The following is a 60,948-nucleotide window of genomic DNA, read 5'->3' on the forward strand; positions in this document are numbered from 1 at the left end:
TGGCTCTGAAAAAAAAACTTGCACAATGGCAGAACTATGAACAACCAAAATGAAAACACAAAGAGCATGGATCATCGGCATGGATAAAATGGGTGTGTAGGAGGTGATGGAGGGTGATGTCGCCAGGCTGACTGCCTGGCAACTACCGGCTTAAATAATGCTGTGGTGACTAACAGGTAAGACTCATCCAAATGAACCAGGTGCGTGACATGACAGGTGAAAACTAATTTGTTGGCATGGAAACTAAAACAAATTAGGGTGCACAAAAACAGGAACTAATGGAGTCAAAAACAGAACATAACTGAACAGAACATGATCACAAAGACATGACAGCACTGACCTAAAACGCGCGGCATCTCATGTCTTCAAGTGTGCAGATTGCTGATTGATTGCAGCCGCCTGCTGCAGCAGGAGATGATCGCCTGTGGGCATGTCCCGAGCCGCGCATAACAGAGTGCACTGAGGAATGCGCAGCGGCATTCGCCGTGACAACTTGTCTACCTCTCTCTGCTGTACAGTGTTAAGAACATCAACAGGCCGTTTGCATGTTAGGCATTGTCAAATAGCTTTAAAAAATAAATACAATCTAATTATATATTTGGGCATTCTAAATAATTAAAGCAAAGTGCTGTCCCTTAACCAATAAAAGTGTTGTGTACAGGGAAAGGGAAGGAGGCGACACCAAGACAGAACTGTGGTTTACCAGATTTATTGAAAACATTTGATAAGAGTGTGGAGTGTGTATGCTACTTCAAGTGAATGAGTGGGGACAATGTGTAGAATGAAGCATGTAAGTATTACTAGGGTTTGTTGTCTGTGTGTGTTGGATAAATCCTTCGCTGAATCAAAGGGGCAAGGAGAAAAGGCAATTCGCAGGGAGGCAAGCAGTCGAGGGTCGGAGAGAAGCAACGATGTCCGTGTCCAAGCAGGGGTCGAGGATCGAGGAAGGCAGTCAGAGATCCAGATGGAGGTCGTGAGGCAACACACAATCACAGACGACAGGGAAGACACTGCGGAAGACACAAGGGACATGAACTCGGGAAGGCGAGCAAGTAACGAGGGAGATGCCAGACGTGATGCTTACTGTGAAGATTGGCTATGTTCTGGCAAAGTTTCCTTGGGTCCGGTGGTCTTTATTCCACTGCTTCTCGTAAGGCTCAGGTGCGCTGATTCGTGATTAGATAGATAGATAGATAGATAGTACTTTATTCATTCCGTCAGGAGAGTTCCTTCAGGAAAATTACAATTTTCAGCACAATCCCATTCAAGATCAGACAAACATTACAGGGTTACAGATTGCCTGCACCCTTGTCGCTGCGCCCAGCGCGAGCAGGGGCGTGTCTGGACGCGCTGCCAGCGGAGGTGCTGGCAGACCCAGCTGCCGGGGAAAAGCGCGTTCGAGCCCGCGCCGTGACAAAAAGGATTTATTAAAGGGGAACATTATCACCAGACCTATGCAAGCGTCAATATATACCTTGATGTTGCAGAAAAAAGACCATGTATTTTTTTAACCGATTTCCGAACTCTAAATGGGTGATTTTCGGCAAATTAAACGCTTTTCTGTTTATCGGTCTTTTAGCGATGACGTCAGAACGTGATGTCACCGAGGTAACACACCCGCCATATTCATTTTCACATTACAAACACCGGGTCTCAGCTCTGTTATTTTCCGTTTTTTCGACTATTTTTGGAACCTTGGAGACATCATGCCTCATCGGTGTGTTGTCGGAGGGTGTAACAACACTAACAGGGAGGGATTCAAGTTTCACCACTGGCAAGAAATCTACTGCCAGACCCCCATTGAATGTGCCAGAGTTTCTTCACATTTGACCGGCGATGCTAAGACAGACATGGCACAGAGATGTATGGATAACCTGCAGATGCATTTGCAACGATAAAGTCAACAAAATCACAAAGGTGAGTTTTGTTGATGTTGTTGACTTATGTGCTAATCAGACATATTTGGTCATGGCATGACTGCCAGCTAATCGATGCTAACATGCTACGCTAATCGATGCTAACATGCTATTTACGCTAGCTGTATGTACATTTGAAACTAGATACCCACATTTAATGCGAAACAAACACTTACCAATCGACGGATTTAAGTTGCTCCAGTGTCACAAGATGCGAAAGTCCTGATCGTTTGGTCTGCACATTTTACCGGCGATGCTAATAAGGCAGCCATGCTATGGGCCACTTCAATAGGTACACCCACGCTATGGCCGAATAGCGTCAATAGCTATTCGCTCAATAGCGTCAATTTCTTCTTCAATTTTGTTTTCGCTATCTGCCTCCATACTCCGACCATCTGTTTCAATACATGCGTAATCTGTTGAATCGCTTGAGCCGCTGAAATCCGAGTCTGAATCCGAGCTAATGTCGCTATATCTTGCTGTTGTAACCGCCATGTCGTTTGTATTGGCAGACCTGTATGACGTCACAGGGAAATGGATAGTGGTTTCGAAGATAGCGAAAATAAGGCACTTTAAAGCTTTATTTAGGGATATTCCGGGACCGGCAAAATTTTGAAAAAAACTTCAAAAAATACAACAAGCCACTGAGAACTGATTTTTATTGTTTTTAACCCTTTTGAAATTGTGATAATGTTACTCTTTAAACCACTTAGGTATTTAAAAATGCATTTTTTCTTAATTTATATTATTATTGGTTTATACCCAGGTTGTTAGTTGAGATAGTGATATAATAAATAAATACAAAATCATCTTTTATAGGGTGCTTTCTATTGAGATGTAGCTGTCCCCAATTGTAACCCCTAAATTTTAATATATGAAAATACCGCTTAAAATATTTTTTAGATTTGTTTCATTGGTGTAATTTAAAATATCTTTATGATTAAGTTCAAACAGAGGTTGGAACACAGATATATTGTAGGTTTAATTTTTAAATTAAAAAAACTGTGCTCAAAAAAATCATGTCCCTAGTTTTTATGTCACTACCGAAACACAAAAGTTTTAAAGGCGTGGCTGATCCTGAATTTAGGCAACATCCCTACATTTTTGACCTGGAAGTGACATTACATCTCGGCCCCTCATGGCTGAATGGTAAGTCACCTAATCCTATAGTTTTTTAAATAAATGTGTTCCAAAGTCTGAAAATCCATGTGTATCTTTAAAAACATTCACTACCGAACTCATATTCTCTACCATTATGTAAACTTGTTCAGCTTTTGTGCAACATATTTGTTTTTACGAGTGTTGAACTCTTCAAATATGTGTTTGCTAGCCATATGCTTGCTAGCAATATTAAGTTATGGTTAAAATTAGCTACAATTGTCACACTTGTTTTTTTTTGTTGCAAATAATCATTAACTTATAATTTAATGGCAGCAACACATTGCAAAACAAGATGGCAAAGGAGAATTTTTACCACTGGGTTACATGGCCTTTCCTTTTAACAACACTCAGTAAATGTTTGGGAATTGAGGAGACCACTTTTTTTAAGCTTTTCAGGTGGAATTTTTTCCCATTATGGATTGATGCAGCTTAAGTTGTTCAACAGTCAGGGTCTCTGTTGTCGTATTTGACGCTTCATAATGCGCCACACATTTTCAATGGGAGACAGGTCTAGACTACAGGCAGGCCAGTCTAGTGTCCGCACTCTTTTACTACGAAGCCACGCTGTTGTAAAAAGTGCACAATGTGGCTTGGCATTGTCTTGCTGAAATAAGCAGGGGCGTGCATGAAAAATATGTTGTTTGAAGGGCAACATGTGTTTCTCCAAAACCTGTATCAGAATCAGAATCAGAAATACTGTATTAATCCCAGGGGGGAAATGAACAATTTCAGCACAATCCCATTCAAGATCAGACAAACATTACAGGGAGACAGAACACAAGGTAAGTAAACACGAAATTACCAGATTAATTTGTATTTAATTTACACTCATATTTGAAGGTCATGATTTGGTTGTGACAAATTTGAGGACGGGAATGTCACGTGTATGCGGCGCACTTGTTGCGCGGAGTTGCCACTTCGTGGATGCACAACGACCAGTCAGCAGGAGTGCAGGTAAGAAACTGATTTTAATATAATCAAACAAAAGAACACTGGTACAAAATGGAAAATAAAGCGTGTGCCTACGCACGGGAAGCTAAAGCTACACTTAGCAGGATACCGAAAGTCCAAAAGGTGACGTGCCGAATGCACGCGTAGCTAAGACGGAACTTAGCACATCAAAAGCAGGGATAAGCAGAGAATACATACGTGTCGTGTTGCATAAAGCAAACAATGAGCCGAGGCCGAACTAAGGAATAACGCAGGCTTATATACTCAACTAATAATTGCCATCTGGTGTGCGACAAAGGAATAGCAGCTGGGACAACATAAGAAACCATGGCAACGAGCTACATCAGGAAGTGCACAAACACAGGAATCGGCCAAGTCTAAAACTAAACATGAACAAAGACATGAACGAGAAAACAATAAACGATCCGTGTAGCGGATCGTGACAGGGAAAACCATTCTCAAATATTCTAAAAACAAACAAAATACAAGTTATTTTTACAGAAAGGTGTACTTCAGATATTGTACAATATAAATACATATAAAATAACTGAGTAAATTAAAGGAGCCCTATTTTGCAAAACTAAAATCACTTAATGGTACTTGCTTATGGGCAGCACCGTGGAACAGGGGTTAGTGCATCTGCCTCACAATACGAAGGTCCTGGGTTTGATCCCCGGAGTTTTTCTTTGCGGAGTTTGCATTTTCTCCCCGTGACTGCGTGGGTTCCTTCCGGGTACTCCGGCTTCCTCCCACCTCCAAAGTCATGCACCTGGGGATAGGTTGATTGGCAACACTAAATGGGCCCTAGTGTGTGAATGTGAGTGTGAATGTTGTTCGTCTATCTGTGTTGGCCCTGTGCTGAGGTGGTGACTTGCCCAGGGTGTACCTCGCTTTTCCTCCCGATTGTAGCTGAGATAGGCACCAGCGATATATATATATATTTTTTTTGAATTTTTTATTTTTTTTTTCAAACCAACATAAAAAACACTAGATACATTTGCAATTAGTGCACCAACCCCCAAAAAACTCCCCTTTTGATGATAAAGAAAAAAAAAAGAAAAAGAAAAAGAAGAACTCCCCAAACCTTCCCTGCCTGGCCGCGGGACAAATTATCAAGCATTGATCGGTCCAAAGCTACAAAAAGGTTGGTGACCACTGGTCTATAGTGTATATATACCGTATTTCCTTGAATTGCCGCAGGGCATATAGTATGCGCCTGCCTTGAGTTACTGCCAGGTCAAACTCGCTTCGCAGAATAATTAGCGCACGCTTAGTATTACCGCCTGGTCAAACTCGTGACACTTCCCCTGTCATCATTTTCAAAATGGAGGAGGCTGATTTCAATACCGGTAATTTGAAATCGCTTAAAGCATGGGTGTCAAACTCTGGCCCGTGGGCCAAATGTGGCCCGCCGTGTAATTTCACTTGGCCCTTGAGGCAATATCAAATTAACATTAAAGCTGTCCCGCTGCTGTAACACTGCATTCACCGCTAATACTCTTACTTGCCAACCCTCCCGATTTTCCCGGGAGACTCCCGAATTTTAGTGTCCCTCTCGAATTTCATCCCGGGCAACAATATTGGGGGTGGACCTTAAAGGCACTGCCTTTGGCGTTCTCTACAACCTGTCGCCACGTCCGCTTTTCTTCCATACAAACAGCGTGCCGGCCCAGTCACATAATATATGCGGCTTATACACACACACACAAGTGAATGCAAGGCATACTTGGTCAACAGCCATACAGGTCACACTGAGGGTGGCCGTACAAAAAACTTTAACACTGTTACAAATATGCGCCACACTGTGAACCCACACCAAACAAGAATAACACATTTTGGGAGAACACACGCACCTTAACACAACATAAACACAACAGAACAAATACCCAGAACCCCTTGCAGCACTAACTCTTCCGGGACGCTACAATATAAAACCCCCGCTATCACCAAACCCCGTCCACCTCAACCCCGCCGCCTAAAAGAGGCATTCCATTTTTATTTAAATTTTATTTGATATGCCATTGATATTTTTTAATTATTATTATTATTTGAAACTCGATTTTGCATGTCACTATAAATGTATATACTGTAAGCCTTGCTTGTTCAAGATTCAATGCAAAACTTGTTTGGGTCCCTATTAAAAGGTTAATTTGTTCAACCTCGGCCCGCTGCTTTGTTCAGTTTTAGATTTTGGCCCACTCTGTATTTGAGTTCGACAACCCTGGCTTAAAGGGAAGAAGATTAAGAGCTATTCAGTAGGATTTAAAGGGGAACATTATAACCAGACCTATGTAAGCGTCAATACATACCTTGATGTTGCAGAAAAAAGACCATATATTTTTTTAACCGATTTCCGAATTCTAAATAGGTGAATTTTGGCAAATTAAACGCCTTTCTATTTATCGCTCTCGGAGCGATGACGTCAGAACATGACGTCACCTAGGTAATAAAGCCGCCATTTTCTCAAACACATTACAAACACCGCGTCTCAGCTCTGTTATTTTCATTTTTTTCGACTATTTTCTGGAACCTTGGAGACATCATGCCTCTTCGGTGTGTTGTCGGAGGGTGTAACAACACTAACAGGGAGGGATTCAAGTTGCAACACTGGCCCAAAGAAGCAAAAGTGGCAAGAAATTGGACGAAATTGGTTGAAAATACGAGGGTGTGGGGAAAGCCGACGAAACGGTCAGTCGTTTAATCCACACACTTTACCGACAAAAGCTATGCTACTACAGAGAGTGCAAGATTGTGTGGATATCCTGCGACACTCAAAGCAGATGCATTTCCAACGATAAAGTCAAAGAAATCTTCCGCCAGACCCCCATCGAATGTGCTGGAGTGTCTGCACATTTTACCGGCGGTGCTAAGGCAGACATGGCACAGAGATGTATGGATAACCTGCAGATGCATTTCCAACGATAAAGTCAACTAAATAAAAAGGGTGAGTTTTATTGATATTGTTGACTTATGTGCTAATCAGACATATTTGGTCCCGGCGTGACTGCGAGCTAATCAATGCTAACATGCTATTTAGGCTAGCTGTATGTACATTTGAAACTATATTTACATCCAGCGTTTCCCTCCACCCACATTTAATGCCAAACAAACACTTACCAATCGATGGATTTAAGTTGATCCAGTGTTACAAGATGCGAAACTTCCGATCGTTGGTCTGCACATTTTACCCGCGTTGCTAAGGCAAACATGGTCAGATAGCGTCAATAGCTATTCGCTTATTAGCTTCAGTTTCTTCTTCAATTTCGTTTTCGTTATCGGCCTCCATACTCCAACTATCCTTTTCAATACATGTGTAATCTGTTGAATCGCTTAAGCCGCTGAAATCCGAGTCTGAATCCGAGCTAATGTCGCTATATCTTGCTTTGCTATCTGTATTGGCATCACTGGATGACGTCACAGGAAAATGGACGATGGCTTCACAGATAGCGAAAATCAGGCACTTTAAAGCTTTTTTTAGGGATATTCCAGGATGGGTAAAATTTTGAAAAAAACTTCAAAAAATTAAATAAGCCACTGGGAACTTATTTTTATTGGTTTTAACCCTTCTTAAATTGTGATTAAGTTCCCCTTTAAGGTCCAAGCTTACATCACAGTCAAACTTTTACTGCATACCTTTGGTAAGTGCCGGAGTGAGAAGAGGTTTTAAAATAATTAGCACATGCTTACTTTTACCGCAAGCCTTTGGTAAGGGCAGGAGTGAGAAGAGGTTTTAAATTAACTAGCGCCCGGGCGGAAATTCAAGGAAATACGGTATATAATAAATCATAGAGCAACTACGCCCTCTCAAAGACTTCTATGGAATTACAACAAAATGAACTCAGATTTCCCTCGCCGGGACGCGGGTCACCGGGGCCCCGCTCTGGAGCCAGGCCCGGAGTTGGGGCACGATGGCGAGCGCCTGGTGGCCGGGCCTGTCCCCATGGGGCCCGGCCGGGCACAGCCCGAAGAGGCAACGTGGGTCATCCCTCCAATGGGCTCACCACTCATAGGAGGGGCCATAGAGGTCGGGTGCATTGTGAGCTGGGCGGCAGCCGAAGGCAGGGCACTTGGCGGTCCGATCCTCGGCTACAGAAGCTAGCTCTTGGGACGTGGAACGTCACCTCACTGGGGGGGAAGGAGCCTGAGCTAGTCCGCGAGGTAGAGAAGTTCCGGCTGGATATAGTCGGACTCACCTCGACGCACAGCAAGGGCTCTGGAACCAGTTCTCTCGAGAGGGACTGGACACTCTTCCACTCTGGTGTTGCCGACAGTGAGAGGCGACGGGCTGGCGTGGCAATTCTCGTTGCCCCCCGGCTCAAAGCCTGCACGTTTGAGTTCAACCCGGTGGACGAGAGGGTAGCTTCCCTTCGCCTTCGGGTGGGGGGACGGGTCCTGACTGTTGTTTGTGCTTACGCACCAAACAGCAGTTCAGAATACCCACCCTTTTTGGGCACACTCGAGGGAGTACTGGAAAGTGCTCCTCCGGGTGATTCCCTTGTCCTACTGGGGGACTTCAACGCTCATGTTGGCAACGACAGTGAAACCTGGAGAAGCGTGATTGGGAAGAATTGTCGCCCGGATCTAAACCCGAGTGGTGTTTTGTTATTGGACTTTTGTGCTCGTCACGGATTGTCCATAACAAACACCATGTTCAAACATAAGGGTGTCCATATGTGCACTTGGCACCAGGACACCCAAGGCCGCAGTTCCATGATTGACTTTGTAGTCGTGTCATCGGATTTGCGGCCTCATGTTCTGGACACTCGGGTGAAGAGAGGGGCGGAGCTTTCTAACGATCACCACCTGGTGGTGAGTTGGCTGCGATGGTGGGGGAGGATGCCGGACAGACCTGGCAGGCCCAAACGCATTGTGAGGGTCTGCTGGGAACGTCTGGCAGAGTCTCCTGTCAGAGAGAGTTTCAATTCACACCTCCGGGAGAACTTTGAACATGTCACGAGGGAGGTGCGGGACATTGAGTCCGAGTGGACCATGTTCCGAACCTCTATTGTCGAGGCGGCTGATTGGAGCTGTGGCCGCAAGGTTGTTGGTGCTTGTCGTGGCGGTAATCCCAGAACCCGTTGGTGGACACCAGCAGTGAGGGATGCCGTCAAGCTGAAGAAGGAGTCCTATCGGGTTCTTTTGGCTCATAGGACTCCGGAGGCAGTGGACAGGTACCGACGGGCCAAGCGGTGTGCAGCTTTAGCGGTCGCGGAGGCAAAAACTCGGACATGGGAAGAGTTCGGGGAAGCCATGGAAAACGACTTCCGGACGGCTTCGAAGCGATTCTGGACCACCGTCCGCCGCCTCAGGAAGGGGAAGCAGTGCACTATCAACACCGTGTATGGTGCGGATGGTGTTCTGCTGACTTCGACTGCGGATGTTGTGGATAGGTGGAGGGAATACTTCGAAGACCTCCTCAATCCCACCAACACGTCTTCCTTTGAGGAAGCGGTGCCTGGGGAATCTGTGGTGGACTCTCCTATTTCTGGGGCTGAGGTCGCTGAGGTAGTTAAAAAGCTCCTCGGCGGCAAGGCCCCGGGGGTGGATGAGATCCGCCCGGAGTTCCTTAAGGCTCTGGATGCTGTGGGGCTGTCTTGGTTGACAAGACTCTGCAGCATCACGTGGACATCGAGGGCGGTACCTCTGGATTGGCAGACCGGGGTGGTGGTCCCTCTCTTTAAGAAGAGGACCGGAGGGTGTGTTCCAACTATCGTGGGATCACACTCCTCAGCCTTCCCGGTAAGGTTTATTCAGGTGTACTGGAGAGGAGGCTACGCCGGATAGTCGAACCTCGGATTCAGGAGGAACAGTGTAGTTTTCGTCCTGGTCGTGGAACCGTGGACCAGCTCTATACTCTCGGCAGGGTTCTTGAGGGTGCATGGGAGTTTGCCCAACCAGTCTACATGTGCTTTGTGGACTTGGAGAAGGCATTCGACCGTGTCCCTCGGGAAGTCCTGTGGGGAGTGCTCAGAGTGTATGGGGTACCGGACTGTCTTATTGTGGCAGTCCGCTCCCTGTATGATCAGTGCCAGAGCTTGGTCCGCATTGCTGGCAGTAAGTCGGACACGTTTCCAGTGAGGGTTGGACTCCGCCAAGGCTGTCCTTTGTCACCGATTCTGTTCATAACTTTTATGGACAGAATTTCTAGGCGCAGCCAAGGCGTTGAGGAGATCCGGTTTGGTGGCCACGGGATTAGATCTCTGCTTTTTGCAGATGATGTAGTCCTGATGGCTTCATCTGGCCGGGATCTTCAGCTCTCACTGGATCGGTTCGCAGCCGAGTGTGAAGCGACCGGAATGAGAATCAGCACCTCCAAGTTTGAGTCCATGGTTCTTGCCCGGAAAGGGGTGGAGTGCCATCTCCGGGTTGGGGAGGAGACCCTGCCCCAAGTGGAGGAGTTCAAGTACCTAGGAGTCTTGTTCACGAGTGGGGGAAGAGTGGATCGTGAGATCGACAGGCGGATTGGTGCGGCGTCTTCAGTAATGCGGACGTTGTATCGATCCGTTGTGGTGAAGAAAGAGCTGAGCCAGAAGGCAAAACTCTCAATTTACCGGTCGATCTACGTTCCCATCCTCACCTATGGTCATGAGCTCTGGGTCATGACCGAAAGGATAAGATCACGGGTACAAGCGGCCGAAATGAGTTTCCTCCGCCGGGTGGCGGGGCTCTCCCTTAGAGATAGGGTGAGAAGCTCTGTCATCCGGGAGGAGCTCAACGTAAAGCCGCTGCTCCTCCACATCGAGAGGAGCCAGATGAGGTGGTTTGGGCATCTGGTCAGGATGCCACCTGAACGCCTCCCTAGGGAGGTGTTTAGGGCACGTCCAGCTGGTAGGAGGCCACGGGGAAGACCCAGGACACGTTGGGAAGACTATGTCTCCCGGCTGGCCTGGGAACGCCTCGGGATCCCCCGGGAAGAGCTAGACGAAGTGGCTGGAGAGAGGGAAGTCTGGGCTTCCTTGCTTAAGCTGCTGCCCCCGCGACCCGACCTCGGATAAGCGGAAGATGATGGATGGATGGATGGAATAAATCATAGAGCAACTACGCCCTCTTGTGGTCTTTTCCGTCAACTCTTCCTGCAAACATAACAGTCCATCCATCCATCATCTTCCGCTTATCCGAGGTCGGGTCGCGGGGGCAGCAGCCTAAGCAGGGAAGCCCAGACTTCCCTATCTCCAGCCACTTCGTCTAGCTCTTCCCGGGGGATCCCGAGGCGTTCCCAGGCCAGCCGGGAGACATAGTCTTCCCAACGTGTCCTGGGTCTTCCCCGTGGCCTCCTACCAGCTGGACGTGCCCTAAACACATCCCTAGGGAGACGTTCGGGTGGCATCCTGACCAGATGCCCGAACCACTTCATCTGGCTCCTCTCGATGTGGAGGAGCAGCGGCTTTACGTTGAGCTCCTCCCGGATGACAGAGCTTCTCACCCTATCTCTAAGGGAGAGCCCCGCCACCCGGCGGAGGAAACTCATTTCGGCCGCTTGTACCCGTGATCTTATCCTTTCGGTCATGACCCAAAGCTCATGACCATAGGTGAGGATGGGAACGTAGATCGACCGGTAAATTGAGAGCTTTGCCTTCCGGCTCAGCTCCTTCTTCACCACAACGGATCGATACAACGTCCGCATTACTGAAGACGCCGCACCAATCCGCCTGTCGATCTCACGATCCACTCTTCCCCCACTCGTGAACAAGACTCCTAGGTACTTGAACTCCTCCACTTGAGCAGGGTCTCCTCCCCAACCCGGAGATGGCACTCCACCCTTTTCCGGGCGAGAACCATGGACTCGGACTTGGAGGTGCTGATTCTCATTCCGGTCGCTTCACACTCGGCTGCGAACCGATCCAGTGAGAGCTGAAGATCCCGGCCAGATGAAGCCATCAGGACTACATCATCTGCAAAAAGCAGAGACCTAATCCCGTGGCCACCATACCGGAACCCCTCAACGCCTTGGCTGCGCCTAGAAATTCTGTCCATAAAAGTTATGAACAGAATCGGTGACAAAGGACAGCCTTGGCGGAGTCCAACCCTCACTGGAAACGTGTCCGACTTACTGCCAGCAATGCGGACCAAGCTCTGGCACTGATCATACAGGGAGCGGACTGCCACAATAAGACAGTCCGGTACCCCATACACTCTGAGCACTCCCCACAGGACTTCCCGAGGGACACGGTCGAATGCCTTCTCCAAGTCCACAAAGCACATGTAGACTGGTTGGGCAAACTCCCATGCACCCTCAAGAACCCTGCCGAGAGTATAGAGCTGGTCCACAGTTCCACGACCAGGACGAAAACCACACTGTTCCTCCTGAATCCGAGGTTCGACTATCCGGCGTAGCCTCCTCTCCAGTACACCTGAATAAACCTTACCGGGAAGGCTGAGGAGTGTGATCCCACGATAGTTGGAACACACCCTCCGGTCCCCCTTCTTAAAGAGAGGAACCACCACCCCGGTCTGCCAATCCAGAGGTACCGCCCCCGATGTCCACGCGATGCTGCAGAGTCTTGTCAACCAAGACAGCCCCACAGCATCCAGGGCCTTAAGGAACTCCGGGCGGATCTCATCCACCCCCGGGGCCTTGCCGCCGAGGAGCTTTTTAACTACCTCAGCGACCTCAGCCCCAGAAATAGGAGAGTCCACTACAGATTCCCCAGGCACCGCTTCCTCAAAGAAAGACGTGTTGGTGGGATTGAGGAGGTCTTCGAAGTATTCCCTCCACCGATCCACAACATCCGCAGTCGAAGTCAGCAGAACACCATCTGCACCATACACGGTGTTGATAGTGCACTGCTTCCCCTTCCTGAGGCGCCGTATGGTGGTCCAGAATCGCTTCGAAGCCGTCCGGAAGTCGTTTTCCATGGCTTCCCCGAACTCTTCCCATGTCCGAGTTTTTGCCTCCGCGACCGCCAAAGCTGCCTACCGCTTGGCCCGTCGGTACACGTCCACTGCCTCCGGAGTCCTATGAGCCAAAAGAACCCGATAGGACTCCTTCTTCAGCTTGACGGCATCCCTCACTGCTGGTGTCCACCAACGGGTTCTGGGATTACCGCCATGACAGGCACCAACAACCTTGCGGCCACAGCTCCAATCAGCCGCCTCGACAATAGAGGTTCGGAACATGGTCCACTCGGACTCAATGTCCCGCACCTCCCTTGTGACATGTTCAAAGTTCTCCCGGAGGTGTGAATTGAAACTCTCTCTGACAAGAGACTCTGCCAGACGTTCCCAGCAGACCCTCACAATGCGCTTGGGCCTGCCAGGTCTGTCCGGCATCCTCCCCCACCATCGCAGCCAACTAACCACCAGGTGGTGATCGGTAGAAAGCTCCGCCCCTCTCTTCACCCGAGTGTCCAAAACATAAGGCCGCAAATCCGATGACACAACTACAAAGTCGATCATGGAACTGCGGCCTAGGGTGTCCTGGTGCCAAGTGCACATATGGACACCCTTATGTTTGAACATGGTGTTTGTTATGGACAATCCGTGACGAGCACAAAAGTCCAATAACAAAACACCACTCGGGTTTAGATCCGGGCGGCCATTCTTCCCAATCACGCCTCTCCAGGTTTCACTGTCGTTGCCAACATGAGCGTTGAAGTCTCCCAGTAGGACAAGGGAATCACCCGGAGGAGCACTTTCCAGTACTCCCTCGAGTGTACCCAGAAAGGGTGGGTATTCTGAACTGCTGTTTGGTGCGTAAGCACAAACAACAGTCAGGACCCGTCCCCCCACCTGAAGGCGAAAAACGTGCAGGCTTTGAGCCGGGGGGCAACGAGAATTGCCACCCCAGCACGTCGCCTCTCACTGCCGGCAACGCCAGAGTGGAAGAGGGTCCAGTCCCTCTCGAGAGAACTGGTTCCAGAGCCCTTGCTGTGCGTCGAGGTGAGTCCGACTATATCCAGCCGGAACTTCTCTACCTCGCGCACTAGCTCAGGCTCCTTCCCCCCCAGTGAGGTGACGTTCCACGTCCCAAGAGCTAGCTTCTGTAGCCGAGGATCGGACAACCAAGTGCCCTGCCTTCGGCTGCCGCCCAGCTCACAATGCACCCGACCTCTATGGGCCCTCCTATGAGTGGTGAGCCCATTGGAGGGATGACCCACGTTGCCTCTTCGGGCTGTGCCCGGCCGGGCCCCATGGGGACAGGCCCGACCACCAGGCGCTCGCCATCGTGCCCCAACTCCGGGCCTAGCTCCAGAGAGGGGCCCCGGTGACCCACGTCCGGGCGAGGGAAATCTGGGTTCATTTTGTTGTAATTCCATAGAAGTCTTTGAGCTGCTCTTTGTCTGATCACTCACCTAGGACCTGTTTGTCTTGGGAGACCCTACCAGGGGGCATGAAAGCCCCCAGACAACATAGCTCCTAGGATCATTGGGACACGCAAACTCCTCTACCACGGTAAGGTAGCAGCTCAGAGAGGAGAAAAACATAACAGTTCTAGACCTTATTTTATTTTACTGTTTATTTTACTTGTTGGGGGGCAGCTATTTGTGGTTCTAGCGTTGTTGTTTTTATAGTTTTTTTTTAAATGCAATGTAGCACTTTGAGATGTTTTGTTCAATGTAAAGTGCTTTCACAAATACAATCTATTATTATTATTATTATTATCATTTGTATTATTATTATTATTATTACTGGCCACTATGTGCTCCGTTTAAGCTGCAGATGCTCGCCTTTAATGTGAAATAAAAGCCAAGTTGAGTTGTCCGGATGCTGCATGCTCGCTGATGCTCCAGCTTGTCACCCATACCCCCCCCCCCCCCCACCCCCATCGCTCCCTCCCAGCCCTCCTCGCTGCTCTCCTCCACACGCACAAAACGCTCTGTCATGGCGTCTTCCAACAATGTTACCCCCACCAACTGTGGCTGGTGGCCAATCTCCGCCATGGACGAGGACGGCAAAGTCCCAGACGGGGACGAGTGCGAGGAGCCCACGGCGGAGAGCAAACCTTTCAACAAAGACAGGCTGGTTTTGTACCACTGGACGCAGTCCTTTACCTCCCAAAAGGTAACGGAGGGGGCGCGTAAAAAAAAAAAAATGGAGGCGGCTCCATGCGATGCTGCATGTGTTTGTTTATAATCCACGCGTGGCTTTAATTGATTATTTGGAATGTTTGGTGCTGTTTTGCATGGACAGAAGGTGGCCGCAGCTGCGCACAGTCATGTCCAATCGACAGGTTTTAGAGAGGCGCTGCAGCAAGGGCTTCATTTCCTCGACGTGTGGTCAATTTTCCCCACAACAGTGCATGTATCATCATAAAGTATCATGTTATTGGCTGTTTATAGCCGCCATGCGCCTGTAACCTTTAGGCTTTGGCACATGACAGCCTGAATAATTTATTCACATGACGTGCAAAACAAACCCAGGGCTAACCCCCACTCCCTCTGCAGCTGTATCATCATCACATGTTGTTGCTATCTCCTGTGAGCAAGAAATACACCACACCACACTTTTACATATCAGGCTGCACAACTCTTTGTGAAAACACTTGCATCTTGGGCGGTTGTCATGATGATGCAGGGAGAGGGAGGCTCCATCACCCTTATGCACTTTGTGTCCATGTACTGTATTTCAGAGTTTTTCAACCTTTTCTGAGCCAAGGCCCATTTTTTTCATCGAAAAAAGCCGGAGTCACACCACCAGCAGAAAACATTAAAAAATTAAACTCAGCAGCCGTTGTTGACAGTATACGGTCTAGAGATGCGCGGATAGGCAAGTGTATCATCCGCAACCGCATCACTAAAGTCGTCATCCACCCGGCACTCACCCGAACCAACATTTCACCAAAGCCACAACCGCCTGTTGTTATATATCTAATATAGACGATGCAAGGCATTAATGAGGTTAGAAAGTGTAACTCCCTCCAAATAGCACAGACACAATGGCTTTCTTGAACTGATTTATTTGAAGGCTTACCTTCCCTTCAAATTCACTGTGAAAACTGTAATAAATAAAGCACGTTACAGACGTAAAAATAATAACATGCACAGCATGTGGATCAAACATTTTACCAAGTAAAATACCAACAAATGACTAATACCTCGTTGGCCATACCCGGAAGTAGCTTCCTTACATCCGTCGACAGACCAAACGAGACACTTCAAAATAAAAGTATGCCCACATACTGTTTCAAAGAGTGCTGCTCGTTTTTCGTATGTGGGTAACAACATTTAACTATTTATAAATGGTTGATTGATATAGGCTAGTAAGGTAAAGTGTTGTACCTGACAAGTTTGGGCTACATTGCTTCTGCAGCCTTCATCAGAGGTGTCACGTGATGTTAGCGTGACGTTGTCTGTGACGTGTTATATGGATTGTACCATCAAGAGTTGTCAGGTACAACACTTTACCTACTAGCCTGTATAAATCAACCATTTATAAATACACGTCAGTAGGCTAAATGAACCTCTTCAACATAACATTTAACTATGTATAATGTAGCGGCTGGCTACGGGGTGTTAGCCAATGACTTTGGCTGGGGGGCGGGACTTCCGGGAGAGATAGGGAAGTGACGTTTTCGACAGGAAGTGAGAGTTCGAGTTGTCCCGGGAAAAGCGTTAGAGACATGAGAGCTGTGTGGTTGTATTACATCTTGTGCAATAAAGACAAGACAAACAAAAAGTTTTATGAGCCTACATTCCTGGGATTATTACAATACATATTTCCGAATTGAGTGTGAATGTTGTCTGTCTATCTGTGTTGGCCCTGCGATTATGTGGCGACTTGTCCAGGGTGTACCCCGCCTTCCGCCCGATTGTAGCTGAGGTAGGCGCCAGCGCCCCCCGCGACCCTAAAAGGGAATAAGCGGTAGAAAATGGATGGATGGATGGTTCAACCGCCACCCGCCCGAATCTATTTAAAATCTATTTTTTCGTCATGTCACCCGCCCGACCCGCGATTTATCCGCGGACTCCGCGGTTGTTAACGCAAACCGCACATCTCTAATAAGGTTGTTCTCGCAATTGTTGGATATGAATTTAAACCATAACCAAGCGTACATCACTATAACTCAGTGGTTCTTAACCTGAGTTCGATCGAACCCCAGGGCACTGGTTCTTAACCTTGTTGGAGGTACCAAACCCCACCAGTTTCATATGCGCATTCACCGAACCCTCCCTTTTTTTTCAAATTCAAGACAAAGTTACCGTATTTTTCGGAGTATAAGTCGCTCCGGAGCATAAGTCGCACCCGCCGAAAATGCATAAAGAAGGGAAAAAACATATAAAAGCCGCACTGGAGTATAAGTCGCATTTTTGGGGGAAATTTATTTGATAAAACCCAACACAAAGAATAGACATTTGAAAGGCAATTTAAAATAAATAAAGAATAGTGAACAACCGGGTGAATAAGTGTACGTTATATGACGCATAAATAACCAAATGAGAAGGTGCCTGGAATGTTAACGTAACATATTATGTAAGAGTCATTCAAATAACTATAACATATAGAACATGCTATACGTTTACCAAACAATATGTCACTCCTAATTGATAAATCCCACAAAATCTTATACGTCTAGTCTCTTACGTGAATGAGCTAAAAAATATTATTTGATATTTTACGGTAATGTGTTAATAATTTCACACATAAGTCGCTCCTGAGTGTAAGTTGCACTCCTGGCCAAACTATGGAAAAAAAATTGTGACTTATAGTCCGAAAAATACGGTATATTTTTTCTTTAGTATGGGGAATATACTCTAAGTAACAAAGACTTAATTTAGAGTTTTTTGGACAATCGGGGAACATATTCTAAGTAACAAAGACTTATTTTAGAGTTATTTGGTTAGGGTTATAATAAGGCCATGCCGAATAAGGCATTAATAAATACTTAATATTGACTAGTTAAGAGCTAATATGTTATTAATTTGCATGTTAATAAGCAAATACTTGATGGTGAATATGTGTTCCCCATACTAAAGTGTTACAATGTTTTTTGTACTGGTGCGCAAAATGAACCGTGCATGAACATCACCTTGTTTAAAAAACAAAACCAGCACAGTGCATAAACTCACAACAAATTACACACTTGCAAATCAGTCTGACTTCTGCTGTTGCCGTATCCATAATACGGCGATAGAGAGAAGTTATTATTTACACAATGTGTTTTGACCACCGCCAAACCCCTGAGCCCGACTCACCGAACCCCTAGGGTTCAATCGAACCCAGGTTAAGAACTACTGCCCTAGGGGTTTGGTTAGTCGGCCTGTAAATAAAAACTTCTCCCTGTCAGCGTATTATGGATACCCCCAAACAATGTTCCCTCTAATATTCCATCTGATCTGCAGGTTTTTTGATTAATTGATTGAAACTTTTACTAGCATATTGCAAAGGAAGAGAATACATTACATGAAACAGTACAGTTTACACAGTACAGTATATATTCCGTACAATTGACCACTAAATGGTAACAACCGAATAAGTTTTTCAACTTGTTTAAGTCGGGGTCCAAGTGGATCAATTCATGGTAATGTGTGTAAGGTGTGTAATTTGTGTGTTTTTTATGTTCTTTGAACAAGGTTCATTCTGTGCACAAGTAAAAAAAAAAACATGACTTTTTATTGAATTTGAAAAAAAAAAACATTTTATTTTTCACTAAAGTATTGTTCGGTGAATGCGCATATGAAACTGGTGGGGTTCGGTACCTCCAACCAGGTTAAGAACCACTGCTATAACTCTTTTCTCAAAGTAGGTGTACTGTCACGACCTGTCACATCACGCCGTAACTTATTTTGAGTTTTTTTGGTGTTCTTCTGTGTGTAGTGTTTTTGTTCTTGTCTTGCGCTCCAATTTTGTTGTTAATTGTCATGTCATGCATGTACTTTGTGGACGCCGTCTGCTCCACACGCTGTAAGTCTTTGCTGTCGTCCAGCATTCTGTTTTTGTTTACTTTGCGGCCAGTTCATTTTAGTTTCATTCTGCATAGCCATCCCTAAGCTTCAATGCCTTTTCTTAGTGTTACTCGTCTTTTGTTTATTTTTGGCTTAAGTATTAGATAAAAAAATGGGACTCATCACATCCCTGCTTGGCACTCAGCATCAAGGGTTGGATATGTGGGATACATCACCCAAAATTGTGATCAAAGGTGATGGGTAAATGCAGAGAATAATTTTTCCACACCTCGTGTGTTTGTGACAATCATTGGCCTAGTGGTTAGAATGTCCACTCTGAGATCGGTAGGTTGTGAGTTCAAACCCTGGTCGAATCATACCAAAGACTATAAACATGGGATCCATTACCTCCTTGCTTGGCACTCAGCATGAAGGGTTGGAATTGTGGGTTAAATTACCAAGAATGATTCCCGGGCGCGGCCATTGCTGCTGCTCACTGCTCCCCCACCCTCCCAGGAGGTGATCGAGGGTGATTGGTCAAATGCAGAGAATAATTTCGCCACACCTAGTGTGTGTTACAATCATTGGTACTTTAACTTTTTACCTTCACGCTGCCTCCCGCTGTCATCTGCATATTTTGATCACAACAAACCATGTTCCCGACATCTACAAAGCAATTAGCTACCTGCTGCCACTTACTGATATGGAAGAGTATTACACAGTTACTCTGCCGATCTCTCGACAGTACAGCCACTCAACAACAGCACATTTGCGGATTATTATTACTGGTTTGCCCAAAATATTTTTAACCCAATTAGGTGAAATTACATAATCTCCCACGGCACACCAGACAATATCTCACGGTACACTAGTGTGCCGCGGCACAGTGGTTGAAAAACACTGCTGTGTATAACAGGGGGCCGGATCAGGCCCACGAACGTGATGAGTTTGCCAAGTATTATTATGAGCTGCTTTTTTTAATGAAAGAAACTGCTGTTCTAAATGTGTCAATTGGATGTCCCGATAGCAATTCTGTTAGGCAAGCAAACGGTCAATACCCGGGCCAAGCAAGAGGTACACAGTAAAGGGTGTCTGTGGCTCCTCCTCCTTGACCCACATGAGACTTATAACCTGTCTTCTGCTTCGAACACTTGGTCATTTGGCACCCTCGTTGCCTCAAAATGTCTGTCAAACACGAGAAAAGTGAACCCTTAACCCTTTTGAATACTTTTTACCTCCGTTTCTTACAGTTTGTTGAGTTAGCGCTGGATTGATATGTGGACATGACAAAGGAGGTATTTGAAACCTAGAAGAGATTACATGTTGTGTTTTTCGTTGAATCTCAAAAAGACCCCGGTCTACCAATCCAGAGGTACCGCCCCCAATGTCCACGCGCTGATTCTCCTAACTGATATTTAGTCGCTCACCCTCGCAGATTCTCGTTGGCAACATGTGTACTCTTACTGATGTTGAGCACTACATGTAGCATTCTGGTGGAGCACCCATCTAGAGACTTCTGCAGGGTTGGCTTCAGGGTCCAGTATTCACTGCTTCCACAGTCGCGTAGAAGAAGCTGAGTTTTATTTGTCGGGGGAGATTGTAGTTCCAATTACTGGCCATGCCGTTCAGGGCCCTCCATGCAAGTGCCTTCCTCACTTTTAGATCCTGCTCTGTTGAGTTGACCCATGAGCCCAAGGGAGCTAGAGAAATAACAAATACTTAGCGTGGAAACTAGCTGGTTGCGAACAGGAATACGGGATCGGAATCAGAGTCGTCACTGTTGTGAAACACAAACTGTGAAGCGAGGTCGAATGAACGAAGGAGGCAGGCTTAAATCAGGACAGTAATTACAAAAACAGGTGTGCGTCCGTAAACAAGTGGCAGGTGAAACTAATAATTAACTATGGTGACAGAACAAACAAGGAAGTGCAACCAGGAACTAAGGCAAACATTAGCAGAACATAATACAAACAAGACTCAAAACCTGTACATGATATGATCCGTGCAGCGGATCATAACAGAAGTCATTGACTTCATTCAGAGCAGTGCCTCCTGTTGTTGTGAGTGGTGGGTGTTCCGCTTGGATGTTATAGGTGATCACCTCAGTTTTCTTGGCTTCCAGCCGAAGGCCAACCTTTGCACACTCTGACTCCACTCTGCTCAAGAGCTCCTATGCTTGCTCCATGTGGTTGGAGAGCAGGCTGATGTCGTCCGCGTAGTCAAGGTCCATCAAGACTACTGCAGGGTGTCTTCTTGACCTCCTTGGTGTAATGGTAAGGCCAAGATCCTGCTCACGTCCACTGATGGCCTTCCTGAGTGCGTAGTCCAAGACTATGACAATAGACGTCAACATCGTATATGTGCTGAACGATTCATTTAAGATTGTTGCCTTTAGTAAAAACTTAACTCTTTCAGATGTTGCTCAAATGTTGCTTTCTTTTATTTAGACACGCCAAATTGGTGCTTTTCAAAACACTCATACAAAAATATATGTTTAAGAAATACAAATAGTATAGATAATACTTAAACGGGAATTAAATGCCTACTGAAATGAGATTTTCTTATTCAAACGGGGATAGCAGGTCCATTCTATGTGTCATACTTGATCATTTCGCGATATGGCCATATTTTTGCTGAAAGGATTTAGTAGAGAACATCGACGATAAAGTTCGCATCTTTTGGTGCAGATAAAAAAGCCTCGCCTTAACCGGAAGTCGCAGACGATGACGTCACAAGGGTGAGGGCTCCTCACGTCCTCACATTGTTTATAATGTGAGCCTCCAGCAGCAAGAGCTATTCGGACCAAGAAAACGACAATTTCCCCATTAATTTGAGCGAGGATGAAAGATTCGTGGATGATGATTTTGATAGTGAAGGACTAGAAAAAAAATAAAATTTGATTAAAAAAAAAGCGATGGCCCCGGGCGGCGGCAGTGTGAGCGTTTCAGATGTAATTAGACACATTTACTAGGATAATTCTGGAAGATCCCTTATCTGCTTAATGTTTTAATAGTGTTTTAGTGAGATTGTAAAGACATACCTCGAGGTCGGATGGCTGCGGTGAACACGCAGTGTCTCAGAGAGAAGCCGAGGAGCCAATCTCACAGCTGCCTTTCAAACAGCTACTGCAGGAGGACGAATAATCCAATGATGTCTCCGGTAAGATACATATCACAATTTTCCCATCCAAAAACATGCTGGTTGACGTAGAGAAAACATGTTCGCTTGACTGCTCTGTGTTAAAAACAAAGAAACACCGGCTGTGTCTCGGTGCTAAAGACAGCTGCAATACACCGCTTTCCACCAACAGCATTGTTCTTTATAGTCTCCATTTATTAATTGAACAAATTGCAAAAGATTCAGCAACACAGATGTCCAAATTACTGTGTAATTATGCGATGAAAAAGGACGACTATTAGCCGTAACTGGTGCTGAGCTAATATTTCCTGACAGTCCGTGATGTCACGCGCACACGTCATCATTCCGCAACGTTTTCAACAAGAAACTTGCGGGAAATTTAAAATTGCTTTTTAGTACACTAAACCGGCCGTATTGGCATGTGTTGTAATGTTAATATTTCATCATTGATGTATAAGCCATCAGACTGCGTGGTCGGTAGTAGTGGGTTTCAGTAGGCCTTTAATTAATGTTAGTCAAGTATATCAAACAAACCTTTAACGGAGTGATCACTGCAAACTCGTGCATTCTTCGACTTTGCTCCCTTGGACTGGAGTGTGTGCTGCTTTTCTCGTCGTTTCGTAAAATCTTGCACTCTTCCTCCCTTTTTAATTTCCTCTCGAGGAACTCCGAAGAAATGTTTCACATTTTCGCCATTTGAATGATTTGTACAGCCAAAAACTCAAAAGCATAGGCTATTTTTTCTTTGAGAAAGGCTCAATGGCGCCTGGTATCTATTGAAAACAGAGCTAGCTTATCCACCACACATATTCATTGGGCGGCACATGAGCCGGATGTCACGTCAGGCACATCCCAGCAATAGCGCTATTACCGTGAAGGCTGGAATTGTGTGACTGGTGGCAAAAAGATGTTTGAATCAGACAAGAAAAGTGCCTCATCTTGTTCATATTTGCTGAACTTGCAAAACATCTTACCAGGCCCTCGGTTACAATAGCTTACCATTTGGAATGCTTTAATACTCACATATTTGTGATGAAACGTGTCCCTCTCCGGTATCCTGCACTGACTCTTGCGCCTGCTGTGACAAAAAGGTGGAAACTTTGGCTAGTTTAATTAAAATTGTTTGTTTTCTTCTCACTCCTCGTAGCATCTTGTTGAAACAGGATGACACAAAAAAAGGTTAGCTGGCATATGTACTACATTTGTTCATGCAGGTGTATATTGAGTGTATTTACGGGATTGCTGAGTTTCATGTAAACATGTTCAAAAGCTAACACTTTGCATGAGACCGACTGTTGGCTCGCCATCATCAATCGCTGCTCAAAGGGTGAACACAAGCCACTCGGTCTTTTATCATCTTTTTGAGCAGCTATTTGGGCGTTTCCCCGTCAAGACAATTGTTATTCTACTGGAATGCTGATTAGGTTTATGTGTTGTCATGCAAGCTGATGTATGCTCATAAACATCCTTTTTTTTGGCTTTAAAAGACGCGTTGTACTCCGATCAGTCACCCGATTTCCAAAGTCATCTGAACAAGCTTTGCAGAGGACACCGAGCAGTGAATAAGGACAAAGGAGTCACTTATTTTCTGTCCGACTAAATATTATTGATGCCCAGACGCCGACATTCTCAGACTTTAGAGGATCATTTGCAAGTGAGTGTTTGGCTCAGCAAGTTTGTGAGGAGTGTGGGAAGCTGTGCCAGTGATCTGTGCGTGTGACTTCTATTTGCTGGAGGAAGCTGAGATGGGAATTTAACCTGCTCAAAATGAGTCATGTAACATGAAAATATAAACATATGGTATAGGATACAAGAAGGAGAACAAAGAGTAGAAATGTCCAGTAGGGAAAGCATACAGAGTCACATGTTTTGAGATTTAAACCTTCAATATGGCTTTGCTTTAATGATGCCAGTTTCTACTGTATGTGAATAATCCCTACCAAGTGATATCACTGGCTAATATCAGACTTTTTTTTTTCGTGTTCGCTTACTGTAAGTCCTATAGCCTAGTCTCAATATTTTTGCTCATATTATGCATATACAAAACAAGCAGGCTATTGATTTTGATAGACATCTGACACAAGAAATCAATCAATCATCAATCAATCAATGTTTACTTATATAGCCCTAAATCACTAGTGTCTCAAAGGGCTGCACAAACCACCACGACATCCTCGGTAGGCCCACATAAGGGCAAGGAAAACTCACACCCAGTGGGACATTGGTGACAATAATGACCCAGTGGGACGTCGGTGACAATAATGACTATGAGAACCTTAGAGAGGAGGAAAGTAATGGATGTCGAGCGGGTCTAACATGATACTGTGAAAGTTCAATCCATAATGGATCCAACACAGTCGCGAGAGTCCAGTCCAAAGCGGATCCAACACAGCAGCGAGAGTCCCGTTCACAGCGGAGCCGGCAGGAAACCATCCCAAGCGGAGGCGGATCAGCAGCGCAGAGATGTCCCCAGCCGATACACAGGCAAGCAGTACATGGCCACCGGATCGGACTGGACCCCCTCCACAAGGGAGAGTGGGACATAGAAGAAAAAGAAAAGAAACGGCAGATCAACTGGTCTAAAAAGGGAGTCTATTTAAAGGCTAGAGTATACAAATGAGTTTTAAGGTGAGATTTAAATGCTTCTACTGAGGTGGCATCTCGAACTGTTACCGGGAGGGCATTCCAGAGTACTGGAGCCCGAACGGAAAACGCTCTATAGCCCGCAGACTTTTTTTGGGCTTTGGGAATCACTAACAAGCCGGAGTCCTTTGAACGCAGATTTCTTGCCGGGACATATGGTACAATACAATCGGCAAGATAGGATGGAGCTAGACCGTGTAGTATTTTATACGTAAGTAGTAAAACCTTAAAGTCACATCTTAAGTGCACAGGAAGCCAGTGCAGGTGAGCCAGGACAGGCGTAATGTGATCAAACTTTCTTGTTCTTGTCAAAAGTCTAGCAGCCGCATTTTGTACCAACTGTAATCTTTTAATGCTAGACATGGGGAGACCCGAAAATAATACGTTACAGTAGTCGAGGCGAGACGTAACAAACACATGGATAATGATCTCAGCGTCTTTAGTGGACAGAATGGAACAAATTTTAGCGATATTACGGAGATGAAAGAAGGCCGTTTTAGTAACGCTTTTAATGTGTGACTCAAAGGAGAGAGTTGGGTCGAAGATAATACCCAGATTCTTTACCGTGTCGCCTTGTTTAATTGTTTGGTTGTCAAATGTTAGAGTTGTATTATTAAATAGAGTTCGGTGTCTAGCAGGACGGATAATCAGCATTTCCGTTTTTTTGGCGTTGAGTTGCAAAAAGTTAGCGGACATCCATTGTTTAATTTCATTAAGACACGCCTCCAGCTGACTACAATCCGGCGTGTTGGTCAGCTTTAGGGGCATGAAGAGTTGGGTGTCATCAGCATAACAGTGAAAGCTAACACCGTATTTGCGTATGATGTCACCTAGCGGCAGCATGTAGATGCTGAAGAATGCAGGGCCAAGGACCGAACCCTGGGGAACTCCACACGTTACCTTAACGTAGTCCGAGGTCACATTGTTATGGGAGACACACTGCATCCTATCAGTAAGATAAGAGTTAAACCAAGACAGGGCTAAGTCTGACATACCAATTCGTGTTTTGATACGTTCTAATAAAATATTATGATCGACGGTATCGAAAGCAGCGCTAAGATCGAGGAGCAGCAACATAGATGACGCATCAGAATCCTGTGGGTTAGATGATGAGATCATACAGCACTGTGGTGTGTTGTCTCCGCTTTTGTCAGAAACACAATCAGAAATACTTTATTAATCCCAGAGGGGAACAAATGTCTCTTTGCTTCAGGTTGTAATTGATTGCCAATCAATGTGGTAGTTGAGGTCAAAGACCTTATCATTATTTTGTCTCTCACACAAGTGGGTACACTCCTCACATTTCAACAACTCTTGTATTAGATCTTCTCAAGGGACAACACTATAGAGATTAACCTGGGATATAACTTAGTCAGTGTACAGCTTGACTGTAGCTGTAGTCTACATGTCGACACACTCATACAGTACATTGTTGTCTAACAGCTGGCAACACTAGTGAATGCACCTCATTGTGAACATTGGGCCCAATGAGTATTATGTGAGCGTCAGATTCAGGTGTCCACTCCATCATCTTCACCTTCAGCTTCCTCGCAAATGGCACTCGTCATCTTGGAGGTGTATTTGGGTTCATTATCATGTTGGTTCATTGTCATGCGGATCAGTTTACCAAGGGAGAGGATCATACTCAGAATGTCACAGTACATTTTGGACTTCATATGTCTCCGTAGTGTCAGCGGCACTCATACAACTCCAGACCATGATGTTATAGCACTACCTTGCTTGAGTGTTGACAAGAAAACATTATCTTGGCTATTCATACTGTGATGTCTCTGTTGACTTAATTTTATGGAGATAGTCAGCCGTATATTGACCACGCTAAAGTATGTTTTTAATATTATTGTTTACTGTAATACAAGTGTGAGGGATGTACACAATGTTTAGTTACTTTATTGGAATTATTGTTATGCTTAAAGGGGAACTGCACTTTCTTTGGAACTTTGTATATCATGACATTTTTAATGCATTCTAAATATTAAATAAATGTAATTAAACGTCTGCTTACAATGGAGCCCATGACAGCTGCTCTATTCTGCCTATAAAGCCCTTAAAAAATATCCAAACACTTCATTAATATTTTATATACATGATGTAAATATATATGTAATGTATTAACACACACATTTATAATAACATTTAATAAATATATATAAATATATATATATATATATATATATATATATATATATATATATATATGTATATCTATCGATATATAGATATATCTATATATATCTATATATATATGTATGTATGTATGTATGTATATAATAACATTTTATACATATATATGTATGAATGTATATATATATATGTATATATATAGACATATATATATATGTGTGTGTGTGTGTATAAATATATATAAATATATATATATATATATATATATATATATATGTATGTATATATATATATTATCTATCCATCCATCCATCTATCCATCTATCTATCTATCCATCTATCCATCTATCCATCTATCCATCTATCCATCTATCCATCTATCCATCTATCCATCTATCCATCTATCCATCTATCCATCTATCCATCTATCCATCTATCCATCCATCTATCTATCTATCTATCTATCTATCTATCTATCTATCTATCTATCTATCTATCTATCTATCTATCTATCTATCTATCTATCCATCCATCTATCTATCTATCTATCTATCTATCTATCTATCTATCTATCCATCTATCTATCTATCTATCTATCTATCCATGCATCCATCTATCTTTTTCCCACTACATCAATGATTACTACTCACTGCAGACTTTATGATAGCCCACAATCATAGTAAATCATCACTTACTGTACAATGTCTGCTGTCATTAGGATGCCGACTGCTAGAATGTTCATATATTCCTATTTCGATGAAGAATGATTCATAATCCTCACAAAGAAAAGTGTGGGTGTTGTTCTCGCCATTCCGGGTCTAAATTGGCTGTCAAAGTGTACCAACTTGTCACAATACGTCTTTCTCCTTCTACTATCCAGGTGAGAGGCATTATTTATGATCGGGAATAAAGTTGAACGGGCAAGGAAATTGATCGGTCGATCATGTCAACATTGACACACAAGCTTGTGATCACGGCGCCGCTTTAAAAATATGTTCTGCGTTAGTGCGTATAATAACAATATCACAAATATTTGGGTAGTATTCAAGTCACAAAATGTAAATGGTATTATGTTAGCGGTTTTTAGATGTTTTTTTATTGGGTTGTATGGGCGGTATGGAGGACCTCCAACTTGCCTCTCAAAAAAAAAAAAACATCCGTCATGTCATTCATAATGATTGTGAACGATGGGCAAAATTCCCAAAAAAAGTGCAGTTCCCCTTTAAAGGGCCCATAACATCCAGATGACTGAAATTTTACTAACAAGTTATTTTTAAGAATGTTTTGCTCCTCACATAGAATATGTCGTTTCCCACAATATCAATAATTTTTTGCGTAGTCAGTAGATAACTGCTTGTACCTGGAATGCTTCCTTTCAATTACCAGCCGCACTATGCTATGACGTCACAACACTATTCTTTATTATATCTTTGTCTTTTTGAGGATAAAAGCATGTAAAACTGTTATTTTCATTCCTTAATTGCATCTTTTTTTCATGCTGGTCCATGATTACAAAATATGATATGGTTAACCTTATGAACATAAACATAAACAGATCACCATTACCAGGTTTCCTTGCTCTTCCATTGACACCATAGCCTGTTTCCTCATGCACTTTCAGCATTTCCTCATGCTTCTTGAGGAGAACATCAGTAGAAGAAGACGTAAAGTAGAATACTAGTAGCTTACCTACTTTTTCTCTCCTTTGTGAGCGCCCGGTCAGTTCTTTTTTTTCTGTTTTTCTTCAGGTTTCTCCCTCAGGTTCTGACCCGAGGGTGCTCCTAATTTTTACGATCACATTTGGCTTTTAGTCATTTACATTGTTTCCATCCAAACTCTGACCCAAACCCTTTTTATTATTTTTTTCATACAGGATATTTGTTATTTTTCTCCTATATGAAAACAATAAATATCATTACAAAAATGCTAGCCGACACCAAAACTTAGCAATATAATTGGTTTTAAACAGCAATTAAGTCATTCCTCAGCTAAAAAATTGTAAAATGATATTATGAAATAGATAATATGTCGAAAGTGTAATTTGTGACAAGCATACGGAGGATGAAGCTAAAGCGCAATCAGCTCCTTTCTCACAGTTATTTCTACAAAACGGCTAGTTTGCTTGTCCTTTCGAGACGGACTAAATATAGATGCAAAACAGTGGCTGCAGAACAGTTTCAGCCTTGATAGATCACACTGCATGTGATTGTTGGCGTTCTGATGATCAGCATATATTCTGCATAATCATGAAGACAGACACGCTAAATGGATTCCGCTCCTCATCTTGCTCACATAAGAATCCAAACCTCTGCGCACAAGTTTGTTAGATCAGTTTTAATACACGCAAACCTTTCGTAGATCAGGGCCTCAACACGCAATATGAAATTGGCTCCAGTCTTTTCTAGGCGACCTCATCAGATTAATGCAGGTCCGCCCACATTTTGGAGCCAAGACTGGGTGTTTCAAAACGTGCTGAAAATCGTTAGTAAACAAACCTAAAATCACTAATATGTATATTTTACTCATAGACATGAATTATGAAATAAGTTCCAGTGTTAGCATCAAAGAGGCACTTTTAAAGGGGAACATGATCACAATTTCAGAAGGGTTAGAACCAATAAAAATCAGTTCCCAGTGGCTTATTTTATTTATTTATTTTTTTTTCAAAATTTTACCCATCCCGGAATATCCGTAAAAAAAGCTTTAAGGTGCCTGATTTTCGCTATCTGTGAAGCCATCGTCCATTTTCCTGTGACGTACTCCAGTAATGCCAATACGGATAGCACAGCAAGATATAGCGACATTAGCTCGGATTCAGACTCGGATTTCAGCGGCTTAAGTGATTCAACAGATTACGCATGTATTGAAACGGATGGTTGGAGTATGGAGGCAGATAGCGAAAACGAAATTGAAGAAGAAACTGAAGCTATTGAGCGAATAGCTATTGACGCTATCCGACCATGTTTGCCTTTGCATCGCCGGTAAAATGTGCAGACCAACGATCGGAAGTTTCGCATCTTGTGACACTGGATCAACTTAAATCCATCGATTGGTGAGTGTTTATTTGGCATTAAATGTGGGTGGAGGGAAACGCTGGATGTAAATATAGTTTCAAATGTACATACAGCTAGCCTAAATAGCATGTTAGCATCGATTAGCTTGCAGTCATGCCGCGACCAAATGTGTCTGATTAGCACATAAGTCAACAACATCAACAAAACTCACCTTTGTGATTTAGTTTACTTTATCGTTGGAAATGCATCTGCAGGTTATCCGTACAATTCTGTGCCATGTCTGCCTTATCACAGCCGGTAAAATGTGCAGACACTCCGGCACATTCGATGGGGGTCTGGCGGGAGATTTCTTTGACTTTATCGTTGGCAATGCATCTGCTTGGAGTGTCGCAGGATATCCACACAATCTTGCCATCTCTGTAATAGCATAGCTTTCGTCGGTAAAGTGTGCGGAACAAACGACTGACCATTTCGTCGGCTTTCCCCACACCCTCGTATTTTGAACAAATTTCGTCCAATTTCTTGCCACTTTCGCATCTTTGGGCCAGTGGTGCAACTTGAATCCCTCCCTGTTAGTGTTGTTACACCCTCCGACAACACACCGACGAGGCATGATGTTCCAGAAAATAGTTGAAAAAACGGAAAATAACAGAGCTGAGACGCGGTGTTTGTAATGTGTTTGAGAAAATGGCGGCTTTATTACCCAGGTGACGTCACGTTCTGACGTCATCGCTCCGATAGCGATAAATAGAAAGTTGTTTAATTCGCCAAAATTCACCCATTTAGAGTTCAGAAATCGGTTAAAAAAATATATTGTCTTTTTTCCGCAACATCAAGGTACTGTATATATTGACGCTTACATAGGTCTAGTGATAATGTTCCCCTTTAAATACTGGAGTAAAGCATCACTGGTCAGACTGTCCTGTTCTCCAATCCATGTTCACTGTACGGTAGGTTGACCTATGCCAGTTCAATTCTCAAGTAGATAAAAGTTTATTGTGTGCCTTCTGAGCAGCTGAAGCACTTGGCATGATGACAAGTGACTAACATGATTACGTAACAAATCTGCTGTGCCAAAAGTGTCTGCAATGTTGCAGCCTGCTTCACTACAGGCCCCAGAAGTATCTCACTTTTCGAGATTCAATTTGACTCTGCAGCGTAAATTCCTGATGACCAGGGCAATAAATGCTGCTCGTGTAACTAAATAGTTTACAATTGATGACGATTTGACTAACCATACGATGAGGTGCCGACTTGTCCAGGGTGTACCCCGCCTTCCGCCAGATTGTAGCTGAGATAGGCATCAGCGCCCCCCCGCAACCCCAAAGGGAATAAGCGGTAGAAAATGGATGGATGGATGGACACTTTGTCTAACCATGAAGCTATATTTTGCGCCTTCTGGGCGGCAAGATGAAGGCATCTGTTAATACCTCTAATAGTCCCCAGCAGGCTTTAATTTATCCTTCATGCCACTCGCAAAGGAGCTTGACTGCGAGTTTTGCTCACTTATGATTGCAAAGTGACTTTTCAACTAACCCAGTTTCATCTCAACATCATAGCGCTTCTTCAGACCGGTTTCATACTTGGATGTGTCACAGATTTATCTTGATTTCAACATGTTTTTGAACATGATTCAACATTGATCATCACGGTGGTCCATTTTGTGTTATGCAGGTCCGTCTTGTCATCCACGAGAAGGGGCTGGTGTGTGAGGAGAGAGATGTGAGCTTGCCACTGCAGGAGCACAAAGAGCCATGGTTCATGAGGCTGAACCTTGGCGAAGAGGTGCCTGTCTTCCTCCACGGCGACAACATCATCAGCGACTACAACCAGATTATAGACTACCTGGAGACCAACTTTGTCGGAGGTGAAGTCATGTTGTCTTGAGAATTTTATTAGGATTTCATGCAAAAAAAAGTAATGCTGTTGCATAATGTGGGAGGTTGCTTTCGGGGGGGAAAAACAAAGTACGTAAGCCTTAGTATCATAAGCATTGTGAAAACATACTAAGCCCACATTCTGCTTCAACTGTGATCCAACAATTGCAGTACAAGTCGGACGATTTCACGTTAAATTCTAATAAGAACATGCATCTATTGTTTTACACTTATCCTGTTCCAGGTCACAGGGAACTGAGAGTATATCCCGGTTAACGTAGGACCTGATCTGCTAAAGGTTTTGTTTGTATTTAAACGTTTGCAAACTTGATGGCCCACGCAAACCTGATCTACTAATTCCTCCTTCATTTATTACCAGTTTCGCACCTTCTTTCTCTCATATTACCACTCGCACGGCTGCGCTAGCATCAAAGCTAACGTTACCCATGCTGCGACCTCTCTTCTCCGCGAGGGGTTATACGTATGTGACGTATGACATGACAGTATGTGACGTGTGTAAGAAGGTGCTGTCTGTGAGAAGGAGACACAAGAAGTAGTGGGAAGAGCCTGTAGTATAATGCCAGCAGCTAAAATCAACTGTGTGAGAATGTATACTCGAATATCACGATATAGTCATTTTCTCTATCACACAGAGACAAACTCGCGATATATCGAGGATATCGATATATTGCCCAGCCCTAAAGGATAATAATGTGTAGTTTTAGTTGCAGATGTCAACAGTGTGGCAGTTTTAGTTAGTTTTTCCAAACACGATTTTAATGACAAACTGGCAAAACAAGAATGCTAAACAGTAAAGTGCTTTAAATTGAATGGCTTTTTAAATACATTGAGACAAAGTCTTAGTTCATTGTGTTCTTCCTGGTGTTTTTGAAACTACAATTCTGTCCTCAGAATTTTTAACTAACAAAGTGTTTTGCCAAGAGGATTATTTGTAATGTGTACATTGTCAGAATGTGCTTGTTCTACTTTTGGCAAAGTAAACAATCTGAAGTTGTCTTTATTTTTAAGTAGATATGCCATGATTTTACCAGTCCTGCCCCTTAGGGAAGAGATTTTTCTCCATGCGACCCCTTAGCTACAAGGAGTTTCACACCCCTCATCTACACAGATATCGAGTGTAAAAATATAAAGTACAAGAGCCATATATAGTCAAAACTACAATGATTACATCAAGGTTTTTTATCAACACAAAATCTTTTTTTACAAATTTACCGCATTTTGGTCATTTTAAGCATTACCGGAACGTAACCTCTTTCCTGTTTCCAGTTGATTTGGGTAAGCAATCCAATAATTTGGCACAGCTTGGCTCAAAGTTCCAGATTTACAGCGTGACCATGTTGCACTCTATCAGCTTCTGTCTGGTGCAACGTTTCCGCCTCTTCTTTGTGCTCACTTCTAGAAGCAGAAGTTCATCCTCCATATTTTAAATTTGAAAAAGATAATGTTGTGAATCCTCTTTTGTCCAAAAATAATCATCTTTGTTGTGTATTACCAAGTATGCCATAATTAGAAAACACATTTCGATTCCGGGAGTTGGAACAAATTTGTTACAGGAAGTCAGAAGTGCGCTGCTCTGGAAACGGAAATAAATGTGCAAAATAATTAATCCTATCCCTACATTTTACGCGTTTCCGTGAAGGTAATGGTGTCCCAATTAGAGATGGACGATAATATCGGACTGCCGATATTATCGGCCGATACATGCTTTAAAATGTGATATCGGAAATTATCGGTACCGGTTTCAAAAAGTAAAATTTATGACTTTTACGACACTGTACGGAGTGGTATACGGACGTAGGCAGAAGTATAGAGCGCCAGTAAACCTTAAAGGCACTGCCTTTGCGTGCCGAAATCACATAGTATCTACGGATTTTCACACACACAAGTGAATGCAAGGCATACTTGGTCAACCGCCATACAGGTCACACTGAGGGTGGCCGTACAAACAACTTTAACACTGTTACAAATATGCGCCACACTGTGAACCCACACCAAACAAGAATGACAAACACATTTTGGGAGAAGACCCGCATCGTAACACAACATAAACACAACAGAAAAAATACCCAGAACCCCTTGTAGCACTAACTCTTTTGGGACGCTACAATATACACCCCCCCCTCCACGCCGCAACACCGCGCACCTAAACCTCCGGTGGGGTGGGGGGGTGATTCTTTTTTTTTTTTTTTTTTTTCTTCTTTGTCATGAAAAAGCGAGGTTTATGTCATGAAAAAGGGAGTTTTTGGGTTGATGCACTAATTGTAAGTGTACGTTGTGTTTTTTTATGTTGATTTGATAAAAAAAAAAAAATAAAACACTTTATTAAAAAAAAAAAAAATTAATCAAAAATTCTTCTGCGGCCCTGTACCAATCGAGCTGTAACCACTGGTTTACTGCATTCAGCGGGGCATCACAACAAAATTAGGCACAATAATGGGTTGATTCCACAGCTGTATATATCGGTATAGGTTGATATCAGAATCAGTAATTAGGACTTGGACAATATCGGAATATCAGATATTGGCAAAAAAGCCATTATCGGACATCTCTAGTCCCAATGACTGTTTTCATGTAGGGGTAGTGGTCATAACGAGGAATAGTGGGTATAAATTTAGCATTTCAGAGAGGCATTTCAGATGCTGACTTGCATAAATGCACAATTTCTGCACAAGTTATATAGTATATCACATGGTAGTTTGGAACGTTAGTTAGTAATGTTCGCCAGCTAGCCACACTAGCTAACATTAGGCTAAAATACTAAATAAAAATACTAAAACTTTAAAGCTTGCGAATGTAATTATAAGCAACTGTGCCCTAGTATTTCTGTGTGCTGTGCTACAATGTCTGAGGGATTCCTGGCTGTATAGTATTGTCCGTCCAGCCATTATGCTATTATGCAATTTCCTGGGAGCCTCAGACCAAGAAGGAAATGGCCAATGACTGCAGAAGTCCCTTGTCTTACTTTATTTTGCAGCCATGCATGAAAGCTGCACGAGGCACTGGGGTATATATGCCTCATTGCTTTTTCTAGAATATAAAATCCGACCGGCATTTTGTACTCAGTCTTGCATTCAGAGCGTAGTTCTATAAATGCATTTGTCTTAACCATGTTTTTAAAGACCAGTTTCTTGCAGTTGGCAAGAAAAAATGAGAAATTGCGATAGAGTGCCAACTCCTTAACACAATTGTTTAAATGAAATGGAGGACTCATATTGTGAGTTGATGGATGGCACTCAAAAATGACCTTAGCTCCTCATTATAGTAAAATCATGAAACTATAAATGGTAAATGGGTTGTACATGTATAGAGCTTTTCTACCTTCAAGGCACTCAAAGTGCTTTGACACTATCTCCACATTCACACACATTTACACACAGATGGCGGGAGCTGCCATGCAAGGCCTTAAACACGACCCATCAAGTGTCTTGCTCAAGGACACAACGGACATGACGAGGTTGGTAGAAGGTGGACATCCAACCAGGAACTCTCAGGTTGCTGGCACGGCCAATCTCCCAACAGCGCCACCCCAACCCTATAAACTCCAGAAAAGTGGCCTTACGGGTAGTGGCTGATATTTGTAAACACTGGTGGAAAACTGCATGGCTCACTTGCCTTGGGACTGATAACTCATCTCCTGGACTTCTGCCAGGAGTAGCGCGACTGTCCACAAACTTCCACTAACTTCTTCATCGGTCACATGTGTGTCCTGTCATTGACTGGTGATCTGTCCAGATTGATCTAAATCAGCAGCCTCCAGCTTCCTTATGTTTCTGAATAGTTTAAACATATCCTTTTTAAAATCCCGATAATGAAGAATGATAGGCATTATTGTCCGATCGAGCATCTTTAAATTATACTTGATACAATTTACTAAGGATGGGTATCATGCCTAAACTGTCAGAACAGTACTTAGAAAATGAAAAAAAATACATTGTTTTATTTTTTCATGCCTTTTGTATTGGTACAGAATTTTGTGACGTGCAAGTTGAATGTAATAAAATTTTTTAATAATTTTAATATTTCAATAATAAAAATGTAATTATTACTAAGTAAAAAAATAAAAATTAAGGGACAAAATCTACAACAAATGATCATATTTATTGCAGCAATACAGAACATTGAGAATGTGCAAAAAATGACTATGAAAACATAATTTGTGCATGATAAGGAAGTGCTATGTTGTTGTTGCTGCTGATAGCTAGGCCTTGCTCTGCAGTGCTGACAGCGTTTTGAGGGCTGCTGTTGATGTCAGCAATTCATTTGAAAATAACAGTAAGGCTTGGTATTTCTGTCGGGACGCTACATTAGGTTTTTGCGTGTACTACCGGCATTATGTGCCCATGGAAACATTCATTTCCCTCCATGTTCATGTTATTGTGCTCTCAAATCTGTGGGTTTTGTAATGTTCAATGAGCAGCATACATGAATAATATTTAACGCCTGTTCTGCAATATAAAATCAACAGACACACATTTTAGCACGCTGACTATGTGCTCCGCAGGGATTTGGTGGAGCGTCACATCACAGCAACACATTCCTGCATCTGGAATGATTCAAACGCAACAAAATGCCTATTGCAAGACGTATTGTTTTCATATAGAAGATATATTATAACAGTATATTTCCTAAATTAAAAAACAAACCCCATTTGGAAAAAAAAAACGCCACTAAACACCAAAACTCATTAATTGAATTTGTTGGTCAGCCCCTTAAGTCATCCAGCTACTATTAAACTCTAAAATGATATTGCTGAATAGACAATACGTCTAATAGTTATTATTTCTGACAGTCCATATATGTTGACACACACATACGTAGGACGAAAGATTTTCTGTCCAGGTGTTTTTGCACCCTTCTTTCTTACAGCCATGTGTGCGCAACTGTGTCACTTTGCACAAACTGTGCAGACGTGCTGAATTAAGAGGCAAAAGAGTGCCGCAGAAAAGTTTCGGTTTTGATGAATCAGAATTAGTGTGCTAAGGGATCATATTGGCATCTTCTTCTCCTAGGATTGTTGTGTTTAGATGATCATCATGTACAGTATTCATATTCTGCATATTCATGAAGACAGACATGCTGAATAGAAGCCGCCCCTTGTTTTGCTCAGTTAAGAGTCGCAATCCTGTGCGCAGAAGCTTAAAAGATCAGCTTTGCATTTGCTATCAAGTTTGCGTGTGTTCTCGTACTCGGAAGTCTTTAGTATATTGGGCCTTTTGTCTCTTTCGACTTTGAGTCGCACGCCGTCATGCCACTTTTTACAGTGTGGGTCCAATCATGTGACTGACAGGTGAAATGGAGTCAAAACATCACGGATTGGTGAAACTGTCATGTGACAGAGAAGAAGTCTGATTAACTAATTCATCTTTGCAAATAGTAAATAAATATAATAATGATGTATACGTGGGGCACCACGGTGGAACAGGGCTTAGTGCGTCTGCCTCACAATATGAAGTTCCTGAGTAGTCCTAGGTTCAATCCCGGTCTCTGGATCTTTCTGTGTGGAGTTTGCATGTTCTCCCCGTGACTGCATGGGTTCCCTCCGGGTACTCCGGCCTCCTCCCACCTCCAAAAACATGCACCTGGGGATAGGTTGATTGGCAACACTAAATTGGCCCTAGTGTGTGAATGTGAGTGTGAACGTTGTCTATCTGTGTTAGCCCTGCGATGAGGTGGCGACTTGTCCAGGGTGTACACAGCCTTCTGCCCGATTTTAGCTGGGATAGGCACCAGTGCCCCCTGCGACCTCAAAGGGAATAAGTGGTAGAAAATGGATGGATGGATGTATATGTGGCGATTAGAATGAAACCTAATATAGCTGAGTAAAAGTAGCATTTCTGCTTCTCAAAATTACTCAAGTAAAAAGTATGATTCATTACAACTACTCTGATCCATAAATTTACTTAAAGGCCTACGGAAATGAGATTTTCTTATTCAAACGGGGATAGCAGGTCCATTCTATGTGTCATACTTGATCATTTCGCGATATTGCCATATTTTTGCTGAAAGGATTTAGTAGAGAACATCCACGATAAAGTTCGCAACTTTCGGTGCTAAGACAAATGCCCTGCCTCTACTGGAAGTCGCAGACGATGACGTCGTAAGTGTGGGAGCTCCTCACATATTCACATTGTTTTTAATGGGAGCCTCCAACAAAAAGTGCTATTCAGACCAAGAAAACGACAATTTCCCCATTAATTTGAGCGAGGATGAAAGATTCGTGTTTGAGGATATTGATAGCGACGGACTAGAAAAAATTAAATTAAATAAAAAAAAACGAGTTAAAAAAACAACTGCAAATGCATTGGGATGGATTCCGATGTTTTCAAACACATTGACTAGGATAATTCTGGGAAATCCCTTATCTTTCTATTGTGTTGCTAGTGTTTTAGTGAGTTAAATAGTACCTGATAGTCGGAAGGGTGTCTCCACGGGTGTCTTGAAGGCGCAGTGTCTCAGGGGAGTTGACAGCAGGTATGGACGGCACAAGCTCAGCTTTTCTCCGGTAAGAACTGACTTTTTAACCACAATTTTCTCACCGAAACCTGGTGGTTGACATGTGGTCTGGATTCATGTTCGCTTGACCGTGCTCTGATCCATAGTAAATTTTCACCTCTGGGAATTTTAAACAAGGAATTACCGTGTGTTTGTGTGGCTAAAGGCTAAAGCTTTCCAACTCCATCTTTCTACTGTGACTTCTCCAATATTAATTGAACAAATTGCAAAAGATTCAGCAACACAGATCTCCAAAATACTGTGTAATTATGCCGTTAAAGCAGACGACATTTAGCTGTGTGTGTGCGTAGCGCTCATACTTCCTAAAAGCGCGTGATGTCTTGCGTACACGTCATCATTACACAACGTTTTCAAGACGAAACTCCCGGGAAATTTAAAATTGTAATATAGTAAACTAAAAAGGCCGTATTGGCATGTGTTGCAATGTTAATATTTCATCATTGATATATAAACTATCAGACTGCGTGGTGGGTAGTAGTGGGTTTCAGTAGGCCTTTAAGTAAAGGAGTAAGTGTAGCCCATGGTGACAGCTTGCTGTGTTGAATTTGCTGGGTCAATTAAAGAGTATCCTCCAAAGGCACAGCTGAAGTAAGATTGCCACATTATTACATCTTTGCATACGCTTACCTTTTTATATGTTTATTTGACATTGTCATCTCACCACCCAAAGACACAGTGGCCCAGCTGATTCCAGATGCAGACTCGCCCATCCACGAGCGTGTGCAGCAGTATCGTCAGCTACTGGACGGGCTTCCGATGGACGCTTACACGCACGGATGCATCCTCCATCCAGAGCTCACCCTCGACTCTATGATCCCAAAGTACGCCACCGCTGAAATACGTAGTAAGTGAAGCCAGCTCGCTGCATGGTGCAGAGATGATGATAATTGTACGATAATGTGATTCGGCCAACCATCTCAAATTCATTTAAGCTCCTAACACGACACATCGTTATGAAGCAGCTATCTAAGAGCAGATCACTGTTTGTGCACGTTGTGTGTGACTGCAGGACATCTGGCCAATGCAGCAACAGAGCTGATGAAGTTAGACCACGAGGAGCCCCAGCTGACAGAACCATACCTGTCTAAGCAGAAGAAACTCATGGTCAGTTCATCTTTCGGTAAAAATGAATATACAGTACATTATATACTGTACTTGTATACAGTGCATCCGGAAAGTATTCACAGCACTTCACTTTTTCAACTTGTTATGTTACAGCCCTATTCCAAAATGGAATAAACACATTTTTGTGGTCACAATTCAACATACCCCAGTAATGACAACGTAAAAACATATTATCTTTGAAATTGTTGCAAGTTTAAAAAAAAATTAAATCAAAGAAATCACATGTACATAAGTATTCATACCCTTTCATTAATACTTTGTCGATTCAACTTTAGCAGCAATTACAGCTTCAAGTCTTGTTGAATATGACGGCACAAGTTTGGCACACCTATCTTTGGGCAATTTTGCCTATTCCACTTTCCCCATTTCTCTTTGCTGCATTTCTCATGCTCCATTAGGTTGGAGCGGAAGCATCAGATTGAAGTCTGGGCCCTGACTGGGCCACATTTAAGGAAATTTACATAGTTGTCCCTGAGCCATTCCTTTGATACTTGACTGTGTGATTAGGGTTGTTGTCCTGCCAAAAGAGGAACCATCACCCCAGTCTGAGTTCAAAAGCACTCTGGAGCATGTTTTCACCCAGGTTAGCTCCAAACTAAACAAAATTGATGCTAATCCACTTTTTTATCTTTTTTTTCCAAATAAGAATCGTTAAGAGTACCGATAAAGAATCGAATCGTTAAGCAGAATTGAAAGTAGTATTGGAACCGGAAAAATCTTCTAAATTATTATCCTTATCTTTATAAACTGCTGCATTCATCTATCCCCATCCGTTTCTGAAACTGTGGTAAGCAATACGGGGGCACCACAGGGTACCGTTCCGGTCCCCTTCCTCCACGCAATTTATACCGCAGACTTTGCAAACAAATATGCTACATGCCACATGCAGAAGTAATCTGATGAAACTGCTGTTGTAGCACCTGTGAGGGGAGGAGATTAAACTGAGTACAGGGTCCCGATGGCTTCTTTCGCAGACTGGAACGAGAACAATGGTCTAATCCATAACGTTTCCAAGATCACGGAGACGATCTTTGAATTTCGGAAGAGTCCCTTCCATCAGCCGGTCAAAATAAATGGACAGGACATCAATATAATCGAATCACAGCTCTTGAATCGTGAGGTGCCCAAAGATTCCAACCTCAAGATGGTAGTATGACCTCGAGAGACCGTAACCGGGTGGACAGGCTGATCAGGAAATGGGTCTCTGTGTGGGCAAAAACGGTGATTCTGTGGGAGCTGTGCTCGAGAGAAGGATGAGGGCTGTCATGCAGGGCACCCTGAGAAACCCCAGACATCCTTTGCTGGACACTATGCACGCTCAGAGGGGTAACCGTAGCAACAGGCCCGTCTCATTACACTGCAGAATGGAACGGTTTAAGAGATCTTTTGTTTCTTCGGCCATAAGACTGTACAACAGATCTAGGAGACGGCGTGGCGCAGTGGTAGAGTGGCCGTGCGCAACCCGAGGGGCCCTGGTTCAAATCCCACCTAGTACCAACCTCGTCATGTCCGTTGTGTCCTGAGCAAGACACTTCACCCTTGCTCCTGATGGGTGCTGGTTGGCGCCTTGCATGGCAGCTCCCTCCATCAGTGTGTGAATGTATGTGTGAATGGGTAAATGTGGAAGTAGTGTCAAAGCGCTTTGAGTACCTTGAAGGTAGAAAAGCGCTATACAAGTACAACCCATTTATCATTTATCTATCTGAACTATACATGTGCATTTCATTACGTTTGTACTATTTTCTATTATTGAGAAGTAAGTGTTTATTTCTATTGCTGGTATAAATTAATATGTTCTTATGTTACTGGACACCTGAATTTCTCCAATGGGGGATCAGTTAAGTATTTATCTATCCAGCTATCTATCTATCCTGACAAGTCTCACAGTTCCTGCCGCTGAAAAACATCCTCACAGCATGATGCTGCCAACATGCTTCACCGTAGGGATGGTATTGGCTAGGTGAGGAGCGGTGCCTGGTTTCTTCCAAACATGATACCTGGCATTCACTCCAAACAGTTCAATCTTTGTCTCATCAGACCAGAGAATTTGTTTTTTCATGGTCTGAGAGTCTTTCAGGTGCATTTTGGCAAATGTTTTACTAAGATATGGCTTCTCTCTGGCCACTATACCATCCAGGCCTGATTGGTGGATTGCTGCAGAAATGGTTGTCTTTCTGGAAGGTTCTCCTCTCTACAGAGAATTGCTGTACCTCTGACAGAGTGACCATCGGGTTCTTGGTCACCTCCCTGACTAGGGCCCTTCTCCCCCGATCGCTCAGTTTAGACCACCAGACAGCTGTAAAAAGAGTCCTGGTGGTTCCAAACGTATTCCATTTAGGGATGATGGAGGCATTTGTGCTCATTGGGACCTTCAAGGCAGCAGATACTTTTTCATACCCTTTTTCAGATTTGTGCCTCAAGAAAATCCTGCCTCAGAGGTCTATAGACAATTCCTTCGACTTCCTTCTTGGTTTGCTGTGGAGGGATGTAACGGCATATATAGTGATAAACCGTGGTAAAATTCCCGACGGTTAGTAGTACTGTCTAAATGTTTAATTACCGAGAAACCGTCATGTATTAATGCATTTTAGGCAACACTGCTTACATTTTGGACGAGAGCAGAAGCGCTTGCGCATGGGTAGTGGCGTTGTTTGGCTTGAAAATCATGGCATACAAACTACACAGACTTTGCTCCGGAGATTTCTCTTCGGAGCGCTTGGTTCAACTTCATTTTCCCTCACTTAAATTCCGTGGAGTCTCGGCGTGCGTTTAAGAAGAGTGCACTGCTATTTTTAGATGGCAACAGGTGTGGACAATATTTGAGACAGACGCATTTGTCCCACACTAAAAGTGTACAGCGAAGGAGAAAACTTTCATATTGATTTGATTTTCTCAATACATGTAATATTTATTTGCTTCATGTGACATCCTGACTTTTGGGGTTTTTCCATTGTGTCTGTCAGGCCAAAATCTTGGACCACGATAACGTGAACTACCTGAAGAAGATTCTGGGAGAGTTAGCCATGGTTTTAGATCAGGTGGAGGCTGAGCTGGAGAAAAGGAAACTGGAGTATCAAGGTATGTTCCAGTGATGATTCTGCATGGGTGACAAGGCTGAGATTGGCTGTGATGTTTCCACCCTCGCAGGTGAAAAGTGTGAGTTGTGGCTATGTGGACCTGACTTTACACTAGCTGATATCTGCCTGGGAGCCTTGCTGCACAGGCTCAAGTTCTTGGGACTTTCTAAGAAATACTGGGAGGACGGCAGTCGGCCCAACCTGCAGTCTTTTTTTATGCGTGTGCAAAAACGCTACGCTTTCCGCAAGGTCCTGGGCGACATCCACACAACACTCCTATCCGCAGTGCTGCCTAACGCCTTCCGGATGGTAAAAAAGAAGCCGCCGTCCTTCTTCGGGGCCTCCTTTCTAATGGGCTCCCTCGGAGGGATGGGCTACTTCGCCTACTGGTTTTTAAAAAAGAAATACATGTAGTGAATGCTTCCTTGGTGTGTTCAATGTCCGTGCATTTGTGTGTTGTTTGAACTTTTCTGTAAAATTCGATGACTGCAGGAAAAGCCTACTGAATATAGAGAACGCTTATACTTACCTGGGCCACTAAAGATGTATTCAAACATTCCATAATAAGACATTCTTGACAGCACATTTTCTGGTAGTCAAGGCCTTCATGCATTATTTTATTTTTTGCTGTGTTGGCATGCAACTGGCCAATTTACAGTACACCGAATACTTTAGTCTACACTAAACCAATGCAGTAACACAAACCGGGATGAAGTACTTTGGCACGCCACTACTCATACTCACATCTACTGTTCAGTCCTTATCACGGCACATGAAGTATCGCTGCTGAGTAGGGATGTTCCGATCAGGGTTGTGTCCTACAGCAACTATCCATGGCCAATACCGAACACATTTATTAACTGTAAATTGTTGTAATTATTAATGGTGAGTGCTATTGACAGTTCGGCCGAGTCATAACAAAGGCTATAAAAATGTGACCCTGTACCTCCCTGCTTGGCCCTTAGCATCAAGGGTTGGAATTGGGGGTTAAATCACCATAAATGATTCCCGGGCGTGGCCACCGCTGCTGCTCACTGCTCCCCTCACCTCCCAGGGAGTGAGGGTGATGGGTGAAATGCAGAGGATAATCTCACCACACCTGTTCTTTTTTTTTTAAACTGTATTTATAACAAACATTACATTTTTATTAGAGTAAGCCAGCGTTTGTGGGTGTTTTTTGTCAGATGCAAAAATATTGTTTAATTTCTTGGAATGAAATTGAATTAACTGAATGTTTCTGCCAATATGGAGGATTATATACTGTATCCAAGATGAAATACTTCTCTAAACTGGACTTTAATACAAAATGAATGCGATCATACAAAGTACGTTTTCATTTTTATACAAAGTACGTTTTTAGGGACGGCGTGGCGCATTGGGAGAGTGGCCGTGCGCAACCCGAGGGTCCCTGGTTCAAATCCCACCTCGTCACGTCCGTTGTGTCCTGAGCAAGACACTTCACCCTTGCTCCTGATGGGTGCTGGTTGGCGCCTTGCATGGCAGCTCCCTCCATCAGTGTGTGAATGGGTAAATGTGGAAGTAGTGTCAAAGCGCTTTGAGTACCTTGAAGGTAGAAAAGGGCTATACAAGTACAACCCATTTATCATTTACCATTTATTCATGGAGGATGGCTATTGCTGCTTCGGATACAAATACGAAAAGGTAAAATACACTCACAATACTTTATTTATTTTGTTAACAGCAAATGGGACCAAAATGTATTTAATAACAACTGTATCAAACACTTTTTGGACTTATTTATCATATCATAATATGATAGCGTTTTTATAAAAGCGAATAACTCCCCTTTTTTTCCTGTTACTCTAATGTGCATCCTAAATCAACAATGACTAGTGCTGCATATAGGAATTTAGGTTAAAAAAAAAAAAGGAAAAAGTATGTATGCCTCACCTGGTGTTAAGTTTATCGCACGTACTTTTTCACAAAAATTGGGGACTGAAAGATCGGCACATCCCTACTTCTGATACTATGCTGCTTTGCATAGAAGAGGTTAACTGTTAAAATGAAAGTCAACAAAGTCAAGGCACACACACACACACACACACACACACACACACACACTGAGTTCACATAGAGCACATGGCCCACTGTCACTAAGCAGGAGTTCATTAAGTGATGCGTGTTTCCTCGCAAGTCAGGTTTTGTGAAGGTGCCATTTTTCTGCGAACTTCGAAATGAACAACGGCCTAGCAATAATGAGCAGGAGAAATCTAAATAGATTCATTATTTCCTTTCAAGATTTAAGTGACTCATCAAATGGATGCATTGAAAATGAGACAATTTGTCAAGGCTATGTTTGAAGACACAATCTTCTACTCTGCCCAGTGTTAACTTGTTACTTGCTGTTTAGCCAATGCAACAACTGAAGTCATCAGAATCAGAAATACTTTATTAATCCCCGAGGGGAAAATAAAATTTTCAGCACAATCCCATTCAAGATGAGAAAAACATTACCAGCCTAGGGCTTCTCAAACTTTTTTCAACAAGTACCACCTCAGAATAAAATAGTCTCTCTAAGCACCACCAACAGGCTGTATTCTAATGACCAACATTAAAATACAGTAGTGTCGTAAGCCTAAGTATTCATTAAAACAAGGCAGTTTTTTTTTTTAACATTACACACAATTTGAACAGTAACACTGTGTTTGAATATAGGAAAATAAAACACTACTTTAATCAAGTCATTATTTGGCGTACCACCAGGGGGTACACATACCACAGTTTGAGAAGGTCTAAACCAGGGGTGTCAAACTCATTTTATCTCAGGGGCTGCATGGAGGAAAATCTATTCCAAAGTGGGCCGGAATGGTAAAATAATGGCATGATAATTTAAACATAAAGACAACTTCAGGTTGTTTTCTTTGTTGGCCAAAAGTAGAACAAGCACATTCTGAAAATGTGCAAATCACAAATAATCCTTGGAAGTAAACACTTCAAATTTGTTGAAAATTCTGTGGGAATTGGTGCAGCTTCAAAAACCAGCTTAGACTTTGTCTCAGTGTACCTACAAACCCAGGATTAAACTTTAAATCCCAGTCTTTCTCGGATTGAAAAAAAACACATGTAAACTCTTCGAGGTGTCAAATACCTCCTTTGTCATGTCCACGTATCAATCCAGTGCTAACTCAACAAACCGTAAGAAACAGAGGTAAAAACTCTTCAAAAGGGTTGAGATCACTTTTCTGTTTGACAGAGACATTTTGGGGCAACAAGGGTGCCAAAAAATGTGTTCGAAGCAGAAAACATAAAATGGCAGGTTTTAAGTTTTATGTCAATAGGAAGAGCCACAGTCTCCCTTTACTGTGTACCTCGACTGCAGTGGACACATTTAGAACAGCAGTTTCTTTCTTTCCAAAAAAAAAAAATACAGTTCTATTTTATACTTGGCAAACTCATCATGCGGGCCATATGTTTGACACCCCTAGTCTAACCATTGTCCTGATATAAAACTCTTGAGTGCAGGAAATAAGCAGCTAACTTGTTTTTTTTATTAAGCATCCGGTTTCATGTTCCTATTGATTCTCTTGACATAAGTCCTTTTAATTAGGGAACACATGTGAGATTGATGACTTGAGGAACACACACACAAGTGTGCATGAACATGATGAGCTCTATTGAGCACAATGGCACATATAATGTGATTTAAGTGAAGGACGATTGTGTGATCATGCCTTTTAGCTATTGAGTTTGCAACCGACATCATCTTCTAAATGCACTAAGATTCATTTTAATTAATTGGATTTGCGACTCCACTTTTTGGGCCCGCCTGGAACCTCCTGCATCACACACACAGTCAAGACATTGTATATGTGATGGTGGCCGTTATATCTCACAATAGTATTTTTTTATTTTCTACTTTTTATGTTTTTATATTTCTATTTATATGCATTTATTTATGGTGCTTTTTATGATGTTTGTTCATAAGCCTTAATTTATTCAGTTGCCATCAATGACAAATAAAAACTAAAAATGCAAAAATAAGAGAAAATGTTGTTGTGATTTGGGGAAAAGCAGAAGACCTGAAGTTATAATTGCATGGTTACTGCTGCACAAAGTGCAGGATTCTGTAGAAGTCAGTAAAAATGAAGACATAATGGGTAACAGTCGGGGTGATTTCACTGAAATTATATTGATCTGTTGTGGTGACGAAGGAGCTGAGCCCGAAGGCAAAGCTCTCAATTTACCGGTCAATCGACGTTCCCATCCTCACCTATGGTCATGAGCTTTGGGTTATGACTGAAAGGACAAGATCACGGGTACAAGCGGCCGGAATGAGCTTCCTCTGCCGGGTGGCGGGGCTCTGGCATCCGGGAGGAGCTCAAAGTAAAGCCGCTGCTCCTCCACATCGAGAGGAGCCAGATGAGGTGGTTCGGGCATCTGGGCAGGATGCCACCCGAATGTCTTACCTAAGGAGGTGTTTAGGGCACGTCCGAGGACTTCAAATACCTGGGCTCATGGGTCAACTCAACTGAGCAAGTACTAAAAGTGAGGAAAGCACTTGCATGGAGGGCCCTGAACGGCATGACCAGTGTACAGAACTTCAACCTCCCCCGCCAAATCTAACTCAGCTTCTTCTACGCGACAGTTGAGTCCATTTTCCTCTATGGCAGCGAATGCTGGACCCTGAAGCCAACCCTGGAGAAATTTCTGGATGGGTGCTACACCAGAATGCTGCGTGCAGTGCATAACATCAACAAGAGTACCCATATAACCAACAAAATCCTCTACAAGGGAATACCAACGGTGAGCGAGCAGATTGCTGTAAGGAGAATGAGACTAGCAGGACACTGCCAAAGGCACCAGGAGCTGCCAGCCAGTAAATTGGTGCTGTGGGCACCAACACATGGGCATCGGTCAAGAGGACGTCCCACACTGACACACGTGGACATTCTCAAGAAGGATGCAGGAGCTCAGAGTACCAAGGAACTGGCCAAAAGTATGGAGAATCGGGATGACTGGACGCAACGATGGAAGGCTCGTCTGAGGATGACCTAGAGAGACCGGTAGGAGGCCACAGGGAAGACCCAGGACATGTTGGGAAGACTATGTCTCCCAGCTGCCCTCAGAAGACCTCGGAATCCCCCAGGAAGAGCTGGACGAAGTGGCTGGAATTCTGGGCTTCCCCGCTTAGGCTGGCTGCCCCCCCCCCACCCTAGACTTAGACCTACTTTTTATTGTCATTCAAATTTGAACTTTTCACCACAGATAAGAACAACATTTCGATACATAAACTCATTGTAGTGCAGGATTAACAAAAAAGCAATAAGGTGCATATATAGTAATTAAATATATATATAAAAAATATATAAATAGGACCTGACCTTGGATAAGCAAAAGAAGTTGGATGGATGAATATATACATTGGGAGCTCCCTAAAGTGTGACTTCATTTGTATGAGTTGGTTTTCAACCGTCTATTATTACTTTTGTACGGACTGTGAGAACATTGCCCAACACTTTATTGAGTGGAAACATTTTATTCCATGTTATTGGCACATGCAAGGCAGCTAACAAGCAGTTTGATCAACCTTTCAATGCATCACATAAACAAATAAATAGTCTCATAATAATTCCAAATCAAAAGTGACGCTGTTTAAAATCCACCTAAAAGGGATCTTGTCTTAAAAAAACACGGAAAAAGTAGTGTACGTTGGTCTGGAAACAACACTTGTCACTAATGTCCAAATGGACTGTAAACCCCTGCTCTCATACCAAATTAGTAGTTATGGAAATAGCAGCGAAAAAAATGTGCACAATGATTCTCCCCACTAGAAAGTACTAATTTAAAACAGTGCATCCATTTCAATGGGGAACTGCACTTTATTGGAATTGTGCCTATCGTTCACAATCAATATGAAGGACATGGATGTTTTCAATCAATCATCAATCAATCAATGTTCATTTATATAGCCCTAAATCACTAGTGTCTCAAAGGGCTGCACAAACCACAACACAAAGCACTACGACATCCTCGGTAGGCCCACATAAGGGCAAGGAAAACTCACACCCAGTGGGACGTCGGTGACAATGATGACTATGAGAACCTTGGAGAGGACCACATATGTGGGCAACCCCCCCCCCAGGGGACTGAAAGCAATAGATGTCGAACGGGTCTAAACTGATACTGTGAAAGTTCAATCCATAGTGGATCCAACACAGCCGCAAAGTCCAGTCCAAAGCGGATCCAACACAGCAGCGAGAGTCCCGTCCACTGCTGAGCCAGCAGGAAACCATCCCAAGCGGAGGCGGATCAGCAGCGCAGAGATGTCCCAGCCGATACACATTTATCTATTCTAAATCTTGAATAAACACAATCAAACATCTGCTTACAATGCCGCCTTTAGGATTTGCTCTATTCTGCCTATAAAGCCCTTAAAAACATCCAAACACCTCCATTGAGGTTGTATATGCATGATGTAAGTATATATGTAAAGTTGTATGATTATTACTCACTGCAGACTTCATGAGAGCCAAAAAATATATATATATGACTTACTGTACAATGTCTGCTATCATTATGATGCACTGATAGGTTGCTCATATATTCCCATTTAGATGAATAATGACTCTTAATCCTCACTAAGAAAAAAAGGGTGGAACCAAGCGTCTTTTCCTGTCGTTCTCGCCATTACCGGGTCTAAATTGTCTGTCAAAGTGTACCAACTTGTCAGAATACATCTTCGTCCTTCTACTATTCAGGTGAAAGGCATTATTCATGCTCTACAATAGTTTGACGAGCAAGGAAACGAGAAAGCAGCTGATTAGGCGATCATGTCAACATTGGCACACAAGCTTGTGATCATGGTGCTGCTATAAATAGTTTGTCTTTGTTAGCGCTTATAATAACAATATCACTAATACTTGTTTAATATTGATGTCACAAAATGTAAATGGAGTATTGTTGGCGCTTTTTTAATGTTTTTTAAAAACGTTTTATAGCCGAACAAGATGAGTTTCCATTGGCTCCGCTGTAAGCAGACTTTTATTTTTTTTTAAATATATCCGTCGTGATTGATAATGATAATGATTGTGAACAATAGGTAACAGGCCAAAAAAGTGCAGTTCCCCTTTAAACGTAGACAATAAGAAAGCTGCCTAAGTGTTTTGTTTCTTTTCTTTCATGTGGCGTTGAGGGGGGAGTCCTGGAGACAAAGGGTGAAGATACCAAAGCCGATATGTCAGATACCACGCCAGCAGTCCAGTTACAGTACCGAGCACCTTGTGAGATAGGTCATGGAAGTAAACAGCGGTGCAAATAAACATCCACAGCCATATAATTACGATAAGGTTTAGTGCCACATAGAGAAAGTTTAGAACCATCCTTGGGAGCACTGACAAACTCTCGGCCCTCAGAGAGGCCATGGGTGCGGTTTCCTCCACAATGAACAGCGCAGAATAAGTCAGGATGAAAGAGTGTCCAGAGATGTCGTAGCCGTGCCAGTGCAAGCCAGCGCGCCTGCAGGCGGCTTTGGAGGTGTACTCTAAGCTGACGTTGTCCATGGAGTCTGCTTTAAAACACGAGCCGGTCACGTCCTCGATGTAGAAGAAGGTTTCGGTGCAAACGTACCACAAGGCCGTCGCCACTGCCAGAGAGAGGAGCCTACGGGTGAGGAAAACACAGTTCCTGCTGAATGCGGTGTTGGAGAGGAGGAGGAAGGGAGTCAGGAGCAGCAGTGTCCAACCCCAGGACACTTTGACAAAATACCTGCAAGACAAAAAAGGCAAGCACACTTTTATTTCATGCTTGTATTTCTTAGTTAACGCTCTAATTAAGACACAAGGCAATTACGACATCTCTTAACCTTTTATGTCCAAAGTACTTTGGTACCACTCTCAACAAGGCTCTGGTTAAATTACTAATACAATGCTTTATTACAATTGGTTAATAGGGATACAAAATATTTGGGTCGTATAGCTCGGTTGGTAGAGTGGCCGTGCCAGCAACTTGAGGGTTCCAGGTTTGATCCCCCGCTTACGCCATCCTAGTCACTACCGTTGTGTCCTTGGGCAAGACACATTCTCCCAGTGCCACCCACACTGGTTTAAATGTAACTTACATATTAGGTTTCACTATGTAAAGGCGCTTTGAGTCACTAGAGAAAAGTGCTATATAAATATAATTCACTTCACATTTGAAGTCGTTACCGATAACTTCCTGCTTCTCAAGATCGGTACCCTATTTATACTTTATATATAATTGTTTTTAAATCTAGATTTAACTGGAATTTGTGTACAGCTCTTATAGCAGCACGGGTGTCTCTGTGGGCTTTCAAAACACAGTTGTGGTAATGCTGGTCTTTCAGGTGGCTGATAAGGTTTGAGGTGTTTAAGGCCAATGTTTGGATAACATTTGGTGCAAACAGCACGTAGAAGTATCAATCAATCAATCAATCAATCAATGTTTATTTATATAGCCCCAAATCACAAATGTCTCAAAGGACTGCACAAATCATTACGACTACAACATCCTCGGAAGAACCCACAAAAGGGCAAGGAAAACTCACACCCAGTGGGCAGGGAGAATTCACATTCAGTGGGACGCCAGCGACAATGCTGACTATGAGAAACCTTGGAGAGGACCTCAGATGTGGGCAACCCCCCCCCTCTAGGGGACCGAAAGCAATGGATGTCGAGCGGGTCCAACATGATACTGCGAAAGTTCAATCCACAGTGGCTCCAAGACAGCAGCGAGAGTCCCGTCCACAGGAAACCATCTCGAGCGGATCAGCAGCGTAGAGATGTCCCCAACCGATACAGGCGAGCGGTCCATCCTGGGTCCCGACGAGCGGTCCATCCTGGGTCTCGACTCTGGACAGCCAGTACTTCATCCATGGTCATCGGACCGGACCCCCTCCACAAGGGAGGGGGGGACATAGGAGAAAGAAAAGAAGCGGCAGATCAACTGGTCTAAAAAGGAGGTCTATTTAAAGGCTAGAGTATACAGATGAGTTTTAAGATGAGACTTAAATGCTTCTACTGAGGTAGCATCTCGAACTGTTACCGGGAGGGCATTCCAGAGTACTGGAGCCCGAACGGAAAACGCTCTATAGCCCGCAGACTTTTTTTGAGCTCTAGGAATCACTAATAAGCCGGAGTCTTTTGAACGCAGATTTCTTGCCGGGACATACGGTACAATACAATCGGCAAGATAGGCTGGAGCTAGACCGTGTAGTATTTTATACGTAAGTAGTAAAACCTTAAAGTCACATCTTAAGTGCACAGGAAGCCAGTGCAGGTGAGCCAGTACAGGCGTAATATGATCAAACTTTCTTGTTCTTGTCAAAAGTCTAGCAGCCGCATTTTGTACCAACTGTAATCTTTTAATGCTAGACATTGGGAGACCCGAAAATAATACGTTACAGTAATCGAGACGAGACGTAACAAACGCATGGATAATGATCTCGGCGTCTTTAGTGGACAAAATGGAGCGAATTTTAGCGATATTACGGAGATGAAAGAAGGCCGTTTTAGTAACGCTTTTAATGTGTGACTCAAAGGAGAGAGTTGGGTCGAAGATAATACCCAGATTTTTTACAGAGTCACCTTGTTTTATTATTTGGTTGTCAAATGTTAAAGTTGTATTATTAAATAGAGGTCGGTGTCTAGCAGGACCGATAATCAGCATTTCCGTTTTTTTGGCATTAAGTTGCAAAAAGTTAGCGGACATCCATTGTTTAATTTCATTAAGACACGCTTCCAACTGACTACAGTCCGGCGTGTTGGTCAGCTTTAGGGGCATGTAAAGTTGGGTGTCATCAGCATAACAGTGAAAGCTAATACCGTATTTGCGTATGACGTCACCTAGCGGCAGCATGTAGATGCTGAAGAGTACAGGGCCAAGGACCGAACCCTGGGGAACTCCACATGTTACCTTAACATAGTCCGAGGTCACACTGTTATAGGAGACGCACTGCATCCTATCAGTAAGATAAGAGTTAAACCATGACAGGGCTGAGTCTGAAATACCAATTCGTATTTTGATACGCTCTAATAAAATATTATGATCGACGGTATCGAAAGCAGCGCTAAGATCGAGGAGCAGCAACATAGATGACGCATCAGAGTCCATCGTTAGCAATAGATCATTAGTCAGTTTTGCGAGGGCTGTCTCAGTCGAGTGATTTGCCCTGAAACCGGATTGAAAGGTTTCACATAGATTGTTAAACGCTAAGTGCTCATTTAGCTGCTCTGCAACAATTTTTTCGAGGATTTTCGAAATAAAGGGAAGGTGAGACACCGGTCGGTAGTTTACCATGAGGTCTGGATCGAGGTTAGGTCTTTTAAGGAGAGGATGAATAACCGCTTTTTTGAATGCAACGGGAACAGTGCCCGAGGAAAGTGATAAGTTTATAATATTTAGCACTGATGGACCTAATAATACAAAAAGCTCCTTGATAAGTTTCCCAGGAAGTGGGTCAAGTAAACATGTTGTTTGTTTTATTCCATTTACACGTTGTAACAATCCTTCTAATGTTATTTCATCAAAACGAGAGAAACTATTTTGGATATTTGCAGTATCCGCTGTATATACAATCGTATCTGTGTTACTATAACCCCGTTGTAGCTGGGACGCATTGTCTTTAATCTCCTTTCTAATAAGTTCAATTTTCTTATTAAAGAACTTCATAAAGTCATCTGCCGAATGGGTGGAGCTACTGGAAGGAGTCCCTTGTTGGGTTAGCGATGCTACTGTACTAAACAAAAATTTTGGATCGTTTTTATTAATGCGGATGAGATTTGAGTAATAATTAGTTTTAGCTAAGGTAAGCATGCGTTTATAAGTTATTAAACTATCACTCCATGCTTGATGGTGCACCTCAAGTTTAGTCGTGCGCCATTTGCGTTCCAGCTTTCTACATAATAATTTCTGAGCTCTAGTTTCTTCAGTAAACCATGGCGTACGCCTTTTTGGAGCCTTTTTTAACTTCAGCGGTGCTATACTATCAATGGTTTCGCGCAGTGCGTTGTTAAAGTTGTTAGTGAGGTTATCAATAGACCCCACATACTTTGGGAACGGTGCCATTACCGAGGGCAGTAGGTCCGCAAGAGTCGTCGTTGTGGCAGCATTAATGTTGCGGCTGCTATAGCAGTTATTATTATTATTAGCTTGCCGAACATGAGTCTGAACTTCGAATTTTATAAGGTAATGATCGGACATTACTTTAGTATACGGGAGTATCATAACTTTGGAGACGGTGATACCTCTGACAAGCACTAGGTCTATCGTATTACCGCTGCAATGCGTCGGTTCATTTATTATTTGTGTAAGACCACAGCTATCAATTATAGTCTGGAGCGCCACGCACGGTGGGTCCAATGGGGTATTCATATGGATATTAAAGTCCCCCATTATAATTATATTATCGGCGTGCGTCACTAGATCAGCAACAAACTCTGAGAATTCATTAATAAAGTCCGAATAGGGCCCTGGGGGGCGGTAGATAACGGCCAGGCACAGAGGCAGAGGTGTGGCAGACTTCATAGAAAGCACCTCAAACGATTTATATTTATTATTTAAGTTAGGACTAAAGTTAAAGTTTTCGTTGTATATTAGTGCGACACCCCCTCCCTTTTTGAGGTGACGGGCAATATGCGCATTCGTATAGTTAGGAGGGGATGCCTCATTTATCGCAAAAAAGTCGTCTGGTTTGAGCCAGGTTTCGCTAAGACCGATGACGTTAAGGTTGTTGTCTCTAATGACCTCATTGACTAATAACGTTTTGGGAGACAAAGATCTGATGTTTAGAAAGCCCATATTATAGGTAGTGGGCTGTTTTAAGGAGTTGTTGATAAAATTATCCGTAGTAGCAATATTAATAATGTTGCGTTTATTATGCGCAGTGTACTTAAAATAATTACGACCATATCTAGGAATTGATATGACGGGAATTTTCAGATTGTCTACTTGGCGCTGCGATAAACTGAACGCATCATAATTTGCCACCTCAGTAGAACGCATGTCTAACTCTGACGAAGTCATAGATACAGTAGAAAAAACATTTTGTGAGTTGTGTATTATTCTACGAAAATTGCTATGTGTACAGGGATCATCCAGCCTGGCGCTGGCTAGTTCTAACTTAACTGACTCCATACCCAGGCTAGCAGGCTCTGTAATTGCCTGTGACCGGGCTTGCTCTAGTGCAGTTAGTCAAATGTGGCTCAATGCGAAGTCTATGTTCCGAGACAAGAGGATAGCGCCTTCCTGGTTAGGGTGAAGGCCGTCTCTCCTCAGCAAGCCAGGTTTGCCCCAGAAAGAGGGCCAATTATCAATAAACGTAAATCCCTGTTGTCTGCAGAAGCTATCCAGCCACCTGTTAAGAGAGACTAATCTGCTATATCTCTCATCATTGCCTCTCCCAGGCAGGGGGCCAGAGACAATTACTCGATGCCTGGACATCTTTCTGGCGAGATTACAAGCCCTGGCTATGTTTCTCTTTGTAATCTCTGATTGTCTCATCCTAACGTCATTGGAGCCAACGTGTATTACTATATTCGCATAACTAGTGGTGCGGTTAGCCTGCCGTACGTGTTTACTAGACCTGTTGCGAGTTAGCTCCCTAAGATTAGCTTCAATGTCAGGTGCTCTGCCCCCGGGAATACACTTAATTGTGGCTGGTTTGCTAAGCTTTATGTTTCGGGTGATGGAGTCCCCTATAACTAAAGTGTGGTGCCCGGTAGACTGGGGTGTAGGACTAGCTAAAGGGCTAAATCTATTATGCGTCTCAACCGGTACACCGTAGCTTGTAGGCCGATTAGGGCTGCTACAAGCTGGGCTAGTTAGCTCGCTACAGCTAACGCTAGCAGATGTGTCCGCAACATCTAAAGTTACGAAATTACACTGCTCTAACTGGCGGACACGGCTCTCTAGCAAAGCCAACCTATCCATGAGTAAAGTGCACGAAGCGCAGGAAGCCATACTCACAGAAACTTTCCGTCGCCGAGTGGAGTGCCAGCTGTCTTCGGGAAGTGGTGGTCACGGTGGCTGGGGAGAAGCTTCCTTCAGACCGGCGCTGCCTTTCTCCGCTAGCCTCGTTAGCTTAGCAGCTAGCTAGCTGAGGGCGGAGTGGTGAGACAGAGATCGGGTGATTTGCAAGTTAAATTGAACTATTAAATATGTTCGATAAGTTGTAAATAAAGCTGCAAAACAGTTAAAATCACACAGATAGAACGATACTTAGCTTTTTTGCAACAAGAGCAGTCAGCGAGCAGTCATTCACGTAAGAAGTAAAGTAGTCCCACAAGATCAACGCCATGTTTGTTTGCGGCGAATTCAGGGAAAGATTTGCTAAAATAGCTACAGTACCAACTAAAAAGAAGCTACCTGAGGTAGGAGAAAAGGAGCACTTCATTTGCTCACCCTTACCAACCTACAGCACAATATGGGTAATCTTGCCTCATTTGATTTTTTTCCAATTAAGCTATTATTTTAGTTATTGCTTATTTCATTATGGTGTCATAATTCCTCATAGCAGCCCGATACTTTTACTGAACATATTTTACTAGCTATAAGAAACACAGATACTGTTGCTAAATGCAGGGGAGAGGGCTGTCTGAAAATCAGTGTAATATAAAAGTAGTTTGTTCTGTATTATTTGCTCCGATGGCCACATATTGTAAATGAACAGTGACAGAGATAAGAGACAACTGATTTCAACCACCAAAAGGGATAAGCGGTAGAAAATGGATCGATGGATGATCGGTTAGTGAACACGGATTTTATAGGCTCTGATCTCTTGTTGGTTAGTGGTTGGTACGGTTTTTGGCTCCAATCTTTTTTAAGTTACAGTGGGGAAGAATCCTGATAAAAGGTGAATTAGCTTCTAGTATTGCACAAACAGATTTAAAGGGGCTCTTTGCAACATTTACACAGACGCCTTGAGGGCACTAACTTTCCAATGTATTGTATGCATTAAATTCCGCCCTCTTACGTCTTCTAGGAGGTAATGACGTCACTACGTAGTTACGCCCATTTGCGTTGGGTGTTCTTAGCTAATGATAGCGATTAGGATAGTTAGCGTTAACTGTCATTGAATATATATTCTACCAAAATCACAAAATGACAGGCAAAAGAGGCAAACTGTTGCTTCTCTAGGACTGCTTCTATATGTGTGCACTGGTTCTGCATGTACTCATTGACGAGACCAGGTGAGTGACCGCTGCAATCACCAATCATTATTTTCGGTCCGGAATACATTTTTACTATATGAACTTAAGTCATTCTAAAAAATATGGACAGTTTTAAAACTAGCCGGCCGGTAGTGTTCTTGATATGTTTTGCTTTGAAAAATACAACTGTGAGGAAGTTGCAAACAGCCCTTTTAATCTTCAAATGCAGTCTAGATGAGTGTTTTTCAACCACTAGTGTGCCATTAGATATTGTCTGGTATGCCGTCAAAAATTATGCAACTTCACCTAATTGGAACAAAAAATATTATTTGCAAATCAATAATTATAATCCGCAAATAATGTGTAGTTGTCTAGTGTCTGTGCTGTATAGCGCTAGGCAGGGTAACCATCTAATACTCCATATCAGTAGTTGGCAGCAGGTAGTTCATTGCTTTGCAGAAGTCGGAATGCTTCAAGGATGGTTTGTCGTGGGGCTGGGCAATATAGCTTTTTTTTTAATACCGCAATATTTTTAGGCCATATCGCGACATATGATATATTTCTCGGTATTTTGCCTTAGCCTTGAATGAACACTGGATACATTTATCACAGCAGTATGGTGATTCTATGTGTCTACATTAAAACATTCTGTTCATACTGCACTAATATATGCTACTTTTAAACTTTTATGCAGAGAAGGAAATCACAACTACCGGTAAGTCAATTTACCAAAACTGTATTTATTAAAGTTATTAGCAGGGGACTTTTCAAATGATGCTACATATTAGCAGTAATGCTACTTTTGGTAACAAAGCTGTGCCCCACATATGACAAATTAAAGTTGTCTATTCGACATATTCCCGCTTGAAGTCGAACCACCGCTAGACGATGGACCTCGTGCTGTTTTTCTTGGGAATTAATTCTTCCTTCATTTGTTACGAGATTTGCACCTTCTTTCTCTCACAACAACCCGCTAGCCTCACAGCTAACGTTAGCCACGCCGCTACCTCTCTGCTGGGCGAGGGCGTATACGTACAGTATGTGACGTATGATGTGACAGTATGTGACGTATGTAAGAATGTGCGCCTACTTGTCTGTGAGAAGGAGACACAGGAAAGAGCGAGGAGCGCCTGTAGTGTAATGCCTGCAGCTAAAAACAACTGTGTGAGAACGTCTACTTGAATATTACAATAGTCATTTTCTATATCGCACAGAGACAAACCCGGGATATATCGCGTATATCGATATATCGCCCAGCCCTAGTTTGTCGTGATTCAAATATGCAGAGCACAGCGGGAGACAGTGTGCAGGTAAAAAGGTATGTTACGCTTGAATCAAAAATGAAAGAAAGGCAAGTATCGCTAGGAAAAGGAAAAGGCACTGAAGCATAGGGATGGCTATGCAAATTGAAGGTAAAATTGAACTGGCTACAAAGTAAACAAAATCAGAATGCTGGACGACAGCAAAGACTTACAGTGTGTGTCCGTACCTGACATGACAATTAACAATGTCCTCACAAAGAAGGATAGCGTCCGCACAACTGAAATAGTCTTGTTTGCCAATACAAAGCAGGTCAGGCAATAACACTCAATGGAAGGTGTGAAGCTGCTACAGGAAAACACCAACAAAACAGGAAGAGCCACCAAAATAACAGTGCAAGACCGGAACTAAAGCACTACACACAGGAAAACATCAACAAATTTTTAAAAAATATAACCTTGTGGAGTTTCATTTTTTAACGTTTTTGCTGGTGTTGTGTCTCTGTATTTTTTCAACGAAAAAAATGTCCCTTGGCTCAAAAAGGTTGAAAAACACTGCTCTAGATCGGGGGTCGGCAACCCGCGGCTCTAGAGCCGCATGCGGCTCTTTAGCGCCGCCCTAGTGGCTCTCTGGAGCTTTTTCAAAAATGTTTGAAAAATGGAAAAAGATGAGGAAAAAAATATAAAAAAATATATTTGTTGTTTTAATATCATTTCTGTAGGAGGACAAACATGACACAAATCTCCCTAATTGTTTTAAAGCACACTGTTTGCATTAAACATGCTTCACTGATTCGAGTATTTGGCGAGCGCCGTTTTGTCCTACTAATTTTGGCGGTCCTTCAACTCACCGCAATTTGTTTACATGTATAACTTTCTCCGACTTTCTAAGACGTGTTTTATGCCACTTCTTTTTCCGTCTCATTTTGTCCACAAAAGTTTTAGCGTTGTGCATGAATGCACAAAGGTGAGTTTTGTGGACGTTATTGACTTGTGTGGAGGTCTAATCAGACATATTTGGTCACTGCATGACTGCAAGCTAATCGATGCTAACATGCTATTTTGGCTAGCTATATGTACATATTGCATTACAATGCTTCATGTGTAGCTATATTTGAGCTCATTTGGTTTCATTTAAGTACTCTTAATTCAATTAATATCTCATGACACTATCTTTATGTAATATGGCTTTTATTTTTTTGCGGCTCTGTCACGCCAAATTTCTTCCCCCCTGCAAAATCCTTCCCTCTGGAAGACATTTCGCGAGACAGCCCCTCTAATGCCTGAATGACCCCAATGAGGGTGGAAGGACCTTAAAGCAGCCCACACAGCTGCCTGTTTTAAAAGCATTATAATTGGCTGAATGTCATTGGTAGAAAATAACGGTGAGGAAAAAATATTAGCATTCCAGCATGCTAACCTTTCAAGTTATTTTTGCTTCGCTAATTTTTCAGCTGTAACCCTTAAGAGTCATATAACGTGCTTAAAGCAACCCACACAGCTGCCTGTTTTAAAAGCATTATAATTGGCTGATTGTCATTGGTGAAAAAATAACGTTAAAGAAAAAATATTAGCATTCCAGCATGATAACATTTTAAGCTATTTTTGCTTCGCTAATTTTGCAGCTTTAACCTTTAAGAGTCATATAACTTGGTATTATCACGCTCTCATTGGGGACCTTCAAGCATTAGAGGGGCTGTCACGCCAAATGTCTTCCGGGGGGAAGGTTTTTGTAGGGGGGAAGAAATTTGGCGTGACAGCTCCAGACATATTTTGTTTTTGTATTTTTGGTCCAGTGTGGCTCTTTCAACATTTTAGGTTGCCGACCCCTGTTCTAGATGAACAGAAACACTGTTTTCATATTGCATGCCTCGGGGAAAAGTCAGTAGTCACACCATCACCAAGACTGACCAATAAAAAGGCTTCTAACATTTTGTTCATAAGAGGCCCCGCCCACATAATTGTGTTGATCGTCAACCGAAAAGTATTTGCAACCAAAACGTTTACACTATTTCTAGTAACACTTCAAGATACACAAACAAAATTCATATGTTGGTAAGAATGAAAGTGCGTTCTATGCATTTTTTTGTTTATTACAATACCTTTTAACATGTTTATTTCAAATCCTTTAGTTTACTTCGCAAATCTTGTTAAACCAGTATTTCAAATCCATGTTTTGTTTGATTGCATTAAACAACTAAAAAAGCAACAAAAAACCTAAAACCAAAACTAATTTCTCTGGCTCACTCACATATTTGGGTAGAATCTAAACGTTTAAAGGAAACGGTGCTCTTTGTAGTGTGCTTTATTTGGAAGGAGCGTTTATAAAAGACGACTAAGCAAATTCAACCAAAAATATAAACAATTGTTTTTGGCGAGAAAATGACATTTTTATTACAGCTTATTATTGACACGCACGTTGGTCAAGTTTAGAATTAAAAATAAGGAAGCAAGCTAGGCAACGTCTTCCATCAAACACCAGATTATTTCCAACTAATACACGAATATTTTTTGATAAAATAATAACTATTTGAGAGGATATTTGAGTATAAACGTAGCTGACCTCGGTTAGCTAAAAAACTTTAGCTCCACTCACACGTTCAGGATATTTCTGCTGCTGCTGAAATACGTCTGCGGGATGACCTGGAACTCTTTAAGGATGGAACCCACGACCGAAATGAGCAAAAACATCCAAGGGAATTTCTGTCGGACGGCTGGTATCCTCCAAAGAGTCACCAAGTTGCCCACGACGACGTCCACCGCCGCCATGTTGACACCTTTAACGAGACTGGAGAACTTCTTCTGGGTTGAGGTTGACTCGTGTTGCTAAACACCTACATGGCTCATTACCGCTCTCATGTGGTAAACAAATGTATTGCAACAACAAACATTTTTTGTGCCCCAGTGCCTACTCAAGTATTAACATCCATCCATCCATCCATTTTATACCGCTCATCAGAGGGGTCGATGGTTGAGGACACCCTGGACAAGTCGCCACCTAATCGCAGGACCAAGTATTAACACTGAATCAGCAATCTTACTGCTGATTTTATTCATTTTCAATAATGATATCTAATCTACTTAAAGTTTACAACTTTGTCAAATGATATGCAACCATGTGTTAATCATGAAGATTATTATCAAAGCTTAGGTCAGGCCTTTT

The 60,948-nt window shown here is 43.0% G+C and overlaps 2 protein-coding genes across 2 annotated transcripts; one reads left to right on the forward strand and one right to left on the reverse strand.

Annotated features, from left to right (window-relative positions):
- The first annotated feature begins 14,802 nt into the window (after positions 1-14,802).
- gdap1l1 (ganglioside induced differentiation associated protein 1-like 1) lies at positions 14,803-42,823 on the forward strand. The gene is made up of 6 exons (XM_061904131.1): positions 14,803-15,029; positions 31,462-31,654; positions 38,869-39,042; positions 39,208-39,302; positions 42,287-42,401; positions 42,471-42,823. Exons 1-6 carry the CDS (start codon positions 14,850-14,852, stop codon positions 42,812-42,814), a joined length of 1,101 nt encoding a protein of 366 aa, XP_061760115.1. The 5' UTR covers positions 14,803-14,849; the 3' UTR covers positions 42,815-42,823.
- A 5,039-nt stretch (positions 42,824-47,862) lies between these two features.
- On the reverse strand, positions 47,863-60,589 carry fitm2 (fat storage inducing transmembrane protein 2). The gene is made up of 2 exons (XM_061904132.1): positions 60,382-60,589; positions 47,863-50,125 (listed from the first exon to the last, which is right to left on the reverse strand). The coding sequence occupies exons 1-2, from the start codon at positions 60,552-60,554 to the stop codon at positions 49,516-49,518; spliced, it is 783 nt and encodes a 260-aa protein (XP_061760116.1). The 5' UTR covers positions 60,555-60,589; the 3' UTR covers positions 47,863-49,515.
- Between the last annotated feature and the right edge of the window lie 359 nt (positions 60,590-60,948).

This window comes from Nerophis ophidion, linkage group LG06 (genome assembly GCF_033978795.1).
Source record: "Nerophis ophidion isolate RoL-2023_Sa linkage group LG06, RoL_Noph_v1.0, whole genome shotgun sequence".
Lineage (NCBI taxonomy): Eukaryota > Metazoa > Chordata > Actinopteri > Syngnathiformes > Syngnathidae > Nerophis > Nerophis ophidion.

Bases quoted from the DNA above. Each gene is read 5' to 3' on its own strand.
- fitm2 (XM_061904132.1), bottom strand. From the start codon at position 60,554: ATGGCGGCGGTGGACGTCGTCGTGGGCAACTTGGTGACTCTTTGGAGG. The intron at 50,126-60,381 runs GTGAGTGGAGCT...TTTGTCTTGCAG, and splicing joins AGCAGAAATATCCTGAACGT to GTATTTTGTCAAAGTGTCCT.
- gdap1l1 (XM_061904131.1), top strand. From the start codon at position 14,850: ATGGCGTCTTCCAACAATGTTACCCCCACCAACTGTGGCTGGTGGCCA. The intron at 31,655-38,868 runs GTGAAGTCATGT...CACCACCCAAAG, and splicing joins GGAGACCAACTTTGTCGGAG to ACACAGTGGCCCAGCTGATT. The intron at 42,402-42,470 runs GTATGTTCCAGT...CCACCCTCGCAG, and splicing joins AAGGAAACTGGAGTATCAAG to GTGAAAAGTGTGAGTTGTGG.